The sequence below is a fragment of the Heptranchias perlo genome, unplaced genomic scaffold (assembly GCF_035084215.1).
Source record: "Heptranchias perlo isolate sHepPer1 unplaced genomic scaffold, sHepPer1.hap1 HAP1_SCAFFOLD_53, whole genome shotgun sequence".
Lineage (NCBI taxonomy): Eukaryota > Metazoa > Chordata > Chondrichthyes > Hexanchiformes > Hexanchidae > Heptranchias > Heptranchias perlo.
Genome location: NW_027139548.1, coordinates 4,389,174 through 4,461,262, shown reverse-complemented (window position 1 = coordinate 4,461,262; position 72,089 = coordinate 4,389,174). Strand labels below are relative to the sequence as shown.

General features: G+C 44.3%; 1 protein-coding gene across 1 annotated transcript; it reads right to left on the bottom strand.

Moving 5' to 3' along the window:
- Positions 1-12,627: 12,627 nt before the first annotated feature.
- On the bottom strand, positions 12,628-35,065 carry LOC137315033 (beta-1,3-galactosyl-O-glycosyl-glycoprotein beta-1,6-N-acetylglucosaminyltransferase 3-like). The gene is made up of 4 exons (XM_067979988.1): positions 34,969-35,065; positions 15,388-15,523; positions 13,958-14,702; positions 12,628-13,155 (listed from the first exon to the last, which is right to left on the bottom strand). The coding sequence occupies exons 1-4, from the start codon at positions 35,063-35,065 to the stop codon at positions 12,628-12,630; spliced, it is 1,506 nt and encodes a 501-aa protein (XP_067836089.1).
- Between the last annotated feature and the right edge of the window lie 37,024 nt (positions 35,066-72,089).

Below are 72,089 nucleotides of genomic sequence, written 5' to 3'. Positions count from 1 at the left end.
TGCAGGGCAAGAACTGGAATTGAAAGATTAAATGAAACGATGAGTTTGCAGGACAACAACTCGAATTGAAAAAGGCAAATGAAGCAGAAATGTCACGTGTTTGCCACAAACATTTTTTGTTTCATTTCGAGGAAGTGAAACCTGGAGCCAGATACTCATGGATGTGAACATTAAACAAACGGTCAAAACTGTGACTCATTAACTGGAGACTGCGTGACGGGGATCATATGCATTGCTCTGTTGCAATTGAATGAATTCAGGGCAATGAGGAATAGATTGGTATCACAAAAGGCCTGATACTAAGGTGAATAGAGCCGGGATCAGAATGCAGTTAATTTCTAAGGGGTTAGAATCGGGACAAACAAACAGTCAATGTTCGAATGGGATGATAAATCAGAACATTGAAATTTTCAAATCAGTGAGTTCACTGTGTCCTTCCTTCTGCAGTTTGATCCCAATAAACTCACATCAATCTATGTGAGTTCAATGAGTCCTTCCCTCTGCTGTTTAATCCAAATGATCTCACAGCAATCGATGAGAGTTAATTGTGTCTTACACTCTGCTGTTTGAATCAAATAAACTAACATCAATCTATGAAAGTTCACTGTGTCCTTCCCTCTACTGTTTTATCCAAATAAACTCACATCAATTAATGAGAGTTCACTGTGACCTTCCCTCTGCTGAACAAATGAATTTACAGGGCAAGAACTAGAATTGAAAGATTAAATGAAAAGATGAGTTTACAGGAAAACATCAGTGAGTTCACTGTGTCCTTCCTTCTGCAGTTTGATCCCAATAAAGTCACAGCAATCTATGAGAGTTCACTGTGTCCTTCCCTCTGCTGTTTGATCCCAATAAACTCAGACCAACTATGAGATCTCACTCTATCCTTCCCTCTGGGTTTAGATCAAAATAAACTCACACAAAACTATGAGAGTTCAGAGTGAACTTCCCTCTGCTGTTTGATCCCAATCAACTGACAGCAGTCTAAGAGAATGCACTGTGTCCTTCCCCTTGCTGTTTGATCCAAATTATCTCACAGAAATATGTGAGATTCACTGTGTCTTCCCTCTGCTGTTTGATCCAGATAAACTCACATCAATATATGAGAGTTCAGTGTGTCCTTCGATCGATTGTTTCATCCTAACAAACTGGCAGCAATCTATGAGAATTCACTGTGCCCTTCCCTCGGCTGTTTGATCCCAATGAACTCACATCAATCTATGGGAGTTTACTGTAACCTTCTCTCTGCTGTTTGAACCAAATACACTCACATCAATCTATGAGTGTTTACTGTGTCCTTCCCTCTGCTGTTTGATCCCAATGAGCTCACAGCAATCTATGAGAGTTCACTGTGTCCTACCCTCTGTTGTTTGATCCCAATAAACTGACTTCAATCGGTGAGAGGGCACTGTGTCCTTCCCTCTGCTGTTTGATCCAATTAAATTCAAATCAATCTATGAGAGCTCACTGCCTCCTTTCCTCTGGTTTTTGATCAAAAAAACCTCACACCAGACTATGAGAGTTCACTGTGACCTTCCCTCTGCTGTTTCATGCCAATGAACTCACATCAGTCAAAGAGACTTTACTGTTTCATTCCATTTGCTGTTTTATCCTAAAAAAACTCACATCAATCTATCAGAGTCCATTGTGACCTTCCCTCTGCTGAACAAATTAATTTGCAGGGCAAGAACTGGAATTGAAAGATTAAATGAAACGATGAGTTTGCAGGACAACAACTCGAATTGAAAAAGGCAAATGAAGCAGAAATGTCACGTGTTTGCCACAAACATTTTTTGTTTCATTTCGAGGAAGTGAAACCTGGAGCCAGATACTCATGGATGTGAACATTAAACAAACGGTCAAAACTGTGACTCATTAACTGGAGACTGCGTGACGGGGATCATATGCATTGCTCTGTTGCAATTGAATGAATTCAGGGCAATGAGGAATAGATTGGTATCACAAAAGGCCTGATACTAAGGTGAATAGAGCCGGGATCAGAATGCAGTTAATTTCTAAGGGGTTAGAATCGGGACAAACAAACAGTCAATGTTCGAATGGGATGATAAATCAGAACATTGAAATTTTCAAATCAGTGAGTTCACTGTGTCCTTCCTTCTGCAGTTTGATCCCAATAAACTCACATCAATCTATGTGAGTTCAATGAGTCCTTCCCTCTGCTGTTTAATCCAAATGATCTCACAGCAATCGATGAGAGTTAATTGTGTCTTACACTCTGCTGTTTGAATCAAATAAACTAACATCAATCTATGAAAGTTCACTGTGTCCTTCCCTCTACTGTTTTATCCAAATAAACTCACATCAATTAATGAGAGTTCACTGTGACCTTCCCTCTGCTGAACAAATGAATTTACAGGGCAAGAACTAGAATTGAAAGATTAAATGAAAAGATGAGTTTACAGGAAAACATCAGTGAGTTCACTGTGTCCTTCCTTCTGCAGTTTGATCCCAATAAAGTCACAGCAATCTATGAGAGTTCACTGTGTCCTTCCCTCTGCTGTTTGATCCCAATAAACTCAGACCAACTATGAGATCTCACTCTATCCTTCCCTCTGGGTTTAGATCAAAATAAACTCACACAAAACTATGAGAGTTCAGAGTGAACTTCCCTCTGCTGTTTGATCCCAATCAACTGACAGCAGTCTAAGAGAATGCACTGTGTCCTTCCCCTTGCTGTTTGATCCAAATTATCTCACAGAAATATGTGAGATTCACTGTGTCTTCCCTCTGCTGTTTGATCCAGATAAACTCACATCAATATATGAGAGTTCAGTGTGTCCTTCGATCGATTGTTTCATCCTAACAAACTGGCAGCAATCTATGAGAATTCACTGTGCCCTTCCCTCGGCTGTTTGATCCCAATGAACTCACATCAATCTATGGGAGTTTACTGTAACCTTCTCTCTGCTGTTTGAACCAAATACACTCACATCAATCTATGAGTGTTTACTGTGTCCTTCCCTCTGCTGTTTGATCCCAATGAGCTCACAGCAATCTATGAGAGTTCACTGTGTCCTACCCTCTGTTGTTTGATCCCAATAAACTGACTTCAATCGGTGAGAGGGCACTGTGTCCTTCCCTCTGCTGTTTGATCCAATTAAATTCAAATCAATCTATGAGAGCTCACTGCCTCCTTTCCTCTGGTTTTTGATCAAAAAAACCTCACACCAGACTATGAGAGTTCACTGTGACCTTCCCTCTGCTGTTTCATGCCAATGAACTCACATCAGTCAAAGAGACTTTACTGTTTCATTCCATTTGCTGTTTTATCCTAAAAAAACTCACATCAATCTATCAGAGTCCATTGTGACCTTACCTCTGCTGAACAAATTAATTTACAGGGCAAGAACTAGAATTGAAAGATTAAATGAAAAGATGAGTTTGCAGGACAACAACTAGAATTTAAAAGGCAAATGAAGCTGAAATGTCACGTGTTTGCCACAAACATTTGTTGTTTCATTTCGAGGAAGTGAAACCTGGAGCTAGATACTCATGGATGTGAACATTAAACAAACGGTCAAAACTGTGACTCATTAACTGGAGACTGCGTGACGGGGATTACAATCATTGCTCTGTTGCAATTGAATAAATTCAGGGCAATAAGGAATAGATTGGCATCATAAAATACCTGATACGAAGGTTAATAGAGCCGGGATCAGAATGCAGTTAATTTCTAAGGAGTTGGAATCGGGACAAACAAACAGTCAATGTTCGAATGGGATGATAATTCCAAACATTGAAATTTTCAAATCTGTGAGTTCACTGTGTCCTTCCTTCTGCTGTTTGATCCCAATAAACTCAGACCAACTATGAGATCTCACTCTATCCTTCCCTCTGGCTTTTGATCAAAATAAACTCACACCAAACTATCAGAGTTCAGAGTTCAGCAATCTATGTGACCTTCCCTCTGCTGTTTGATCCAAATAAACTCATCAATCAATGAGAGTTCACTGCAGCATTCCCTCTGCCGTTTGATCCCAAAAACTCACATCAATCTATGCGAGTTTACTGTCTCCTTCTCTCTGCTGTTTGAACCAAATAAACTCGCATCAATCTATGAGAGTTTATTCCATCATTTTCTGTTGTGAGATCCAAATAAACTCACAGCAATCTACGAGAGTTTACTGTGTCCTTCAATCTGCTGTTTGATCCCAATGAGCTCACAGCAATCTATGAGAGTTCACTGTGTCCTTCCCTCTGCTGTTTGATCCAAATAAACTCACATCAATCTATGAGAGTTCACTGTGTCCTTCCCTCTGCTGTTTGATCCCAATAAGCTCACATCAATCTATGAGAGTTCACTGTGTCCTTCCCTCTGCTGTTTGATCCAAAATAAACTCACATCAATCTATGAGAGTTCACTGTAGCATTCCCTCTGCCGTTTGATCCCAAAAACTCACATCAATCTATGTGAGTTTACTGTGTCCTTCTCTCTGCTGTTTGAACCAAATAAACTCGCATCAATCTATGAGAGTTTATTCCATCATTTTCTGTTGTGAAATCCAAATAAACTCACAGCAATCTACGAGAGTTTACTGTGTCCTTCAATCTGCTGTTTGATCTCAATGAGCTCACAGCAATCTATGAGAGTTCATTGTGTCCTTCCCTCTGCTGTTTGATCCCAATAAACTCACATCAATCTATGAGAGTTCACTGTGTCCTTCCCTCTGCTGTTTGAACCAAATACACTCACATCAATCTATGAGTGTTTACTGTGTCCTTCCCTCTGCTGTTTGATCCCAATGAGCTCACAGCAATCTATGAGAGTTCACTGTGTCCTACCCTCTGTTGTTTTTTCCCAATAAACTGACTTCAATCGGTGAGAGGGCACTGTGTCCTTCCGTCTGCTGTTTGATCCAAATAAATTCAAATCAATCTATGAGAGCTCACTGCCTCCTTTCCTCTGGTTTTTGATCAAAAAATCCTCACACCAAACTATGAGAGTTCACTGTGACCTTCCCTCTGCTGTTTCATGCCAATGAACTCACATCAATCTGTGAGAGTTTGCTGTTTCATTCCATTTGCTGTTTTATCCTAAAAAAACTCACATGAATCTATCAGAGTCCATTGTGACCTTCCCTCTGCTGAACAAATTAATTTGCAGGGCATGAACTGGAATTGAAAGATTAAATGAAACGATGAGTTTGCAGGACAACAACTCGAATTGAAAAAGGCAAATGAAGCAGAAATGTCACGTGTTTGCCACAAACATTTGTTGTTTCATTTCGAGGAAGTGAAACCTGGAGCCAGATACTCATGGATGTGAACATTAAACAAACGGTCAAAACTGTGACTCATTAACTGGAGACTGCGTGACGGGGATCATAATCATTGCTCTGTTGCAATTGAATAAATTCAGGGCAATAAGGAATAGATTGGTATCACAAAAGGCCTGATACTAAGGTTAATAGAGCCGGGATCAGAATGCAGTTAATTTCTAAGGGGTTAGAATCGGGACAAATAAACAGTCAATGTTCGAAAGGGATAACAATTCAAAACATTGAAATTTTCAAATCAGTGACTTCACTGTGTCCTTCCTTCTGCAGTTTGATCCCAATAAACTCACAGCAATCTATGAGAGTTCACTGAGTCCTTCCCTCTGCTGTTTGATCCCAATGAACTCACATCAATCGATGAGAGTTCATTGTGTCCTACCCTCTGCTGTTTGAATCAAATAAACTAACATCAATCTATGAACGTTCACTGTGTCCTTCCCTCTACTGTTTTATCCAAATTAAACTCACATCAGTTAATGAGAGTTCACTGTGACCTTCCCTCTGCTGAACAAATAAATTTACAGGGCAAGAACTAGAATTGAAAGATTAAATGAAAAGTTGAGTTTACAGGAAAACATCAGTGAGTTCACTGTGTCCTTCCTTCTGCTGTTTGATCCCAATAATGTCACAGCAATCTATGAGAGTTCACTGTGTCCTTCCCTCTGCTGTTTGATCCCAATAAACTCAGACCAACTATGAGATCTCACTCTATCCTTCCCTCTGGGTTTAGATCAAAATAAACTCACACCAAACTATGAAAGTTCAGAGTGAGCTTCCCTCTGCTGTTTGATCCCAATGAACTCACATCAATCTATGAGAGTTCACTGAGTCCTTCCCTCTGCTGTTTGATCCCAATCAACTGACAGCAGTCTAAGAGAATTCACTGTGTCCTTCCCCTTGCTGTTTGATCCAAATTATCTCACAGAAATATGTGAGATTTACTGTGTCTTCCCTCTGCTGTTTGATCCAGATAAACTCACATCAATCTATGAGAGTTCAGTGTGTCCTTCGATCGATTGTTTCATCCTAACAAACTGGCAGCAATCTATGGGAGCTTACTGTGCCCTTCCCTCGGCTGTTTGATCCCAATGAACTCACATCAATCTATGGGAGTTTACTGTAACCTTCTCTCTGCTGTTTGATCCCAATGAGCTCACAGCAATCTATGAGAGTTCACTGTGTCCTACCCTCTGTTGTTTTATCCCAATAAACTGACTTCAATTGGTGAGAGAGCACTGTGTCCTTCCCTCTGCTGTTTGATCCAAATAAATTCAAATCAATCTATGAGAGCTCACTGCCTCCTTTCCTCTGGTTTTTGATCAAAAAAACCTCACACCAGACTATGAGAGTTCACTGTGACCTTCCCTCTGCTGTTTCATGCTAATGAACTCACATCAGTCTATGAGACTTTATTGTTTCATTCCATTTGCTGTTTTATCCTAAAAAAACTCACATCAATCTATCAGAGTCCATTGTGACCTTACCTCTGCTGAACAAATTAATTTACAGGGCAAGAACTAGAATTGAAAGATTAAATGAAAAGATGAGTTTGCAGGACAACAACTAGAATTTAAAAGGCAAATGAAGCTGAAATGTCACGTGTTTGCCACAAACATTTGTTGTTTCATTTCGAGGAAGTGAAACCTGGAGCCAGATACTCATGGATGTGAACATGAAACAAACGGCCGAAACTGTGACTCATTAACTGGAGACTGCGTGAATGGGATTACAATCATTGCTCTGTTGCAATTGAATAAATTCAGGGCAATAAGGAATAGATTGGCATCATAAAATACCTGATACGAAGGTTAATAGAGCCGGGATCAGAATGCAGTTAATTTCTAAGGAGTTGGAATCGGGACAAACAAACAGTCAATGTTCGAATGGGATGATAATTCCAAACATTGAAATTTTCAAATCTGTGAGTTCACTGTGTCCTACCTTCTGCTGTTTGATCCCAATAAACTCAGACCAACTATGAGATCTCACTCTATCCTTCCCTCTGGCTTTTGATCAAAATAAACTCACATCAAACTATGAGAGTTCAGAGTTCAGAGTTCAGCAATCTATGTGACCTTCCCTCTGCTGTTTGATCCAAATAAACTCTTCAATCAATGAGAGTTCACTGCAGCATTCCCTCTGCCGTTTGATCCCAAAAACTCAGATCAATCTATGCGAGTTTACTGTCTCCTTCTCTCTGCTGTTTGAACCAAATAAACTCGCATCAATCTATGAGAGTTTATTCCATCATTTTCTGTTGTGAGATCCAAATAAACTCACAGCAATCTACGAGAGTTTACTGTGTCCTTCAATCTGCTGTTTGATCCCAATGAGCTCACAGCAATCTATGAGAGTTCACTGTGTCCTTCCCTCTGCTGTTTGATCCAAATAAACTCACATCAATCTATGAGAGTTCACTGTGTCCTTCCCTCTGCTGTTTGATCCCAATAAGCTCACATCAATCTATGAGAGTTCACTGTGTCCTTCCCTCTGCTGTTTGATCCAAAATAAACTCACATCAATCTATGAGAGTTCACTGTAGCATTCCCTCTGCCGTTTGATCCCAAAAACTCACATCAATCTATGTGAGTTTACTGTGTCCTTCTCTCTGCTGTTTGAACCAAATGAACTCGCATCAATCTATGAGAGTTTATACCATCATTTTCTGTTGTGAAATCCAAATAAACTCACAGCAATCTACGAGAGTTTACTGTGTCCTTCAATCTGCTGTTTGATCTCAATGAGCTCACAGCAATCTATGAGAGTTAATTGTGTCCTTCCCTCTGCTGTTTGATCCAAATAAACTCACATCAATCTATGAGAGTTCACTGTGTCCTTCCCTCTGCTGTTTGATCCAAATAAACACACATCAATTTGTGAGAGTTCACTGTGTCTTTGCCTCTGCTGTTTGGTCCAAATCAACTCACAGCAATCTGTGAGAGTTCACTGTGTCCTCCCTCTGCTGTTTGATCCAAATAAACTTGCATCAATCTATGATTGATCACTGCGTCCTTCCCTCTGCTTTTTAATTCTATTGAACTCACATCAATCTATGAGAGTTTATTGCTTTGTTCCATTTGCCGTTTGATCACAATAAACTCAGAGCAAACTATGAGAGTTCACTGTATCCTTCCCTGTACTGTTTGATCCATATAAACTTTCATCAATCTATGAGAGTTCACTGTGCCCTTCCTTCTGCTGATTGATCCAAATAAATTCACATCAATCTGTGAGAGTTCACTGTGCCCTTCCCTCTGTTGTTTGATCCCAATCAACTCACATCAATCCAGGAGAGTTCACTGCGCCCTTCCCTCTGTTTTTTGCTCTCAATCAACTCACAGAAATCTATGAGAGTTCACTGTGTCCTTCCCTCTGCTGTTTGATCCAGGAAAACTCACATCAATCTATGACAGTTCACTGTGTCCTTCGATCTACTGTTTGATCCAAATAAACTGACAGCAATCGATGTGAGTTCACTGTGACATCCCCTCTGATGTTTGATTCCAATGAACTCACGTCAATCAATGAGAGTTTACTATTTCGTTCCATTTGCTGTTTGATCCCAATAAACTCAGAGCAATCTATGAGAGTTTATTGTATCCTTCTCTCTGCTGTTTGCTCCCAATAAACTTACAGCAATCTATGAGAGTTCACTGTGACCTACCGTCTGCCGTTGATCCAATAAACTCACAACAATCTTTGAGAGTTCACTATGTCGTTCCCTCTGCTTTTTGATCCAAATAAAATCACATCAATCTATGAGAGTTCATTGAGTCCTTCGCTCTGCAGTTTGATCCAAATAAAATCACATCAATCTATGAGAGTTCACTGTGTCCTTCCACCTGATATTTGATCCAGATGAACTCACATCAATCGATGAGAGTTCACTGTGTCCTTCGATCTACTGTTTCATCCAAATAAACTGACAGCAATGTATGAGAATTTACTGTGTCTTCGCTCGGCTGTTTGATCCAAATAAACTCACAGCAATCTATGAGAGTTCACTGAGTCCTTCCCGCTGCTGTTTGATCCAAATGAACTCACTTCAATCTGTGAGCGTTCGCTGTGACCTTCCCTCTGCCGTTTGAACCCAATAAACTCGCATCAATCTATGAGAGATCATTGAGTCCTCACCTCTGCTGTTTGATTCTATTGAACTCACATCAATCTATGAGAGTTTATTGCTTCGTTCCATTTGCTGTTTGATCCCAATAAACTCAGAGCAAACTATGCGAGTACACTATATCCTTCCCTGTGCTGTTTGATCCATATAAACTCACATCAATCTATGACAGTTAACTGCGTCCTTCGATCTACTGTTTGATCCACATAAACTCATATCAATCTATAAGAGTTCAGTGTGTCCTCCCCTAATCTGTTAGATCCATAAAAGCTCACATCAATCTGTGAGAGATCACTGTGTCCTTCCCTCTGCAGTTTGATCCAAATAAACTCAGAGCAAACTATGAGACTTCATTCTGTCCTCCCCTCTGCTGTTTTGATACATATAAACTCACAGCAATCTATGAGAGTTCACTGTGTACTTCTGTCTGGTGTTTGATCCCAAAAAACTCACAGCAATCCATGAGAGTTCGTTGTGTCGTTCCCTCTGGTGTGTGAACACAATAAACTCACAGCAATCTGTGCGAGATCAATCTGTCCTTCCCTCTGTTGTTTGATCCAAATAAGCTCACATCAATCTACGAGGGTTCACTGCGTCCTTCCCGATGCTGTTTGATCCAAATATACTCACATCAATCGATGAGAGTTCACTGTCGCCTTCCATCTGCTTTTTCATCCCAATAAACTCGCAGCTATCTATGCCTCTTGCCAACTTTTATACTCCGATAATGAAGATACTTTATGGTGATCAATAAAATCAAAACGAAGACACGGAACTGATATCGGCAATAGAAAGCAGGTTCTCTCCGCTTGTGATGAGGAAATGATATTTACCCAAGGTGTGTTCATTGATGTGCAGAACTCACAACACTAACTTACCCTGGAACTAGAACTAGAATTAAGATCCACAGCACAAGGTAAGGACCTGGAATATAGTAAGCTCTATTATTGTCTTTTAATTTACCGGAATGGACGCATCGCCGTTTATTTGTGCAGTAATTCGATGCTACTCAAAGGCTAAAATTCTACTGTTGTACATCGTATTCAAATGTAATTCTTGTTTGTGACACGGTTATGATCAAAAAGTTAGAGGTCGAGATTTTTCAACAAAATACAGAATCCGTCATCATCACCGAAATCCAATGTTTCCAGCTCCGGGAGGTTCACGCTTTGACCCGCAGTGACCTCAGGTTGCGAGGGCTCCTTGGTGCCAAACCGAGGCAAATGCCTCCGTGTTGCCAAGAGGAGTTTCCGCTATCACTTTGGCATTGAACTCTTGTATTTGTGCAAAGTCGGACGAGGATTGAAACACCACCCGAACTGAGTGTGGGTGAGGAGGTTATTGCTGAGTGAATGTTGCTTGATGGCGCTATTGATGAGTCCATCCATCACTTTGCTAATCATTGTGAGGTGGCTGGTGGGGAGGTAATTTGTTGGATTCAGTCTGTCCATAATTTTGTGGCTAGGACATAGCTGATCATAAAAAAAACATATCTCTAAAGAGCAAAAATTCCACTTGTACTGTCAAACAACCATAGTCAACACGTGAGGTAAGACTCAATGTAACGCTGAAGGAAGTGACTCACACAAATGCCAAAAACAACGGTAATTCAGGGCACTGGGAAAAAATAGAAAACAACCAAGGGGCACAAAGAAAATATTAAGAGCCGCAGAAAGGGAATACAAAACAAAACATGCAAGTAATCTAACGGCTAGTAGTAAAAATATAATAGGAGCAAGAAAGGAGCTGAAAAAGAGGTGGGTCCATTAAAGGCAGACACACGTGATTCGGTAAAAGCTTACAAGGTAATGGCGGATTTATTCAACAAACACATTGCATAAATTTGCGCAGTAGAGAAAGAGGACAAAATACCAGTGATATGAGGGAAACTAAAAATAAATCAAAGGGAGTAAACTACTTTATTCATAATAATAAATGGAGAAAATGATGGGACTCAGGATAGATAAATCTCCAGAAGCTGATAGTTTCCACCAAGGGGATTTAGAAGAAGTCGGGGTGGGAATTGTAGCTGCGTTAGTTGTAATCTTTCAAAGCTCTCTTCATTTGGGAATTGTGCCAACAGACGGGAAAATTAAGATGGGTGAGATAGTGAAACCAGGTAATTACATGCCTGTCAGTTTAACATCGGTTGAGGGGGAGTTAATAGAATCGGTCATTAAGGATAGAGTGAGAGAGCATTTGAGCAAATATGAACTGAACAGAGAGAACCAGCATGGCTTTTTTAAAGGTAACACAGGTCTGACTGATCTGATTGAATTGTTTGAGGAGCTCACTTATCAAGTAGACAAAAGGGTATCTATGGAATTTATCGATGTGGAGTTCCAGAAATCATTTGATAAGGTTCCTCACAAAAATAATTGGCAACAATTAGAGCGCATGGAATTGGAGGCAGCCTTTGCACTTGGGTTAGAAATTGTTAGGGAGGTAGGTTTCATAATTTGTCTTGTATTTCCTTGATTATGGAAGATTGAGGGGAGAGGTGTTCAAAAGGTTAAAGGGGGTGGGTAGGGTGGGGAGAGTGAAATTATTTCCTTGAACGGGCAAATATCCTTCAAAGGAACGATGGGCCGAATGTCTTCCTTCTGGGCAGTAAAATCTGTGACTTTTCAATTCATTAATCTGCAGACTGCAGACTTTCACTGTAACACGTGATTCACCTCCACAGCTGCTTCAATCCACAACAACTCTGCCTGATCCTCATTTGCACACAGGCAAAGCACATCCACGCAGCCCCACATTACAGTCCTATTCATGGCAATGTTCCAGTTTGAACGATTGATGCAGTCACTATTGTTGTTCTATTGGTTGCAATGTTCCAGTTTGAACGATTGTTGCAGCCACGATTACAGTCCCATTTGTTAAAATGTTTCAATTTGAGCGATTGATGCAACCACGATTACAAACACATTGTTTGCAATGTTCCAGTTTGAACGATTGATGCAACCACTATTACAGTCCTATTAGTTGCTATGCTCTCGTTGGAATTAATTATGCATCCGCTGTCATGGTCATATTGATTACAATGATCCACTTTGAGCTAACGATAGATCCCCTGTTATTTATTTTTGTTTAGGTGTAACAGATCCCCCAATATTATTCAGCACATTGCTTCATCAGAAATACTTATCGATTCGCAGTTACAGCCCCGCCTTCTGCCTGGGGCCTATATCTCCCCATTCACTGTTAACTTCCTGTTCCGTGAATCGCTCTATGTCGGACATAGTCCTCCATACATTGCACAGCTGTGTTGTCCACTTCAGGGTCAAACTTGTTGGCGAACAAGGGTTTCTGTTGGAAGATCCAGTGCAGATCTGCAGAAGCATAAACACAGACTTGATGGCGGTACCTTCCTGTACAAGGCGGATATAAGGCACCTTTCTCAACATCACCAGCCTCAAAAGACCACTTCACTGCTCGAGTAAGGATTGGTGGGTCACCCCGACGGTGCCTGGGAGTGTCTGGAATGGAGCCTGGTACCTCGGGCATTCTCTGCAGGGTCGCCCAGATGTGTTCATCGGGGCTGTAGGTGTCCTCCGACCACTTGAAAAACGCCTGGATTTCCGAGTTCACAAATAAATTACTCACAAATTCTCTGGTGACCATAATGTATGCGGCCCCCACAAACATGGGGCTGTTTATGGGAGGGGGGCTCTTCTCTCGATCTGTTAAGACCACAGTTCCACGGATATCATAATGAAACTTCCATCGTCTCTGAAAGTCAAGAAAAGAGCAATCATTTCTCATTTTCCAACGTCATCCTATTTTTTTTTCTACCGCAACACAAGTAACAGCAGTATCGATTAATAATAAATTTAGACTTTAGCTAATGTTTTTTTTGCTTGTATACATTTTGCCTATAAAATTCTGATACATAGAGCAGCTCAAAAGAGGAAACCACGAAAAAACGATAAGGTGGAGGCTCGCTGCACAGCGACTAATGGCCCATTGAAGGGAAATGATACGGGAGATGTCAGCAGATCAGGCCAGATTGGTCACCCACAAGTATGGAATTTAGACACGTGAAATAAAATAAGCCAATCAACAATCGCATTTGAAAAAAAAGTGTGTCAAGGCTTTGAAAACAATGTATTTAACAGCAAATGATCATCTGCCAGTTCCCTGGGAAGAAGGCTAAATATGGTAAATAGGAAGTTATCCTTCTATTATTCTACATGTTCCTATGTCGCTATGTTCCTATGAAGTTATCCTTCTATTCTCGTGCCCAAACCGAGTGATTTCAAACATACGATGTGGGGCATGAGGCCGCCGAACTCGAGATTCAATTCAACGCTTGACAATCCAATCCAGTGAAGCGGGAGATGTGAGACCACCGGCAGGGGGTAATGTCACATCCCTTGTGCTTCAGGTGAGGTGTGGTATCACTGCAATTTGATAATGAGCAAGTTCCAATCATCCACTCCTTCAAATATCCATTCAGTTACTTTTGGTTACATATAACCGCTTCCACTGCCCCCCTTTGGCGACTGGGCAGACATGAAGCTGGCGCATTTACCTGTTTATATCCCGGTGGAGGGTCCGACTCTATCACATTTGAGCCGTTCATGGCCATGAGACTGTTGATCATCTCTCGGTTGGTTTTCGTTGGAAAGTCTTGTCCACACACATTGATGAGATATCTCCACGGGACTGAGCTCCTCAGCAGCTCTTCCATGCAATTCAGATCAGCCTGAACCCTGGACCATGAGGCGTACGTCACCGTCTCTAATTTACTGACAACGAAGACATTACTGAAACAAGAGACGATGGCCTGGACGGCCGAGTGAAACTGTTTTGGAGACTTCCTGTCCACGTGGACGCAGTATACATTCTGAGGAGCGTAAATGCTTCTTAGGAGCCTCTCAAACATCTCGATCTTATCATAGATCACCATAGAATAGGCCAGAGGGAAATCGCGTTCCTCGGTGCTTAAGGAGAAAGTGTTGTATTTGCGGTTTTTAACAAAAGAATCGCAGTCTCGGGTCATTGTTAAGTAATCGATTTCAGTGAAGGCTTTGTGTTTGTTTGCGATTGTAATCGAATTGATAAGAGCTTTTTCAACGGATTCCGGGTCACCGCTAATTATCTTCCAGCAACTCGAGTTCATTTCTGACAGATCGAGAGATGCATTTCGCTCATCATAACCTGGTTTTAGTTTAACTGGTTTCCAATAGTTTACCAACAGATTTCCTCTCCGGGAAAAATATCCACCAAGAAAAGTCACAGCGAGTCCGCACAGGGTTGACATCAGTACCGCCCGCCTGTAAGAACACCATGCCAATATCATCATTGCCCTTTCACGAGTATTTAAAATGTAAATCTGTGATCCGATTTCCAGATATATTTCTTATGCAAATATAAACTTTGAGGAATTGTGCTCTTGACAAGGAGGCACTTTGTTCCAGGAATTTGGATAAATTTGGCACCGAATTTTCAGGCACCAATGAATTCAAATCGGATGCTCGGGGATGACAACAGCAATTGTGGCTTCATTGGGTTTCAGCTGTCAGCTCTGTGAGACAGGTCGCACCTGCTCCTGGTGTCTTGTCCCCTCTTCCAGTGTGCCTTTGTGATCGGTCAGACCTTGCACCTTCCCTCACTCTCTCAATCAGTCACTCGCTCACTCTCTCCGCTCTTTGCGCTTTGGTGGCACTTAGCCTCTCAATTTCTTGTCGCAGAGATTCAATCTTCGCTTCACAAACGTCCCTTTAATAGGTTTCTCCCTCGTGTAACCGCTATCAGTTAGTACACATTTTCCACATTCTCTATTGCCTTTTTCGTAACTTCGGCTTTTCCGTAAACTTTTACTGAAAGAAGGGAGAAGGCTCGGGCGGGTCTCATGAAAGATTCAAGACCATAAACGAAAAGGACGAGGAAAGCGATAACAGAGTCCAGAACAAGAGAAAAAAAAAGAAAGACTAACATTCATACAGCGCCTTTCATAACCTCAGGATGTCCCAAGAGGCTTTCCGGCCAATGACGTATTTTGACGTGTCGTCACAGTTGTCATGTTGTGAACGCTGCAGTTGCTTTTGTGTACAGCAAGATCCCACTAACACCAATGTGATGATGACCGGATAACCTGTTTCAGTGATGTTAATTGAGGCACAAATATTGGCTGGTGCATCGGGGCAGTGGAATAACAAACTTCGACCTGAGAGGGAAGACTCTCATTTGAAAAACGGCATCACGCATCGGACAGCGCTCCCTCAGTACTGCCCCTCCGACAGTGCAGGGCGACATCAGTTGCCTACGGAGTTACAAGGACACGGTTCCAATCCCTGTCTTCCTGAACTGCAAATTCTAAAGTCGGGAGGAGGCGTCACTGGACCAGAACAGGGTAAATCCACAAGCTCCGTGTTCCTGCTTTCTGTCCCACAGCCGCTCTGAAAATGTGTCCGTGGGGAGACTGGTGGGGACCAGGAGTGGGTTTTATCCTCGAAATGTCCGGTGTAAAATGGACTCCCCCCTGAGAACGCACTCACAGAATAGTCGCATCCCCGGCGCTGGAGAACACATCAGACCGCGGGAAATAGGCTTTAGAGTGAATGGAGAACGGGAGGAATGAAAGAATAAAACACGGAACTGAAGCTTAGAAAATACATCAACCTTTTCTCGATCCGGCAATGATTGTCAGTTTCTTTATTACCCTGTGGATTTTGCAGGTTATTTCATTTTATTTCCTTATAGCCAGTCAGGCACAATTTTCTTGTTTATTTTGGCAAGTCCCAAGGTTGGAATTTGACCTGAGCCTTGTTTTATGAGATTCAGAGCTCCCTCTCTGTGTGAAAGCAGCTGCCGCACCTCAGGATGGATTTCAACTGAAACATTCCTCAGTTGTTTCAGGACAGGGAGCGGCCTCCCTGACGAAATCACATCGAACCGATTTGATAATTCGCTGCTGCTTCGACTGTGAACAAAGTTTATTCTCAATTTTAATTTCTCTCTTCTTGTTCCAGGGAAGTTCAGTAAAACAGGCACATGGTTGGAAAGAAATTGTTACATTTCTGTCTGGGACATTGTTCACTAAAAGTCCAAGCGATTTCCTGATGTTTGCACTTTCAACACAGGGCACAAGAGCCGGTGTCTTGTCAGTGAGCTGAGCTGTTTCTGTCGGTGAGGACATTCACCATTTAACCGGTGAATTAAACTATCCCTGAGCATCAATCGCCTCAGCCACTGGGGGAAAGATCACTGACATTCCATAGTTACATTTATCATTGTAAATCTGCATTAGATACACCCGTCACATTGTTAAATACAGAAAAGATCATTCCTGTTCTATAGTCGGTATAAAGATTGGATTTTCCTCTTTTTCAGCTTGGTTATCAGACAGGAATCAAAATCCCCTCCACAGGATGGAAGTGCCCGAAAAGAGACAATGTTTGAGGACAGATTGTGGTGGTAATTCCGAGGGATGTATTGCGATATTTCATTTCACTCTCTCATTTCTGCTCTGTTTTTTGACTCGGATTAAGGACTTACTCGGGCCGGAGACAGAGGTTCAAGCGTCGGCCCCAAACTTGCCCAATATTTGTCTTCGATTGAACTCTCCCGCCGCAGACCTTCTCTTTCCTGCTCTAACACTCCCGTGACAGACACATGGACAGGACTAGGCCATTCAGCCCCTCGAGCCCACTCCGCCATTTGATAAGATCATGGCTGTTCCCTGATGTCACTCCATATCCCTGCCTTTGGCCCATATCCCTTTATACCTTTGGTTGCCAAAAAGCTATCTATCTCAGATTTAGAATTAGTAATTGAGCTAGTATCAATTGCGGTTTGCGGAAGAGAGTTCCAAACTTCAACCACCTTTTGTGTGTCGAAGTGTTTTCCAATCTCACTCCTGAAAGGTCTGACTCTAATTTTTAGACTGCGCCCCACAGAATCCCCAACCAGCAGAAATAGTTTCTCACTATCCAGCCGATCTGTTCCCCTCAATATCTTATAAACTTCGATCCGATCATCCCTTAACCTTCCAAACTCTCGATAAAACAACTCCAATTTGTGTAATCTCTCCTCGTAACTTAACCCTTGAAGTCCGGGTATCATTCTTGTAAACCTGCACAACACTCCCTCCAAGGCCAATATGTCCTTCCGAAGGTGCGGTGCCCAGAACTGCTCACAGTACTCCAGATGCGGTTTAAGCAGGGTTTTGTATAGCTGCAGCATAACTTCTGCCCCCTTGTACGACAGTCATAGAGTCATAGAGTCATAGAGTTATACAGCACGGATAGAGGCCCTTCGGCCCATCATGTCCGCGCCGGCCATCAAGCCCTGTCTAATCTAATCCCATATTCCAGCATTTGGTCCGTAGCCTTGTATGCTATGGCATTTCAAGTGCTCATCCAAATGCTTCTTGAATGTTATGAGGGTTCCTGCCTCCACAACCCTTTCAGGCAGTGAGTACCAGACTCCAACCACCCTCTGGGTGAAAAAGTTCTTTCTCAAATCCCCTCCAAACCTCCGGCCTTTTACCTTGAATCTATGTCCCCTTGTTATAGAACCCACAACGAAGGGAAAAAGCTCCTTAGTATCCATCCTATCTGTGCCCCTCATAATTTTGTACAACTCAATCATGTCCCCCCTCAGCCTCCTCTGCTCCAAGGAAAACAAACCCAATCTTCCCAATTTCTCTTCATAGCTGAAGCGCTCCAGCCCTGGTAACATCCTGGTGAATCTCCTCTGCACCCTCTCCAAAGCGATCACATCCTTCCTGTAGTGTGGCGACCAGAACTGCACACAGTACTCCAGCTATGGCCTAACCAGTGTTTTATACAGCTCCATCATAACCTCCTTGCTCTTATATTCTATGCCTCGGCTAATAAAGGCAAGTATCCCATATGCCTTCTTTACCACCTTATCTACCTGTTCCGCCGCCTTCAGGGATCTGTGAACTTGCACACCAAGATCCCTCTGACCCTCTGTCTTGCCTAGGGTCCTCTAGATATAAAGGTCAGCATTCCATTAGCCTTATTAACTATTTTCTGCACATGTTCATGACAATCAATGATCGATGTACCTGAACCCCTAAATCCCTTTGAACATCCACTGTTTTTAACTTTTTGCCATTTAGAAAGTACCCTGTTCTTCTCTTTCCTGCTTGAACTCTCCCGCCACAAACCTTCTCTTCCCGACCAAAACTCTCGCGCCACAGACCTTCTCCTTCTTCCTTGTTTCCATCCATCGATGATTTCAGCTGAGAGTTTTCTATTCAACCCAACAAGCCGATCGCCGATCGCCGATCGCGGACCCCCGAACCCAATGACCCCCCCGCCTGCAACGATCGCGGACCCCCGACCCCAATCGCGGACCCCGACACTGATTCACGATTACGCCACCGCCCCCCCACCAACGATCCGGGACATCCGCGATGTCCCCGATCCCTACCGCCCCTCCCGCCGATCTGACGCCAGATCCCTCCCCCCATTTCTGACGACCCCCGTACCAACCTATGCCCTGGACCAACCTATGCCCCGTGCCAATCTATTTCCCGTGCCAACCCATGCCAACCGATGCCCCGTGCCAATACATGCCAAATTATGTCACCGTGCTCCCCACGCCCCCCATCCATACAAACTAAGACTTATCTGAAGAATTATCTGAACACGTGCTCAATAGCAAAATGCTGTGGATGTTGGTAATCTGAAATAAAACGAGAAAATGCTGGAGAAGCTCAGCAAGTCAGGCAGCCTCTGTGGTTAACGTTTCATGTCGAAGACCTTTCGTCAGAACTGGAAGATGTGAAAAGATTTAAAGATTTTCAGCAAGTCCAGAGCCAGGGAATGGTTGGGGAGGAGAGTAAAGAACAAAACGGAAGGTCTGTGGCAGGAGAGTTCACTTCAAAATAAATATTGGGGGATAAGAACATGAGAACATAAGAAATAAGAGCAGGAGTAGGCCAATCGGCCCCTCGAGCCTGCTCCGCCATTCAATAAGATCATGGCTAAAATGATCCTAACCTCAAATCTAAATTCATGTCCAATTTCCTGCCCGCTCCCCGTAACCCCTAATTCCCTTTACTTCTAGGAAACAGTCCTTTTCTGTTTTAAATTTATTTAATGATGTAGCTTCCACAGACCTGCTACCCTCTGAGTGAAGAAGTTTCTCCTCATCTCAGTTTTGAAAGAGCAGCCCCTTATTCTAAGATTATGCACCCTCGTTCTAGTTTCACCCATCCTTGGGAACATCCTTACCGCATCCACCCGATCAAGCCCCTTCACAATCTTATATGTTTCAATAAGATCGCCTCTCATTCTTCTGAACTCCAATGAGTAGAGTCCCAATCTACTCAACCTCTCCTCAGATATCCACCCCTTCATCCCCGGGATTAACCGAGTGAACCTTCTTGGGTCCGCCGCATGAGGATCTGTCTCCGGCCCGAGTAAATCCATAATCCTGGTCAAAAAACAAAGGGGAAATGATAGAGAGAAAATAAATATCCCTCTGAATCTCCTATAACGAGGGTCAAATCAGATATCGCTCTGAATCTCACAACAAGGATCAGATCAAATATCGCTCTGAATCTCACATCGAGGGTCAGATCAAATATCGCTCTGAATATCACAACAAGGGTCAGATCAAATATCGCTCTGAATCTCACAACAAGGATCAGATCAAATATCGCTCTGAATCTCACAACAAGGTTCAGATCAAATATCGCTCTGAATCTCACAACAAGGGTCAGATCAAATATCGCTCTGAATCTCACAACAGGGATCAGATCAAATATCGCTCTGAATCTCACAACAAGGGTCAGATCAAATATCGCTCTGAATATCACAAGGGTCAGATCAAATTTCGCTCTGAATCTCACAACAAGGGTCAGATCAAATTCCTAATTTGTGACTTGCCAAATTGTAAAAAAGGAACGTTTATCTAATCGGTTGTGATGAAATAACAAGGATATAACCTTCAAAATCTACACGGAAATAAAGAGGCAGAAAATCATTGCGGGGTTAAGGTAAGTTCGTGTGGATTCTCAGCTTCAGTTCCGTGTTTTATTCTTTCATTCCTCCCGTTCACCTTTCTCTCTGAAGCCTATTTCCCGCGGTCTGATGTGTTCTCCAGAGCCGGGGATGCGACTATTCTGTGAATGTGCGATCTCAGGGGGAGTCCACTTTACACCGGACATTTCAGGGCTAAACCCACTCCTGGTCCCCACCAGTCTCCACACGGACACATTTTAAGAGAGGCTGTGGGACAGAAAGCAGGAACACGGACTTTGGGGATTTTCCCCATCCTGCCCCAGTTGCGACTCCTTCCTACTTTAGAAATTGCAGTTCAGAAAGACAGGGATTGGAACCTGTCCTTGTAACTTCTTGCGGATTTTTACAGTAACACTCAATCAACTTTTTTGTGCCCAGAGTTTTTTTTATTGAACTAATCAAAGGCGGGACCAGCAGTTCACACTGAACACGTAGCTCAGCTTAGTAAAGGGTTAATACATTCGCACTGGTGGATCATCGTTCTCTGCCGAGCACCTGGACAATCAGCCTCTGGTTACATGAGGCCGGACCAAACGCGATCCAGTCACAGGATCGGAGAAAGATCCGACAAAAATGTTTACCCCGATTTATTAAAATAATTAATTGCTGATTTACACCACGATGTCAGTTTCGGTCAGTTGGAAAAGGACGTGAATTCGTTGGGAGAATCGAGCGGGAGCTTCTGTTTTTGGTGAAATAAGTTCATGTCAATGAGGCGTTTTTCTATCAAACTCACTCAACTAATAAAACAAAGAGAGGTTGTTGCCTTTAGAGATACATTGACCTCAGAAATGTGTCAGTTGCAAACCGACCACCGGATAGAAGCGATCTCCTTCACAGATAAAAGGATCCTGGTCACTGGTCTTATGGAATTAACTATTTAAATTTCTAACAGGTAGAAGGGCCCATCATTAATCTTTACATAAAAAAGTAATTCTTAAAATAGCAAAATGTAGGAGGGCCAATCACTAATCTTTATATAAAAAGTAATTCTTAAATTAGCAAAAGGTAGAAGGGCCCATCACTGATCTTTATATAAAACGTAACCTCTCAAATAACCAACAGGTCGGAGGGTCCATTACTAGGTTTTACATAAAATGTAACTACTCGAATTATAAATTGGTGGGAGGCTTCATCATTAATCTGGATATATAAATTATCTATTCAAATTACAAACAGGTGGGAGAGTCCATCACTAATATTTATATAAAATTAAGCATTCGAGTTACCTACGGTTAGGAGGGCCCATCACTAATATTTATACAAAATGTTCGAATTACTTGCATGTAGGAGGGTCCATCACTAATCTTTAGCCAGATTTCAAGTGTTTGAATGAATTACAGGTAAGAAGGTCCATCACTATTTTTTATATCAACAGTAACTATTTCAATTACTTACAGGTATGAGGGCCCATCACTAATCATTATATGCAAAGTAAGGGTTTGAATTAACTATAGGCAGGAGGGCCCATCACTCATCTTTATGGAAAAAAATATCTACTCCGATGAGAAAAATGGGATGAAGGGAAAACATTCATGAAATAAAAAGTATCTACTCAAATTACTAACAGGTAGGAGGGCCCATCACTAAACTTTTTATGAAAAGTATCTATTCGAATAACCAACAGGGAGGAGGGTCCATCACGAATCTATATATAAGAAACAGCTCAAAATATCAAGTTAGGATTGCACATCTCTGATCCATACATAAACAGTAACTGCTTAAATTATAAACAGGTACGAGGGTCCATTGCTGAGCGTTATATAAAAAGTAACAACTCGAAATATAAACTGGTAGGCGGGTCCATCACTAATCTTTATCTAAAAAGTAACTACTCGAATTACCAACAGGAAGTAGGGCCCATCACGAATCGTTATTTTAAAAAAAACAACTCGAATTTTAATCTCGTAGGAGGGACATCACAAATCGTTATACAAAAACTAACAACTCGAATTATAGGAACATAGGAACAGGAGTCGGCCATTCAGCTCCTGGAGCCGCTCCGCCATTTGATAAGATCATGGCTGATCTGTGATCTAACTCCTTATACCTGCCTTTGGCCCATGTTCCTTAATGACTTTGTTTGGCAAAAAGCTATCTATCAGATTTAAAATGAGCAATTGAGCGAGCATCAATTTTTCGACAGTGCCCCCAGTCCGATAACCCACAAACAGCGGAAATAGTTTCTATCTATCCACCCTATCTGTTCGACTTAACATCTTACAAACGTCGATCAGATCACCACTTAACCTTCTAAATTCTAAAGAATACAACCCCAATTTGAATAATCTCTCCTCGTAACTTAACCCATAAAGAACAGGTTTCATTCTAGTAAACCTACGCTGCACTCGTTCCGAAGGAACGGTGCCCAGAAATGCTCACAGTCCTCCAGGTGCGGTCTATCAAGGGATTTGTCTGGCTGCAGCATAATTTCTGCCCCCTTGTACTCTAGTCCTCTGGATATAAAGACCAGCATTCCATTAGCCTTATTAATTATTTTCTGCACCTGTTAATGCACTTCAATGATCGATGTACATGAACCCCTACGTCCCTTTGGACTTCCACTGTTTTTAACTTTTTACCATTTACAAAGTACCCTGATCTATATTTTATGGTCCAAAGTGGATGACCTCACATGTGTGCACATTGAATTCCATTTGCCACAGTTTTGCCCATTCACCTAATCTATCAATATCCCTTTGTAATTTTATGTTTTCATCTACACTGCTTACAATACCACCAATCTTTGTGTCATCCGCAAACTTAGTTATGAGACTTTCTATGCCTTCATCTAAGTCGTTAATAAATATTTTGAATAATTGAGGCCCCGTGACAGAACCCTGCCGGACACCACTTGTCACATCATGCCAATTTGATCACCTACCTATTATCCCCACTCTATGTCGCTTTTCGCTCAGCCAACTTCCGAACCAAGTCCGTGCTATTCCCTCGATTCCATCGGCTTCGATCTTAGCTAACAGTCTCTTTTTTGAGACTTTCTCAAATGCCTTCTGGGAGTCCATATAAATAACATCCATTGACATTCCCTTGTCCGCCACATTAGTCACCTCTTCAGAAAATTCAATCAGATTTGTCAGGCACGACCTGGCTTTCTCGGATTAACTGAAAATTATCGAGGTGTTCAGCCACCCTATCCTTAATTATAGACACCAGCATTTTCCCCACAACAGATGTTAGGCTCACTGACCTACTATTCACTGAATTCCCTCTCTCTACTTTCTTAAAAAGCGGAGTGACATGTGCAATTTTCCAATCCAGAGGGACGGTTCCTAAATCTAGATAACTTTAAAGGATTATAGTTAGGGCATCTGCAATGTACTCACCTACTTCCTTTAAAAACCTGGGATGAAAAACATCTGGTCCTGGGGATTTGTTACTGTTCAGTGCTATTATTTTCTTCATTAATATTGTTTTACTCATGTTAATTTTATTGAGTTCCTTTCCCCGATTCAATATTATTTTTTTGGGATTTCCGGTCTGCTATCCTCTTTTTCTACTGTAAATACTGACGCAAAGTAATTATTTAACATGTCCGCCATTTCACCATTTCAGTTCGTAAGGGGCCAACACTGCTCCTGACCACCCTCTTTTTCTAATATAACGATAAAAGTTCTTCGGATTGGTTTTGATATCACTTGCAAGTTTCTTTTCATCGTCTCTTTTTGCAGTTCCTACTATCTGTTTTGTGACCCTTTGTTAATCGTTGCATCTTGCTCATTCTCCAGGATTTGCGCCATTGTTGGCCTTTTTGTATGCCCTTTCTTTATGAATTATACTGTCCCTTACCTCCTTAGTTGTCCATGGCTGTTTTTTTTGACAAATCGCGTTCTTGCCCCTCAGGGGTATAAACCGGTTCTGTATCTCGTTAAATATTTCCTTAAACATTCCCCAATGATCATCAGTCGTTTTACCCATTAACAGGTTTGCCCAGTTTACTGTGGACAGTCTCTGTCTCATCCCATTGAAGTCGGCCTTACCCAAGTCTAGGGTCTTAGAAGCTGATTCACTTTTTTTCCTTTCAAACACTGCCTTGAACTCGATCATGTTATGATCGCTATTGGATTGATGTTCACGCACAGTTAAGCCGTTGACGAAATCTGGTTCATAAATCATTACTAAATGTAGTATGGCTTGCCCCCTTGTTGCCTCCAGGACAAGCTGCTGTCGAAAACTATCCCGGACACACTCAAGAAATTCACTACCTTTCTGACAGTTGCTAGTCTGCTTTTCCCAATCGATGTGAAGGTTAAAGTCCCCCATTAACACCACTATGCCTTTGTTGCACGCTTGCCTAATCTCTGCATTTATACAATCTAGCACTTCAGAGCTACTGCCAGAGGTTCAATGCACCACACGCACTGAAGTCTTAGATCCTTTCCTATTTCTCAATTTAATCAATAATGTCTCTGTTGGCTGCTTACCTCTCGGTATAACCTCCTTTATCACTAAGGCTACTCCTCCCCCTCTTCCATTTTCCCTATCTCTCCCGTTGACCATTTCACCCGGTATATTTAGTTCTCAATCCGGACCAGCCTGCAGCCATGTCTCTTTAATAGCTTTCATGGCATACCCTCCAATTTGAATTTGTGCCTGTACTTCATTTAATTTATTCCTTATTCTCCGTGCATTTGCATATAGAACTCTTAGTTCAACAACTGTTTCTACAATTTGCATTGTAAATTTCCCCTGGGTCTTCCCCTCCCTTGCTGCTCCCAACTTTACTCCCCTTCTGATTCACCGCTCAGGTGCCCAACCCCCTGCCACTCTGGTTTAAGCTTTCCCAACAACACGAGCAAATACCCCCGCGAGGACATTGGTCCCGGTCCTGCTCGGGTGTAACCCGTCACGCTTGTACAGGTCCCACCTTCCCCAGAACCGGTCCCAATTTCGAAGGAATCTAAATCATTCCCTCCTACACCATCCCTGCAGCCACGCATTCATCCGATCTATTCTCCTGTTCCGATGTTCACTGGCACGTGTCACTGGTAGTAATTCTGAGATCACTACCTTTGAGGTCCTGCTGTTTAATTTATCTCTTAACTTCTTAAATTCACCTTGCAGCAGCTTATCCCTGAGGCACAAGGCAGAATGGTCAAAAAAGTACAAACCCACGGTATCCAAGGAAAGTGACTAGTTGGATCCAAAATTGGTTCAGTGGCAGGAAGCAAAAGCGAATGGTCGACAGGTGTTATTGTGAGCGGAAGGCTGTTTCCAGTGGGGTTCCACGGGACTCAGTACCAGGACCCTTGCTTTTTGTGTTACAATTAAAAATTTAGACTTAAATGTAAGGGGCATGATTAAGAAGTTTGCAGATGATACAAAAAATGCCCATGTGATTGATAGTGCCAGACTCTCAGTAAAGGAAGATAGAGTTGAGATACAGGATGGCTGAAAATGATAAAGAAGTGGTACTTAAAAGGCTGATTGTACTTAAAGTGGATAATTCACCCAGTCCGGATGGGATGCATCCTCGGTTGCTGAGGGAAGTAAGGGTGGAAATTGCAGAGCTGCTGGCCATAATCTTCCAAACATCTATCGATACGGGGGTGGTGTCAGAGGATCGGAGAATTGCAAATGCTACGCCCTTCTTCAAAAATGTGTGTCAGGATGAACCCAGCAAATGTTGGGCAATCGGTTTAACCTCAGTGGCGGGGAAACTTTTAGAAACGATTATCCGGGACAGAATTAACAGTCACTTGGACCAGGGTGGATTGATTAGGGAAAGCCAGCACGGATTTGGTGAAGACAAATCGTGTTTAACTAACCTGACAGAGATTTTTGATGAGTTACAAGAGGGTGCAGATGACGGCAATGCAGTTAATGTGGTGAATATGGACTTTTAAAAGGCGTTCGATAAAGTGTCGCATGGTAGGCATATTAACAAGATTGCGGCCCATGGAATAAAGGGGGCAATAGCAACATGGATACAGTATTGGCTAAGTGACAGGAAACAGAGAGTAGTGGTGAACGGTTGTTTTTCAGACTGGATGGAAGTGCACAGTGGGGTTCACCAGGGGTCTGTGCTGGAACCACTGATCTCCTTGATATATATTAATGACTTGGACTTGGGTGTACAGGGCACAATTTCAAAATTTACAGATGAAACAAAACTTGGAAGTGCAGTAAACAATGAGGAGGATAGTGATCGACTTCAAGAACATATAGACAGGCTGGTGGCGTGGGCCGAAACGTGGCAGATGAAATTTTACGCAGAAAAATGCAAATTGATACATTTCGGTAAGAAGAACGAGGAGAGGCAATATAAACTAGAGGGCACAATTCTAAAAGGGTATAAGAACAGAAAGATCTGGGCGTATATGTACACAAATCGTTGAATGTGGCAGGGCAGGTTGAGCAAGCGATTTAAAATCATATGGGATCCTGGGCTTTATAAATGGAGGCATCGAGTACAAAAGTATAGAAGTCATGATAGAAACATAGAAACATAGAAAATAGGAAGACGAGTAGGCCATTCGGCCCTTCGGGCCTGCCCCGCCATTCAAAATAATCATGGCTGATCCTGTAACTCAGTACCCCGTTCCCGCTTTTCCCCCTATCCCTTGATCCCTTTAGCATTACGAAATATATCTGTCTCCTTCTTGAATACATCGAATGACTTGGCCTCCACTGACTTCTGCGGTAGAGAATTCCACAGGTTCACCACCCTCGGAGTGAAGAAAGGTTTCCTCATCTTGGTTCTAAATGGCATGTCCCATATCTTGAGACTGTGACCCCTGGTTCTGGACTCCACAGCCATCGGGAACACCCTCTCTGCATCTAGTCTGTCTAGCCCTGTTAGAATTTAAATGTTTCGATGAGATCACCTCTAATTCTTGTAAACTCTATTGAATATAGACCTAGTTGACCCAATCTCTCCTCATATGTCAGTCCTGCCATCCCAGGAATCAGTCTAGCAAACCTTCGTTGCACTCCCTCCATGACAAGGACATCCTTGCTCAGATAAGTTGATTAACCTTTATAAATCACTGGTTCAGCCATTGGAATATTGTGTATCGTTCTGTGCACCGCAATTTAGGAAAGAGGTGAAGGCCTTAGAGAGGGTGCAGAATAGATTTATTAGAATGATTCCAGGGAAGAGGGACATTAGTTATGTGGATAGACTGGAGAAGCTGGTGTTGTTCTCCTTGGAACAGAGACGGTTGCGACAAGGTTTGATCGAAGTATTCAAAATCCTGAAGGGTGCAGACAGAGTAGATAAAGATAAACGGTTCCATATGGCGGAAGGGTCATGGACCAGAGGGCATAGATTTAAGCTGATTGGCAAAAGAACCAAAAGTGACATGAGGAGAAACTTTTTAACAGTGAGTGAGGGGGTGGTGGAGGCAGGTTCAATCATGGCCTTCAAAAGGGAACTGGATATTTACTTCAAAGGCAACAAATGCAGGTCTACGGGGATAGAGCGGTTGAGTGGGACCAGCTGGATTGTAATGCATCGAGCCGGCGTGGAGTCCATGGGCCGAATGGCCTCCCTCCGTGCTGTAACCTTTCTTTGATTCCATGCTTCTCGTGAGGAGTAAAGCTGTAGGCTGCAGGAAGATATGAATGGACTGGTCAGGTGGGCAGAAAAGGGGCAAATGGAGTTCAATCCGGAGAAGTGTGAGGTAATGCATTTGGGGAGGGCAAACAAGGCAAGGGAGTATACAATAACTTGGAGAACACTGAGAGATGTAGAGGAACATACGTGCCCTACAGATCCCTGAAGGTATCAGGACAGGTAGATAAAGTGATTAAGAAAGTAGACTGGATACGTTCCTTTATGAGCCGAGGCATAGAATATAATAGCAGGTAGGTTGTGATAGAACTGTACAAACAATTGTTTTTTTTTTATTCGTTCATGGGATGTGGGCGTCTCTGGCGTGGCAGGCATTTATTGCCCATCCCTATTTGCCCTTGAGAAGGTGGTGGTGAGCCACCATCTAAAAACACTGCAGTCGGTGTGGTGAAGGTTCTCCCACAGTGCTATTAGGAAGGGAGTTCCAGGATTTTGACACAGCGACATGAAGGAACGGCGATATATTTCCAAGTCGGGATGCTGTGTGACTTGGAAGGGAACGTGCAGGTGGTGTTGTTCCCGGGTGCCTGCTGCTCTTGTCCTTCTCGGTGGTGGAAGTCGCGGGTTTGGGAGGTGCTGTCGAAGAAGCCTTGGCGAGTTGCTGCAGTGCATCCTGTGGATGGTACACACTGCAGCACTGCAGCTACAGTGCGCCGGTGGTGAAGGGAGTGAATGTTTAGGGTGGTGGATGGGGTGCCAATCAAGCGGGCTGCTTTGTCCTGGATGGTGTCAAGCTTCTTGAGTGTTGCTGGAGCTGCACTCATCCAGGCAAGTGGAGAGTATTCCATCACACTCCTGACTTGTGCCTTGTAGAAGGTGGAAAGGCTTTGGGGAGTCAGGTGGTGAGTCACTCGCCACAGAATACCCAGCCTCTGACCTGCTCTTGTCGTCACAGTATTTATATGGCTGGTCCAGTTAAGTTTCTGGCCAATTGTGACCCCCAGGATGTTGATGGTGGGGGATTCGGCGATGGTAATGCCGTTGAATGTCAACGGGAGGTGGTTCGATTCTCTCTTGTTGGAGATGGTCATTGCCTGGCACTTGTCTGGCGCGAATATTACTTGCCACTTATCTGCTCAAGCCTTGATGTTGTCCAGGTCTTGCTGCATGCGGGCTCGGACTACTTCATTATTTGAGGGGTTGCGAATGGAACTGAACACTGTGCAATCGTCAGCGAACATCCCCATTTCTGACCTTATGATGAAAGGAAGGTCATTGATGAAACAGCTGAAAATGGTTGGGCGTAGTTCACTGCCCTGAGGAACTCCTGCAGCAATGCCCTGGGGCTGAGATGATTGGCCTCCAACAACCACCAGCACCTTCCTTTGTGCTCGGTATGACTCCAGCCCCTGGAGAGTTTTCCCCCTGATTCCCATTGACTTCAATTTTACTTGGGCTCCTTGGTGCCATACTCAGTCAAATACTGCCTTAATATCAAGGGCAGTCACTCTCACACAGCTTCAGTTCTGGTCACCACATTAGCGGAAAGATGTGATTTCACTCGAGAGGGGACACGGGCGATTACCAGGACGTTGCCAGGTCTGAAGAATTTTAGCTATGAGGAAAGATTGGTTCGGCTGTGGTTGTTCACTTTGGAACAGTGGAGATTTAATTGAGGTGTGCAAAATAATGAGGTGCCGAGATACAGTGGAGATTAAGGAAATATTTCCCTTAGCAGGGTTCTCAGCGACGAGAGGGCACTGATTCACCGTAATTGTTAGAAGGATTGGAGTGGAGCTGAGGATATTTTTTTTTCACCCAGAGGGAGTGGGGTCTGGAACTCTCTGCCTAAAAGGGTGGTAGAGGCAGAAACCTTTCAATCATTTTAAAAGTGCTTGGATATGAACTTGAAGTGCCATAACCCACAGGGCTATGGACCAAGTGCTGGAAAGTGGGATTCGGCTGGATAGATCTTTCTCGGCCGGCACAGACAAGAGGCAGGACAAATGCCAATCCAGCCAATTACCGCCCCATCAGTCTACTCTCAATCATCAGCAAAGTGATGGAATGTGTCGAGGACAGTGCTATCAAACGGCAGTTACTCACCAATAAACTGCTCTCCGATGCTCAGTTTGGGTTCCGCCAGGGCCACTCGGCTCCAGGCCTCATTCCAGCCTTGGTACAAACGTGGACAAAGGAGCTGAGGTGAGACTGTCTGCCCTTGACATCAAAGCAACATTTGACCGATTGTGGCTCCAGGGGGCACTGGAAAAATTGAAGTCAATGGGAATCAAGGGGAAAACTCTCAAGTGGCTGGAGTCATACCTAGCACAAAGGAAGGTGATAGTTTTTGTTGGAGGTTAATCATCTCAGCCCCAGGACATTGCTGAATGAGTTCCTCAGGGCAGTGTCCTGGGCCCAACCATCTTCAGCTGCTTCATCAATGAACTTCCCTCCAATATAAGGTCGGAAATGGGGATGTTCGCTGATGATTGCACAGTGTTCAGTTCCATTCGCAACCCTTCAGATAATGAAGCAGTCCGTGCCCGCATGCAGCAAGACCTGGACAAGATGCAGGCTTGGACCGATAAGTGGCAAGTAACAATCGCGCCAGATATGTGCCAGGCAATGACCATCTCCAACAAGAGAATGTCTAATCACCTCCTCTTAATATTAAACGGCATTACCATCCCCGAATCGCCCACCATTTACAACTTGGCGGTCACCATTGACCAGAAACTTGACTGGACCAGCCATATCAATACTGTTGCTGCAAGAGCAGGTCAGAGGCTGGGTATTCTGCGGCAAGTTACTGACCTCCTGACTAGCAAAAGCCTTTCCACCATCTCCAAAGCACAAGTCAGGAGTGTGATGGAATACTCTTCACTTGCCTGGATGAGTGCAACACCAACGACACTCAGGAAGCTCGACACCATCCAGGAAAAGCAGCCCGCTTGATTGGCACCCCATCCACCACCCTAAACATTCACTCCCTTCACCACCGGCGCACTGTTGCTGCAGTGTGTACCATCCACTGCAGCAAATCGCCAAGTCTTTTTCGACAGCACTTCCCAAATCCCTGATCTTCAGCACCAAGAAGGACGAGGGCATCAGGCGCACTATCCTGACATGGAAATATATCGCCGTTCCTTCATCGTCGCTGGGTAAAAGTCCTGGAACTCCCTTCCTAACAGCAATGTGGGAGAACCTTCACCACACGGACAGCAGCGGTTCAAGAAGGCGGCTCACCACCACCTTCTCAAGGGCAATGAGGGATGGGCAATAAATGCTGGCTTTGCCAGCGACGCCCACATCCCATGAATGAACTTTAAAAAAGCACCACGGGAGACCTCACGGTGTTGGATATGGAGTAAAATACACTGAAGTGTTTCTAAACACAAGGGTACAGTAGCATAGTGGTTATGTTACTGGGCTAGTAATCCAGAGGCCTGGACTAAAATCCAGAGTCATGAGTTCAAATCCCGCCACGGCAGCTGGCGAATTTAAATTCAATTAATTAAATGAAAATCTGGAATTAAAATACTAGTATCAGTAATGATGGCTATGAAACTACCGGATTGTAGTAAAAACCCATCTGGTTCACTAATGTCCTTTAGATAAGGAAGCCTGCCGCCCTTACCCGGTCTGGCCGAGATGTGACTCCAGACCCACAGCAATGTGGTTGATTCTTAATTGCCCTCTGAAATGGCCTAGCAAGCCACTCAGTTGTAAAATCTCGCTACGAAAAGTCACAATAAGAATAAAACCGGACGGACCACCCGACATTGGACCACGAGGCACCGGACACGACAACGGCAAAACACCAAGCCCAGTCGACCCTGCAAGGTCCTCCTTACTAACATCTGGGGACTTGTGCCAAAATTGGGAGAGCTGGCCCACAGACGAGTCAAGCAACAGCCTGACATAGCCATACTCACAGAATCATATCTTTCAGCCAAAGTCCCAGACTCTTCCATCACCATCCCTGGGTATGTCCTGTCCCACCGGCAGGACAGACCCACCAGTAGGTGGCTTTACAGTGATATACAGTCAGGAGGGAGTGGCCCTGGGAGTCCTCAACATTGACTCTGGACCCCATGAAATCTCATGGCATCAGGTCAAACATGGGCAAGGAAACCTCCTGCAGATTACCACTGACCGTCCTCCCTCAGCTGATGAATCAGTCCTCCTCCATGTTGAACACCACTTGGAGGAAGCACTGAGGGTAGCAAGGGCACATAATGTACTCTGGGTGGGGGACTTCAATGTCCATCACCAAGAGTTGCTCGGTAGCACCACGACTGACCGAGCTGGCCGAGTCCTGAAGGACACAGCTGCTGGACTGGGCCTGCGGCAAGGTGGTGAGCGAACCAACACGAGGGAAAAACTTACTTGACCTCGTCCTCACCAATCTACCTGTCGCAAATGCATCTGTCCATGACAGTATTGGTCGGAGTGACCACCGCACAGTCCTCGTGGAGATGAAATCCCGTCTTCGCACTGAAGACACCATCCAACGTGTTGTGTGGCACGACCACCGTGCTAAATGGGATAGATTCAGAACAGATCTCGCAGCTCAAAACTGGGCATCCATGAGGCGCTGTGGGCCATCAGCAGCAGCAGAATTGTTTTCCAGCACAATCTGCAACCTCATGGCCCGGCATATTCCTCACTCTACCATTACCAACAAGCCAGGGGATCCACCCTGGTTCAATGAGGAGTGTAGAAGAGCATGCCAGGAGCAGCACCAGGCGTACCTAAAAATGAGGTGCCAACCTGGTGAAGCTACAACTCAGGACTACATGCATGCTAAACAGCGGAAGCAACATGCTAGAGACAGAGCGAAGCGATTCCACAACCAACGGATCAGAACAAAGCTCTGCAGTCCTGCTACATCCAGTCGTGAATGGTGGTGGACAATTAAACAACTAGGAGGAGGAGGAGGCTCTGCAAACATCCCCATCCTCAATGATGGCGGAGTCCAGCACGTGAGTGCAAAAGACAAGGCTGAAGCATTTGCAACCATCTTCAGCCAGAAGTGCGGAGTGGATGATCCATCTCGGCCTCCTCCCGATATCCCCACCATCACGGAAGCCAGTCTTCGGCCAATTCAATTCACTCCACGTGATATCAAGAAACGGCTGAGTGCACGGATACAGCAAAGGCTATGGGCCCCGACAACATCCCAGCTGTAGTGCTGAAGACTTGTGCTCCAGAACTAGCTGCGCCTCTAGCCAAGCTGTTCCAGTACAGCTACAACACTGACATCTACCCGACATTGTGGAAAATTGCCCAGGTATGTCCTGTCCACAAAAAGCAGGACAAATCCAATCCGGCCAATTACCGCCCCATCAGTCTACTCTCAATCATCAGCAAAGTGATGGAAGGTTTCGTTGACAGTGCTATCAAGTGGCACTTACTCACCAATAACCTGCTCACCGATGCTCAGTTTGGGTTCCGCCAGGACCACTCTGCTCCAGACCTCATTACAATCTTGGTCCAAACATGGACAAAAGAGCTGTATTCCAGAAGTGAGGTGAGAGTGACTGCCCTTGACATCAAGGCAGCATTTCACCGATTCTGGCACCAAGGAACCCGAGTAAAACTGAAGTCAATGGGAATCAGGGGGAAAACTCTCCTGTGGCTGGAGTCATACCGAGCACAAAGGAAGATGGTAGTGGTTGTTGGAGGCCAATCATCTCAGCCACAGGACATTGCTGCAGGAGTTCCTCAGGGCAGTGTCCTAGGCCCAACCATCTTCAGCTGCTTCATCAATGACCTTCCCTCCATCATAAGGTCAGAAATGGGGATGTTCGCTGATGACTGCACAGTGTTCAGTTCCATTCGCAACCACTCAAATAATGAAGCAGTCCGAGCCCGCATGCAGCAAGACCTGGACAACATCCAGGCTTGGGCTCATAAGTGGCAAGTAACATTCGCGCCAGACAAGTGCCAGGCAATGACCATCTCCAACAAGAGAGAGTCTAACCACCTCCCGTTGACATTCAACGGCATTACCATCGCCGAATCCCCCACCATCAACATCCTGGGTGTCACCATTGACCAGAAACTTAACTGGACCAGCCATATAAATACTGTGGCTACGAGAGCAGGTCAGAGGCTGGGTATTCTGCGGCGAGTGACTCACCTCCTGACTCCCCATAGCCTTTCCACCATCTACAAGGCACAAGTCAGGAGTGTGATGGAATACTCTCCACTTGCCTGGATGAGTGCAGCTCCAACAACACTCAAGAAACTCGACACCATCCAAGATAAAGCAGCCCGCTTGATTGGCACCCCATCCACCACCCTAAACATTCACTCCCTTCACCACCGGCGCACTGTGGTTGCAGTGTGCACCATCCACAGAATGCACTGCAGCAACTCGCCAAGGCTTCTTCGACAGCACCTCCCAAACCCGCGACCTCTACCACCTAGAAGGACAAGAGCAGCAGGTACATGGGATCAACACCAACTGCACGTTCCCCTCCAAGTCACACACCATCCCGACTTGTAAATATATCGCCGTTCCTTCATTGTCGCTGGGTCAAAATCCTGGAACTCCCTTCCTAACAGCACTGTGGGAGAACCGTCACCACACGGACTGCAGCGGTTCAAGAAGGCGGCTCACCACCACCTTCTCAAGGGCAAATAGGGATGGGCAATAAATGCTGGCCTCGCCAGCGACGCCCACATCCCGAGAACGAATTTTAAAAAAAACATGCAGTATAAGGTCACACAGCTGAGAATTGATAACCATAGCAACAAGAACGATTCCAGGAGGGCTGGAGGTCGTTTGAAAACCTGCCGACTGATCTTGTTCACGTTGTGGACACTGAGAAAGAACAAGTGAAGTGTCAATCAATCGTGGGTTGCATTTGTTGGAATCTATTGTTCACAAGCCGCCGCCCCAATGGTGTGATTCTGTGTTAAAAAGGTCTTTAAAAGCTGGGCAGAAGTTGATTGGGGAGAGACACAAATCCACCAGGACTGCTGCAACCTTACCTTTCGCTTCCTGGCAGTAGCACCTCACCTGGAATCTTCCTGACTTCTCGTTACTTCCCAGCTTAATGCCGCGATTCAGGTTTACAGATAGAGTCATCGAAAGTTACGGTGCAGAAGGAGGCCATTTGGCCCATCGTGTCCGTGCCGACCGAAAAGGAACTATCCGGCTTAACTCCGCTTTCCAGCAATTGGTCCGTAGCTCTGTCGGTAACGGCACTTCAAGAGCACATCCAAAGAACTTTTTAAATGAGTTTAGGGTTTCTGCCTCTACCACACTTTCAGGCAGTGAGTTCCAGACCTCCACCACTCTCTGGGTGAAATAAATTCTTCTCAGCTCCCGTCGAATCATTCTACGTATTACTTTTAATCTCTGCCCCCTCGTCACTGACCACACTGCTAAGTGAAATAGGTGCTCCCGATACACTCTACCTAGTCCCGTTCATAATTTTTGAAACCTCAATTAAATCACCCCTAGGCCTCCTTTGTTCCAAAGAAAATAACCCCAGCCTATCCAATCTATTTCCATAGCTTAAATTCTGCAGCCGTGGCAACATCGTCATAAATTTTCTCTGTACTCTCTCCAGTGCATTCACATCTTTCCTATAATGTGGTGACCAGAACTGCTCGCAGTACTCAAGCTGTGGCTTACACAATGTTTTATAAAGTTCTACCATAACCTCACTGCTCTTATATTCTATGCCTCGGCCAGTAAAGGAAAGTATCCCATATGCCTTTTTAGCCACCTTATCTACCTGCCCTGCTGTCTTCAGGAACCTGTTGACGTGCACTCCAAGGTCCCTTTGTTCTCCTACACATCTCAGTATCCTCACCTTTATTGTGCACTCCCTTGCCATTTTTGCCCTCCCCAAATGCATTAACTCACACTTCTCCGGATTGAATTCCATTTGCCACTTTTCAGTCCACCTGACCAATCCGTTGCTATCTCCCTGCAGTCTGCAGCTTTCCTCCTCACTATCAAACAGACGACACATTTTTGTATCATCTGCAAACTTCAAGCCCCCCACATTCAAGTCCAAACCGTTAATGTAGAGCACAAGAAAAAAGGGACATAGTACTCAGCCTTGCGGGACCCCGCTGGAAACGTCTGTGAATGATTGCTGGCGATGTCTAGAGGGGAACTTTGCGTCCAACACTTGCTGTACCTGCCTTGGGAGTGCTTGACGGGACAGTATAGATTATGCTTTACTCAGTATCTAACACAAGCTTTACCTGTCCCTGGGAGTGTTCGAATGCAGAGTGAGCATTACACTGTGTTTAACCCTTGCTGTACCAAACTTTGGAGTGTTTGGTTGGACAGTGCAGGGGGAGCTTTACTCTGTATCTAACTATCACCGTACCTCTGCTTGCTAAGTTTGACGGGACAGTGTAGCGGGAGCGTTACTCTATATCTAACCCCATGCTGTACCTGTTCTGGGAGTCTTTGTTGGCACAGTCTGGAGGGAGCTTTACTCTGCATCTAACCCCTGCTGTACCTGCCCTGTGAGTGTTTGATGGGACAATGTAGAGTGAGATTCACTCTCCATCTAACCCCCGCTGGGAGTAGTTTTTAATACCTCTATCAGTGGATACAGTGAGGGACAGAGTATTAATCCGGAAATCGGAGGAACAGGTAACAAGTGTAATGTAATGACTGTAGGGAGACATTAAGCTTCGAAGAGACTGGGAACGCCAAATTGGCAAAAGTGGTTTGGAGGACTTCTTCATGGAATGCATTGAAGACATTTTGTGGAACTCCCACAAGGGGGAAAGGCAGGGCCAGTAAAGCCAAAGTTCCATGGATGACAAAAGAGATGGAGAGTGAGATGAAGCAGAAACAGGGGCGTATGACAAATGTTAGGTTGGTAACATGTGAGAACAAGGCTGAACATAGAATATTCAGAGGGGAAGTGAAAAAGGAAATAATGGGGCAAAGAAAGAGTATTGGAATACATTGGTGGCAAACATAACAGGGAATCCAAAAGACTTCACTCGGCATGTAAACAGACAATGGGTAGTAAGAGTTGGGATGGGGCCGATGAGGGACCAAATAGGAGATCTGATCATGGAGGCAGAGGGCACGTGGTAGGTACTAAATAAGTACTTTGCATCTGTCTTTACCAAGGAAGAAGATACTGCCAGAGTCTCAGAAAAGGAAGATGCAGTTGAGATACTGGATGAGCTAAAAACTGATAAAGAATAGGTGCTAGAAAGGCTGGCAGAACGTAAAGTAGATAAGGTCACCCGGTCTGGATGGGATGCATCCTAGGTTGCTGAGGGAAGTAAGGGTGGAAATCGCGGTAGTACTGGCCATAATCTTCAAGACATCCTTAGATACGGGGGTGGTGCCAGAGGACTGCAGAATCGCAAGTGTGACGCACTTGTTTAAAGAAGGATGTAAGGATAAATCCAGCAATTACAGGCCAGTCAGTTTCACCTCAGTGCTGGGGAAACTTTTAGAAATGTTAATCCGGGACAGAATTAATAGTCACTTGGAAGATTGTGGATTCAATGGGGAAAGCCAGCACCAATTTTTTAAAGGCAAATCGTGTCCAACTAACTTGACGAGGTAACAGAGAGGATATATGACGGCAATGCAGTTGATGTGGTGCATATTGACTTTCAGAAGACGTTTGATAAAGTGCCGCATAAGGCTTGTCATCAAGATTAAAGCCCATGGAATAAAGGGGGACGTAGCAGCATGAATACAGAATTGGCGAAGTAACAGGAAACAGAGAGGAGTGGTGAACGGTTGTTTTTCGGACTGGAGGGAGGTGTGCAGTGGTGTTCCCCAGGGGTCGGTACTCGGACCACTGCTTTCCTTGAGCTTTCTGAATGACTTGGACTTGGGTGTACAGGGCAAAATTTCAAAATCTGCAGATGTCACCAAACTTGGAAGGGGAGTGAACAGTGAGGAGGACAGTAATTGACTTCAAAAGGATTTTGACAGGCTGGTGGCACGGGCAGACACGTGGCACATGAAATTTAACGCGGAGAAGTGTGAAGTGATATATTTTGGTAGGATGAACGAAGAGAGGAAAAATAAACAATATGGTACAATTCTCAAGGGGATGCAGGAATAGAGAGACCGGGGGACATATGTGCAAAAATCATTGAAGACAGCAGGTCAGTTTGAGATAGTGGTTAAAAAAGCAGACTGTATCCTGGGCTTTATAAATAGAGGCGTTGAGTACAAAAGCAAAGAAGTTATGATGAAACTGTATAAACACTGATTTGGCCACAACTGGATTATTGTGTAAGGTTCTGGGCAGCACACTTCAGGAAAGATGTGAAGGGCTTTCAGAGAGTGCAGAAATTATTAATTAAATGGCTCCACGGATGGGGGACTTCAGTTATATCGATAGATTGGAGAAGCTGGGATTGTTCTCCATTGAACAGAGAAGGTTGCGAGGAGATTCGAGAGAGGCGTTCAAAATCATGAGGGGTCTGGACATAGTATACAGAGAGAAACTGTTCCCATTGGCAGAAGATTCAAGAACCAGAGGACACAGCGTTGAAGTGAATGGCAAAATAACCAATGGTGACATGAGAGAAAACTTTTTTGCACAGCGAGTGGTTAGGATCTGGAATGCGCTGCCCAAGGCGATGGTGGAGGCAGATTCAATCATGGTCTTCAAAAGGGAATTGGTTAACACTTAAGGGAAAACATTTGCAGAGCTATGGGATTAGGGCAGGGGAGTTGGAGGAGCTCGATTACTCTTGCAGAGAGCCGGCACAGGTTCGACGGTCCAGATGGCCTCCTTCTGTGCTGTAACCATTCTATGAGTCTATGTAACTCAATATGGTACTTATAATGTCGTAAAAAGTCCACCGTTTCTTAACTGGAGCAAATTCAGACAAAAATTGACGCCGAGTCAAAGAACGAGACATTCGGAAAAGTGACCAAAAACTTGGCCAAAGAGATAAGCTTTAAGAAACATCTTAAAGGAGGAGAAAGAGGTCGAGAAGCGGAGAGGTTTAAGAATGGTATTCGAGAGCTTAGGGCCTAGAGGTCTGAAGACATGGTCGACAATAGTGAGACATATGGAGTGGGCGATGCAGAAGAGGCCACAGTTGGAGGAATGCAGACTTCTTGGAGGTTTGTAGGATTGAAGGATGTTACAGAGATACAGGCAATGCCATGGGTGGATTTGGAAAAGGGGCAGAAAACACTGGTGGGAGCGGTTTATAGTCTCCCTAACAGTAGCTATACCATTGGATAGAGCATTAATCAAGAAATAATCGGAGCTTGCAACAAAGCTAATGCAATAATCGTGCAGGAATTTAATCTCCCTATAGACTGGGCAAATGAAATTGGCAAAGGCAGTCGGGAGGGCGCGTTCATGGAAGGCAATAGAGACAGTTTCCTAGAACAATATGTTGTGGAACCAATCATGGAACTCGGCTATTTTAGATCTTGTATTGTGTAATGAGACAGGGTTAATTAGTAATCCCATAATAAAGGATCCTCTGGGCAAGAGTGATCATAATATGATAGAATTTCACATTGAGTTTGAGAGTGACATACTTAAATCCGAACCAAGAGTCTCAAACTTAAATATAGCCAATCACATAGGTATGTGGGGCAAGTTGGCTCAGGTCGATTGGGAAATTAAATTAAAAGGTATGATGGTAGATAAGCAATAGCAGACAGTTGAAGAAATAGTTCAGAATTCTCAACCAATGTACCATCCACTGAGAACTCCACGGGAAAAGCGATCCATCTGTGGCGAACTAAAGAAGTTAAGGATAATATTAGATTAAAAAAGAAGCTGTTCGTGTTGCGAAGGATAGAAGTGAGCCCGAGGATTGGGAGAGTTTGAGAAACCTGCAAAGGGTGACCAAAGATTGATGGAAACTTAACTGGACCAGCCACATAAATACTTTTGCTGGAAAAGCAAGGCAGAGGCCAGGTATTCTGTGGCGAGTGACTCACCTCCTGACTCCCCAAAGCCTTTCCACCATCAAGGCACACGTCAAGAGTATGACGGAATACTGTCCAGTTGCCTGAATGATTGCAGCTCCAACAACACTCAAGAAGCTCGACACTATCCAGGACAAAGTAGCCCGCTTGATTGGCACCCCATCCACCACCCTAAAAAATCACTCATTTCACCACTGGCACAACTTGGCTGCAGTGTGTACAATCCACAGGATGCACTGCAGCAACTCGCCAAGGCCTCTTCGACAGCACCTCACAAATCCGCGACCTCTACCACCGAGAGGGACAAGGTCAGGAGGCACATGGGAACAACACCACCTGCACGTTCCCCTCCAAGTCACACACCATCATGACTTGGAAATATATCGCCGTTCCTTCATCGTCACTCGGTTAAAAGCCTGGAACTCTCTACCGAACAGCGGTGCGGGAGAACCTTCACCGCACAGACTGCAGCAGTTCAAGAAGGAGGCTAACAGCCACCTTCTCAAGGGGAATCAGAGATGGGCAATAAATGCTGGCCCTGCCAGTGACGCCCACACCCAATGAACGAATAAAAAAATCCCATTAATTATGTTAACACCTCTGTTGTGTGGTAGCTTATCAAACCCATTTTCAGTGTCCAGATACACAACATCAACCACACTACCCTTATCAACCCTCTCTGCCGCTTCATCAAAGAACTCAATCAAGTGAGTCAAACACGAGTTTCCTTTCACAAACGCATGCTGACTTTCATTTATTAGCCCATACTTTTCCAAGTAACAAATTATTTTGTCACACATTATTGCTTGTAAAATTTATCCACCACCGACGTTAAGCTAACTGGACTGTAATTGCCTGCTTTAACCCCCGCCCTTTTCTTTAATAGTGATATAACGTTTGCAATGCTCCAGTCCTCCAGCACCATCCACGTTTCTAAGTAGGTTTGGAAGATTGTAGCCAGAGCGTCCCATCTGGACCGGCTGAGCTTTCTCCTTTGGGTGCTGCCAATCTTTTCAGTATCCCATCGTTGTCTATTGTGTATCCTATTCAATATCAGTACTTCCTCCACCTTTATTTCAACAATGGCAGCATCCTCTAGTGAAGACGGGTGCAAAGTATTCATTTAGTGCCTCAGCCGTGCCCTCTGCCTCCACAAGAAGATCTCTTCTATCCCCCTAATTGGTCCCATTCTTCCTTTGATTGCTCATTTAATATTTGTATGTTTATAAAAGACTTTTGTGTTGCTCTGCATGTTAGCCACTAATTTATTCTCATACTCTCTCTTTGCCCCTCCTGTTTCCTTTTCTTTACATCTCCTCTGTACTTTCTGTATTCAGCCTGGCTCTCTAGTTATTGACTAATCATAGCAATCAATCTCTATCAATTAGTCTAAGTCAGACCCAGACATGAGGCGAGGAAAACCCCAGTGTTGGAGAGCTTTGGGGACCAGAGGTCCAAATCCATCCTTTTCCTCCCGAGCACTTACCACATGTCAAGCCTTAAATTACTCACACACCATATCCCAAAATGTTATTTTCTGAAAGAAATGCACCTATTTTTCATTGAAATGAATCAATACAAATTGCTTCCACAGTATCCCGAGTGAGCTTGTTCCATAGATTTATCACTCACTCTGGTTCTTTTGCCAATTACCATTAATCTAGGTCCTCTGGTTACCGACCTTTTCTGCCACTGGAAGGAGCTTCTCCTTATTTACTCCATTAAAACCCTTCATGATTTTGAACACCTCTGTTAAATCTCCCGTTAACCTTCTCTACTCTGGCGAGAACAGCCCCAGCTTCTCTATTCTCTCCAAGTAACTGAAGTCCCTCACTCCTGGTACCATTCTGATGAATCTCCTCTGCACCCTTTCTAAGGCCTTCACAGCCTTCCTAAAATGCAGTGCCCAGAATTGGACACAATACTCCAGCTAAGGCCGAACCAAGGCTTTTTTTCAAAGATTTGACATAACTTCCTTGCTTATGCGAAGTTTTGCCGAGCTGCCCTCATATCCTAATTCGAACACCTCGATGTGAAGTTCTCTGGAGGTTGTTCCGATTGTCCACCATAAAAGTTTATGCCATTTCTCCACCAGGAATTCCACGGATCTTCTGCCGAAGTTGCAGCAGGATATTGGTCCTGTTATGTCCCTGAGGTCTTCCCTTTGTGACCTGTTCTGTGACAGAGGTCCTGACTCTAATGGAGTGGATCGGTCCAGGACGAGTGATAAGCAGAGCCCTCCCTGTCCACTTATTGGCCATAAAATACCTTTAAACTTAGACTTCGAGAGTGAGCTAAAAACCCAAATTGTCGCCGGTTACCTTATTGGAACAAGGAGTCTTCATAATTGTGACGTGGTGTAAATGATATCCTGTGATTTCGAGGGAAACTCAATCACAAACTACATCCAAACCAGGCGGTATTAACTGGTGGAAAATATTAAAGGCCAAGAACAGCACCAGACACCAAGAAGAGTTAAAATCGGATAAGCCTCCCCTTTAAGTAGACTTGCAAATTCACGCCAGGCAGAGGCTGGAGGAGTGACCGGTGTGACGACGTGTCCTTTTTGCAACCTGGAGTGAAATTGACGCCTGTTGGTTCGCAATTCGCAGAAGCTGAGAACTGTAAAGGTTAATTTAACTTTGGGCGATAGGGTAAAATGGGCGCAATCGATTTGGCTGTCCATTATACGCCTCATCTGATAGCCGATATCGCCCATTTATTATCGTCCTGTTACAATTACTGGACGATTAAAGGAGAATAGCGCAGAAGATTAGAGGGACGGTAAAAAACTGGGTTAAAAAATGGTTCGAAAGGAAAAAATAGAACACAACAGGAAAGGGCAATTTTTCAAACTGGCTGGAAGCAGGTCGTGGTGTTTGACGTAAGTTGATTTTAGGACCATTTCTGTTCACTGTGCGGATCAATGATTTGGAATTAGACTTAGAGGTAGTGGTATCGAAATTTGGAGATGATACCAAAATAGGCGGTACCGGTTATTCCTTAGAAGCCCAAAGGAAACTGCAAAGGGATGTTGATAAGATGGGAGAATGGGCTCAAAAGAGGCAGATGGAAATTAATGTCAGTAAGTGCGAGGTGATGCTCTTTGTTGTATTGAAAATTGCATGAAGATGGAAGAACATTAGTGTCGTGATAATAAGGGACTTCAATTATCCTAATATAGGCTGGGAAAATAACAGATTAAAGAACAAAGGGAGGGTGGATTCCTGAAATGTGTACAAGAGAACTTTGTGATCAATATGTTTCCAGCCCAACGAGGGACGAAGCAGTGCTGGACATAGGTCTCGGGAATTTAGTGGTGCAAGTAGAGCATGTTTCAGTGGGAGAGCATGTGGGGAACAGTGGTCACAATATCATTAGGTTTAGAATAGTTATGGAAAAGGACAGAGTAGAAATCAAATGTGAAAATATTCATCTGGAGGAGGGCTAATTTCAGTGAGTTGAAAAGGGATCTGGCCCAGGTGGATTGGAATCAAAGATTGGCAAGAAAAACAATAAAAGAGCAATGGGAGACCTTCAAGTGGAGATAGCTCGAGCAAAGATAAGACACATTCCCATGAGACGGAATGGAAAGGCATCCAAAGCTGGAGCTCCCTGGACGATTGAAGTTATTCAGGTTAAAATGAAACAGAGAAAGGAGGCTTATGATAAATGCTGGGTTCGTAATTCAGTAGAGAACTAAGCTGAATACAAAAAGTCCTGGAGAGAACTGAAAAAGGGAAATAAGAGGGGCAAAAAGGAGAATTAGAATAGACATTTTAGGGTAATTTTATATCGGCTAATATAAATGGAGCCCAAAAGTCTTTTATAAACATGTAAATAATAAAAGGATAGTCAAAGGAAGGAGGGGGGCGATTATGGACCAACAAAATCGATCTTCCTTTGAAGGCAGGGGCAGAATAGTCTGAAAGACTAAATCAATACTTCGCATCTGCCTTCACTGAAGTCGAGGGTGGTCTTTCCTCATCTCGCAATTCATCTGCTCCAAAAGTGATCTCCTTAATCACCTTGGCAGTAACAGGGATCCTATCCTGAAGTTGAAGTTTTTTTACAAAGTTCAGGTGGAGTAGCGATAGTTTTAACTTGACTCTGATCCCTGTTTTCCTTGACATGTCACTGTGATTGCTAATGTTGAGGCCGAGGGCGTCAAATGCATGGGCTCAAAATTCAAATGTTCCATAGTTTTCACTTTTAAGTCGACGTTTGAAAAATGCAGGCATCCTGTTCAACGCTACCCACTCGAGTATTCCTTGGCCTCGATATATAATTATTATCAGAAAACATCGAGCGGCATTGATTAGATTCACACCCCTATGAGTTTGAACAATGGTGGATGATAACTCCCCCTTCTCCCATTCAGTCGTCAGATATTAATGAGTCAACGCCGTCTCGAGTTGACTGAACTTTAGCAACCAGGTCCAAAATGTCCTGCTAAGAACAATCGGGGCATAATTACACAATGGAAATAATCCATCAAAGTACAGAAATAGGTTATGTTTTCCACATTACTTTTCTAAAGCACAAGAGCAGAATAACGAGCTGAGATTTCCTTTAGCGTCACATGTTAGCAACATTGTACACCCGGGAGGATATTTTCGTCTGATTGCTATGTCTAATAAAATCATGAAACTGTGCTTTCAAAACATTTTTATTGTTTTTGCCAGAATTAGTGAATTTCGACATTCCTCATGCCGTGTTTACATAGGTACATCGAAGCATAGGACTATGGGGGCCATTCAACCCTTCGGGCCTGATCATTCAATCAGATCACGGGGGATCTGCATGTTTTCTATGTTCATAAACATTTACACTTACAACGTTCTTAATTCAGAACGACCAGTGAAAATCCCTCCCGTCCATTATATTCTAAAGCCAAATTGTGACTAGAGAATCATGGTTATGGATACCGAACAATATTTATATTACTCAAGATGCAATGTAACAACAATTAAAGAACAACATTCACCTAAGGTTGCAAGTTATTCTCTGGTTGTGGTGAAGGAAAATTACCTGGTGTAATTTTATAAAGAAGGATTGAGAGGCATTTGCTACCCCAGTAGTTAATCAGCATTCGTGGTGTGTGTGTGTGTGTGTGTGTGTGACTGCCTGTGAGTGTGTTGTGTGTGTGTGTATGTGTGCCGGTGTGTGTGCCAGTGCCTGAGGGTTTGTGCGTGTGTTTGTACCTGTGTGTGTGTCTGCCTGAGTGCTTGTGTGTGCGTGTGTTTGTACCTGCGTGTTTGTGTGCCTGAGTGTGTGTGTGTATTTGTGTGTCTCTCTGTGGTCTGTGTGTGTGTGTTTGTGAAATATATCAAGCAGTTTCGTATTCCGAACGAAATAAATATCCCGCTTATTACTACGATGTATGAAAATTGACTTTATTACGTGACTGTATGTATTGGATATTTTACTGGACTAGCTATTCTGAGGCCGAGACTGATAACCCATTAGCTCAAATCCCACCATGGCAGTTCGAGAATTTGAATTCAGTTTCACAAATACTGGAAATAAAATTCTGGTATCAGTAAAAGTGATCGTGAAGCGGTCGGATAGTTGTAAATGCCCTAATAGTTAAAAAAATGTAGGTCAGGGGAGGAAACTTGCCGTCCTTACCCCGTCTGTCCCTATATGAGACACCAGGCCCACACCAATGTGGTCCGCTATGAAGCGCTCTCTCAAGTGGCCCGAGCAAGCATCTCAGTTGCATCAAAACCGCTTCCAACACCAGCAGCTTCTCAGAACAACCAGGGAATGGAGAATAAATGCCGGCCTTGCCAGCGATGCCCACACCACCAGAATGAATAACAATAAAAGTTGCTGAAGAAGACTCTGCCTATAATTGAAGTGGGTTCAGCAAGCCAATCAGCCATCAGGGCAACAAGAGATGTACAATAATTGCCGGTCTTGCCAGCGACATCCATATGCCAAGAATGAATAAAAAATACATACTTGAAGGGTTGAGCGTCAATAGGTTTTTTCACAAACTTCGGAAGGAACATAGGAACAGGATTAGGCCATTCAGCCCATCGAGCCTGTTCAGACACATGCTGTTTTAACTTTTATTTTACAATTTCACCTGGTTTTCCACTTAACAAAGTAAAGCGGAATTGGTCACGTCGCAGTTTGCTTTCTGAAAAAGCTGCTTTGTTTGTTAAGATCATGTTCAGCAGTTTTTGGAGACAGGCGGGAAGTTTGCACTCGGGAAAAATACCAGCTGGGAACCTGCTCACCCGATAGTGTAAAACGGGCGAAGTCGAATTGACCGCCTATTCTCGGCCCAGTCAGATATTCCCTTCCAATTGGAAACCGTAATCGGTTATGGTGTAAAATAAGCGACTGATTCTATCTCGCCCGTTTAAACCCATCACCCAAAAGTTAAAAGAACCCACAGCTGGACTTGCTTTGAGTAGCTCAACGTTTTGTTACAGTAGTGGGACGATTCAACTTTGATCGCCATTCACACGCCCCATTTTCTATTCCGAGTGCGATTAGCGTCGATTGAAGTCAATGGAATTTAAAATTGGGTGAGGATTATAAAAGGACGGCTGATCTATAACCCTCACGTTTTGCGACCCGACAGAGTTGATTTTAACCCCCTCCCCCAACATCCCCGCTCCCCCCCCCCCCGACTATCTGTGCACCTTGGATTTGCTCCGATTGTTACATTGACTGGTTGAGCGTGGAGCTCAGCACCAACATGGGCGGTCTGTCCCACTACTCTCTGGACTTTCACAGAGTCCGTTGACTGTAATCGCCCATCAGATGAACAGCAAACTGTGCAATAGCCACAGTCCGCTGGTCAAACTCTCCCCAACGCGCACCCGCCCCCGCCCCCGGCCCCACCACCCACCATGCGCCGCTCCTGATAGCAAATTGAAATGTTGATAATCTGGTCTGCACCCGAAATATTAACATGACTTTCCCAATATTACCTTGCCGGCCTCCCACCTTGCACCTTCTGTAAATTTCAGCTCATTCAAAAAGCTGCTCCCAGTATTCTAACTCGCACCAAGTCCCGTTCACCGACCGCCCCGCTGTGTTCGCTGACCCACATTGGCTCCGATTCCGCGGCGCCTCGATTTTAAAATTCTCATCCTTGTTTTCAAATCCCTCCATGGCGCTCGCCCCCTCCCTATCTCTGTCACCTCCTCCAGCCCGACAACCCACTGAGATCACTGCGTTCCTCCCATTCTGGCCTCCTTTGCATCCTCTGATTTTCACCTCTGTCTCGGTCCTGAAGTCTGGAATTCCCTTCCAAACTCACTCTGCCCCGTTAAGACGCTTCTCAAAATGTACCTCTTTGACCAAGCTTTTTGACACGTGTCCTAATATCTCCTTATGTGGCTCAGTGTTCAATTTTGTCTGATGTACGCTCCTGTGAAGCGCCTTGGGATGTTTTGCTACGTTAAAGGCGTTATATAAATTCAAGTTGTTGTAGCTGTGGTCTCCGTGGATAGTGCCTGACCTGTTGAATTTTTGTAGCATTTACTGGTTTTGGTTTCCAGCTACTGCAATTGGGTTTTTTTCTGTGCCTTATTTTGTTCCTGTTGCAACTCTCAACTTTGCAATTTTTCAAAACCCGTTAGAGATAAAAAGTCAATAATCCAAAAATGTATTTATTTATTTTTCTGCAAAGCAGACAATGCACACAATCTTTGGAACCGTGATCTATTGGTTTATTATCATTAATCATGTTGGATTTCAAAGCGTAAAATTGATTATACAAGTAAAAGCAAATAGTTTGTTTGCAATACCGATCGATCCATAAATCAGCCTTTTAAAATCCGAGAAACGCCCTATCCAGGCAGGGAATGTGCCAATTTGGTAGCAACGATGCACTTGCTAAACGTAGGAACGAGGAACAAGATGAGGCCATTCAGCCGCTCGCGTTTGTTCCGCCAGTCAATGAGATCATGGCTGATCTGTGCCTCAAATCCATCAAATAAAACAGTTTTTCAAATAAAACAGTTGGACTATAAACTGGTGTTGTAAGATTCCTGACATTTTTCAACCCCAGTCCATCACCGGCATCTCCACATCAACTCCATCCACCAGCCTTGGCTCCATATCCCTTAATACACTGAGCTAGCAAAAAATCTATCAATCTCAGATTTCAAATTATAAATTGAGCTCGCATCTCATGCTTTTTGCGGGAGTGAGTTCCACATTTCTGCAATCTTTTGTTTGAAGTGCAAATGTCTAACTTCTCTCATGAATGGCCTGGCTCTGATTTTAGGGCTATGTCCACTTGTAGAAGGGAACGATGTTCGAATACTTGGGACACTGATTCACCTGCAATATTCATTGGCATCACTGGCGCCATTGTTTGATGTCAAGAGTGGGGCTCATTTTATCTTCCGTCGATTGTGTTAAATAGTCGATATCGAATTGGCCATTCTTTATACAACTGGACCAAGTTTCCTTTCCATTGAAGTCAATGGAGGAATGATTGGACAGGGCGAATAATGATCGGACATATCGATATCGATTTTCCACAATCGTCAAAAGTAAAAGTTATCCACAGTGAGTGCATTGATATCTTTCAACTTCTGAAGGACATGAAACGGGCAGCAGCTGGAAATGTGCAAAAATCTGGCGAGGTGAATAATGGGATAAAGGTATGGTGATATTATTAAGGGATAAAGGCATGGTGTTAAAATTTAGGAGCATGAAATTATGTTGATACAATTGAAGGGGATAAAGGTATGTTGAAATAATTGAGGTGGATAATGGTATTGTGTTATAATTGAGGGGGATAAAGGGATGGTGATATAATAGAGGAGGAGAAAGGAAGGTGATATAATTGAGGGGGATAAAGGGATGGTGATAAAATTGAGGAGGGTGAAGATATGGTGATATAATTGAGGAGGATAAAGGGATGGTGATACAATTGGGGATGATATGGTATGGTTATTTAATTGAGGAGGATAAGGGTGTGGTGATATAATTGAGGAGGATAAAGATGTGGTTTTGTAACTTAGGGTGATAAAGGTCTGGTTATATAATTGAGGAGGATAAAAGTACGGTGATATAATGGAGGAGGATAAAGTTATTGCTCACATACGAGAAAATATTTGCCTTTTTTTACAAATGATGATGGAAGTGAAAATCCTGGAGTTCAGTCGGATGATATGGAGCATTTATTTAAGAGATCTGTGGAAAATTAATTAATTTTTGTACAACTGAAGGTGAGCAGATAGCACATTTATGGATGGTTTAAGTCTGAGCTGAGCAGGGATGATAAGATATATTCGTAATATGGGAGAATTGGACAGGCACAGCCCCCTCGAGCTGTTCCACCATTCAATCAGATCATGGTCGATCTGTACCTCAACTCCGTTTACCCGCCTATGTTCCACATCCCTTCATAACCTTGCTCAACAAAAATCTATCAATGTCACTTTAAAAAGTTTGGATTGACCCCCAATCTCAACAGCTTCAAGGACGACCAATCCACAAGGCCTGTTAAAGGCCCGGGCGATGAGTGAAAAATCTATCCCGATGTTTCCACATTTATAGATTTCTCAAGTGCTTTTGTGCTGACTGTTAATGATGCGGCGGATGAAGGCTATTTCTGCCAAGATGTTAATCCTGGTCTCAGCACCGACCAGAGGATTGGACGTCCAGAACAGAGCCCGCCTGATTTAACTTTCAATTTGAATTATGGGGACAATAAAACGGGTGAGTTCTGGAACAGGTGCACAATCCGTCTCGGCCAATTATCTTCCCTACCCCAGATTCAAGCGATTTTAGCACCCAGACAGTCAAACAAAACAACATTTACATCGATTAAACCGTGTGGAAAGGACGGAAGGAATTCAAACTTTTTTCGATAATGTAAAACTGATGATGTCAGATCGGCCGCTCGTTGTACACCTCTCCTAATTTTCATTTCCATTGTTATCAACAGCGGGCTGTTGTTGAGCAGTTGCCCGATGTGATTCCGCCCACTTGGCACGAAGGATCCACCTTTACATATGGTTCAATTCTGACCAGGGAAATGGATTCATATTTATCGATGTTTGGCTATTGTCTTTTACTGACCAGGGAGGATATATCAAGATTTAAAATGGTATAGGAGCTTTTATACTGACAGGGGATGGTTAATGAACATTTATAGATAGTCAAGGGGCTATTGTGCTGACCAGAGAAAATGCATCCGATTGAGTCGATGGTGAGGGTGTTGTTGTTCTCATCCAGGAAGATGAATCCACATTTACAGTTAGTGACGGTGATATTATACTGACCAGAGAAGATGTCGCAAAGTTAGTGGATGGTGAAGATGCTGCTGTTCTCATCAGGGAAGGTGAATCAACAATTACAAATAGTGTAGGTGCTATTGAAGCGATGAGAGAAGGTTTATCATTGTTAGTATATGATGAAAATTATACTGTACTGGCCTGAGATGGTGTAGTTTGATTAGCAGATGATGATGGTACTTTATGAACCTGGGAAGGTGTCGTCTGATTCATAGATGACGACGGTACTGTATTGATCTGGGAAGGTGCAACCTGATTAATAGATGACGATGGTACTGTATTGACCTCGGATGGTTTGGTCTGATGTATAGATGATGATGATGATCCCGAATTGACCTCGGATGGTGTAGCCTGATTTACAGACGATGAGGGTACTGTATTGACCTGGGATGGTTTTGTCTGATTTAAAGATGATGATGTTATTGTATTGACTCGGGATTGTGTAACCTGGTTTATAGATGATGATCGGCCTGTATTGACCTGAGATGGTGTAGTCTGATTTATAGACGATGATGGTACTGTATTGACCTGGGATGGTTTTGTCTGATTTAAAGATGATGATGTTATTGTATTGACTAGCGATTGTGTAATCTGGTTTATAGATGATGATGGGACTGTATTGACCTGAGATGGTGCAGTCTGATTTAGAGGCGATGATGGTACTGTACTGACCTGGGATGATTTGATCTGATTTACAGTTGATGATGGTACTCTATTGACCTGGGATGTTTTGGTCTGATTTGGAGACGATGATGGTGCTGTATTGACGTGGGATGATTTGACCTGATTTATAGTTGATGATGGTACTTTATTGATCTGGGATGTTTTGGTCTGATTTATAGATGATGAAGGTATGATCAGTAAGTTCGCTGATGATACAAAGATTGGTAGGGTGGTAAATAGCGAGGAGGATAGCCTCAGTCTGCAGGACGATATAGATGGGTTGGTCAGATGGGCGGAACAGTGGCAAATGGAATTTAACCCGGAAAAGTGCGAGGTGATGCACTTTGGAGGGACTAACAAGGCAAGGGAATACACAATGAATGGGAGGACCCTAGGCAAGACAGAGGGTCAGAGGGATCTTGGTGTGCAAGTTCACAGATCCCTGAAGGCGGCGGAACAGGTAGATAAGGTGGTAAAGAAGGCATATGGGATACTTGCCTTTATTAGCCGAGGCATAGAATATAAGAGCAAGGAGGTTATGATGGAGCTGTATAAAACACTGGTTAGGCCACAGCTGGAGTACTGTGTGCAGTTCTGGTCGCCACACTACAGGAAGGATGTGATCGCTTTGGAGAGGGTGCAGAGGAGATTCACCAGGATGTTACCAGGGCTGGAGCGCTTCAGCTATGAAGAGAGACTGGGAAGATTGGGTTTGTTTTCCTTGGAGCAGAGGAGGCTGAGGGGGGACATGATTGAGGTGTACAAAATTATGAGGGGCACAGATAGGATGGATACTAAGGAGCTTTTTCCCTTCGTTGAGGGTTCTATAACAAGGGGACATAGATTCAAGGTAAAAGGCGGGAGGTTTAGAGGGGATTTGAGAAATAACTTTTTCACCCAGAGGGTGGTTGGAGTCTGGAACTCACTGTCTGAAAGGGTTGTGGAGGCAGGAACCCTCACAACATTCAAGAAGCATTTGGATGAGCACTTGAAATGCCATAGCATACAAGGCTACGGACCAAATGCTGGAATATGGGATTAGAGTAGACAGGGCTGATGGCCGGCGCGGACACGATGGGCCGAAGGGCCTCTATCCGTGCTGTATAACTCTATGACTCTATGACTCTATGACTGTATTAACCAGGGTTGGTCTTGCCTGATTTAAAGATGATTTTTTCACTGTATTGACCTGGGATTGTGTAGCCCGGTTTATAGATGATGTCGGTGCTGTATTGACCTGGGAAGGTGTGGTTTGATTTATAGTCGATGATGTTACTATATTGATCTGTAATGGTTCAGTCTGATTTAGAGATGATGAAGTTACCGTATTGACTTGGGATGATGTGGCCTGATTTATTGCTGATGATGGTACCGTATGGACTTTTAAGGTTTTGAACTGATTTATTGATGGTGATGGGACTGTTTTGCCCTTGGATGGTGTAGTCTGATTTATTGATGATGATGGTGCTATATAGATCTTGGAAGATTTGGCCTGATTTACAGATGATGATGTGACTGTATTGTCCTCGGAGGATGTAGCCTGATTTATAGATGTTGGAAATGCTGCAGTAATGTACTTTGGTGATATATACTCCACAGAAGGTAATGGCAATGCTGAATGTAAAGACTGAAGAAGCACTGGTCTCACCGTGACGGCCGATGATGGTTGCAAGCTTTTACTCGCCAGAAAGGGAGAAAGCAGAATATTGGGTTCAGTCGTCGATGGGGCCTTCACCCTGTTGGAAGATGGAGGCACAGTCCCACTGGACAAAATAGGAACAGTCGCATTGCTCAAAACGGGCAAAGTCGCAATGGTCACAATGGGCACAGTCTCACTGGTCACAATGGGCACAGTCGTATTGGTCAAAATGGACACAGTCGCATTGGTCAAAATGGGCACAGTCGTACTGGTCACAACGGGCAAAGTCGCTCTGGTCACAATGGGCACAGTCTCACTGGTCACAATGGGCAAAGTCTCACTGGTCAGAATGGGCACTGTCTCACTGGTCACAATGGGCACCGTCGCATTGGTCACAATGGGCACAGTCGCACTGGTCACAATGGGCAGAGTCTCACTGGTCACAATGGGCACAGTCCCATTGGTCAAAATTGGCACAGTCGTACTGGTCACAACGGGCAAAGCCGCTCTGGTCACAATGGGCACAGTCGCACTGGTCACAATGGGCACAGTCGCATTGGTCAAAATGGGCACAGCCGCACTGGTCACAATGGGCACAGTCGCATTGGTCACAATGGGCACAGACGCACTGGCCACAACGGGCACAGTCGCACTGCTCACAATGGGCACAGTTGCACTGGTTACAACAGGCACAGGCGCATTGTTCCCAATGGAGAATGTCGCACTATTCACAATGGGCACAGTCGCATTGGTCACAACGGGCAGAGTCGCACCAGTCACAGCGGGCAATGTTGCACTAGTCACAACGGGCAGAGTCGCACTGGTCACAACGGGCACAGTCGCACTGGTCACAATGGGCAAGTCGCACTGGCCACCACGGGCACAGTCACACTGGTCACAGCGGGTGCAGTCGTTCTGTTCACAATGGGCACAGTCACACTGGTAAAAACGTGCACAGTCGCATTGATCACAACGGGTACCACCTTACTTGTCACAATGGGCACAGTCGCACTGGTCACAATGGGCAGAGTCGTAGTTGTCACAACGGGCACAGCAGTACTGGACAGAACGGGCACAGATGCACTGGTCACAATGGACACAGTCGCATTGGTCACAATGGGCAGAATCACATTGGTTACAACGGGCACATTCGCTCTGGTCACAATAGGCACAGTCGCATTGGTCACAATGGGCACAGTCGCACTGGTAAAAACGGGCACAGTCGCACTGGTGACGAAGGGCACAGTCGCACTGGTCACAACGGGCACAGTCGCACTGGTAAAAACGGGCACAGTCGCACTGGTGACGAAGGGCACAGTCGCACTGGTCACAACGGGCACAGTCGCACTGGTCACGAAGGGCACAGTCGCACTGGTCACAACGGGCACAGTTGCACTGGTCACAACGGGCACAGTCGCAGTGGTCACAATGGGCACAGTCGCACTGGTCACAATAGGCACAGTGGTACTTGTAACCAAGGAAGTCACTAACGATGCTGTTGATGTTGGAGACTGGGCTGTTGAATTAAGGGCTAGACGTGCTGTACCGAGTGATGAAGTGGTTTGCATTGACACAGGGTGAGTGGGCAATAAAGCCGCAGTTGGTCTCCTCGTGGCCGTGGCTGTACTTTTGGTGCGTTGACTCACAATCCTGGTATTGGCAGAAAGCGGAGATTGAGATTCGCTGAGCGCCGGGAGCCCTTTGACCGTGGATGGTGCCCCAGTCAGAGTTGACACTGTGCAAAGTTGGAGACACAATGTAAAGAGATTATTGGAGTCAACGGGGTGTCAAATTGGACATGGGCGGGGGATTCAAAACAGGCAGCTTCACATTATCCACCCGTTGTCCAACACACCTGATATTCACTTCTATTGAAGTCAATACAGGGCGTTTAATTATCGCCTGTTTTGTGCCACCGCCAATTTCATCTTCCAACTTCTGTAGCTGAGCTCGAAATCAGCACTTGTAAAATGTGCAGTTCCGGTGCAAACAAACTCTGAATTAAAGTTAGTTTGTCCATGGTCAGATTTGAAGCTCCCTGTAGATATCCACAGTGGGAAACCGCTTGCTGGGTGCCAGATCTCACAGACGGATCAGGGCTTTGGAGAATTGCGCCCGAAAAACTCTTCGAATGTGGAGGATTCAGGAATGCCAGGACGTGAATGGGGAGAATGCCCGCTTCAGTTGTCTTGACAAATACCCCCGAGAACACATCGGGAAACTGGCCAGTGATTAAAACTTAGATTTTAAAATTATGAGGGTAGAACTTAATCTTTACCGCTGGATGTTCACAATCCTCTCGGCGGGGGATGGTGGTCGACATTTAACTGCTCTCTGAAGTGGGCGAGCAAACCACAGTTCGGGGCAACAAGGTTTGATCCTATCTGTGATTCCAGTCCGACACCAATGTGGTTGACTCTTAACTGCTCTCTGAACTGGGCTCGGAATTCATTTAGTAACACCAACGGTTCAAGAAGTCCCAACACCAACTTCTGAACGGCATCTCGCGGACGGACAATAAATGCCGTCCTTGCGAACGATGCCCATATCTTGAGAATGTATTTTAAGAAAGGGAATATCTGGCGGGTTCTGTAAGGGTCCTTCCACCCGCCCAGCTCAACTTTCTTCCACCCAGGTTTAACACAGCGGGCGACAAGAAAGAAAATCCAACTCTTTGCTGGTATTTTGGAGTCCAAAAAGCTAATGAGAAGGATCAGAAGGTTAACGTCCACTTCGGACTTCCTGATTTTCCTCGCATTAATTTCATTCTACTCTCTGGAACAATTGGCTCTTTATTGTTCAGTTTCCTAACCCTATGGGCGTAGACTTCAGCCTCTCTTTTCTGGTGGGAGCACATAAAGGTGAGAAAAAAAGGTAATTACTTGCATTTATTAGCGCATTTCATGACCTCAGGCGACCCAAATTGCTTTACAACTGATGAAGCACTTTTGAACTGTAGTCACTGTTGTAATGTAAGAAACACGGCAGCCACTTTGAGCACAGGCAGATCCCACAAAATGGCATTGTGATAATGACCAGATAATCTGTTTTCGTGATGTTGCATGAGGGATAATTATTGGCCAGGAGGCCCGGGAGAACTCCCCTGCCCTTTTCCGAAATAATGCAATGGGATCGTTTCCGTCCACCTGAGAAGGCAGACAGGGCCTCGGTTTAACATCTCATCCAAAAGATGGCACCTCCAACAGTGCCGCACTGGGAGGGTCGGCCGAGATTTTTTGCTCAACTCTCCGGAGTCGGTCTATGAACCTGCGCCTGTTGACTCAGGGGCAAGAATGCAACCCACTGAACGACGCTGACACCTCCAATATTTACAAAAGGAAATTCTGGAGGTGAGGATACAATGCTGGGAGCGGAATCTGTCAGGTTTCAAAGGAGATTCTGGAGATCAGGATTGCATGCTGCGAGCGAAATCTGTCAGGTTTCAAAGAAGATTCTGGAGATAAGGATTGCATGCTGCGAGAGGAATCTGTCAGGTTTCAAAGAAGATTCTGGAGATAAGGATTGAATGCTGGGAGCGGAACCTGCCAGGTTTCAAAGAAGATTCTGGAGGTGAGGATTGCATGCTGGGAGCGGAATCTGTCAGGTTTTGAAGGAGATTCTGGAGGTGAGGATTGAATGCTGGGAGCGGAATCTGTCAGGTTTCAAAGGAGATTCTGGAGGTGAGGATTGAATGCTGGGAGCGGAATCTGCCAGGTTTTAAAGGAGATTCTGGTGGTGAGGATTGCATGCTGGGAGCGGAATCTGACAGGTTTTGAAGGAGATTCTGGAGGTGAGGGTTGCATGCTGGGAGCGAAATCTGACAGGTTTTCCTCACATTTTTTTTTCAATGGCGGGTTGTGTTAAGGCCGCGTAATCGTCCCGCCTAATTTTCCCCCATAAACCCCGCCCAGGCAATGCTTAAAGATGCAGCGGTGGGTGAAATTAGACATGTTCGGGAACACAAAAGGGATTCGCTTTTGCCGACCGTTATACAACAATCCCGATACCGCTCGTTTTGCATCCCCGCCAATGTCCAATTTCATCATCCATATTGACTCCGTTCTGTTTCTGTGCTCTTACCTTCGTAAGCAGGACAGGCTATCTTGTTCACGTCCAGGAAACTCTTTCCTCCCAGGGCTATCGCCACCTGTGAGATCGTTGCAAGGTCCTTAATGCTTCCCTCAGAAATTTCATGCATCATTTTCAGCGCCGATTTGGTGCAATTATAGACACGTGATGTGTACACGTTGATTTGTTCGGCCAGGGCCTGTGGTTTAAAGCGGGGAACAGTAAATTTAACATTCCTGCAAAAAAATATTCAGAAATAATTTAATCTGAGCACCTATCAACTCTTTCTGAAAGCACTGTAGCATAAAGTGGAAATCAATGGAATTAAAAATGGTGGAGAGACGGAAAACGGCCTTCAGATTCGCTATCACCCGTTTTATATTATCGCACAAAGTCAAGATCAATTCCTAGGTGCGTTCTGACTGGGGTACAGTTTAAATTAGATTACTGTGTGGTGAGACCATACTTTGAGTAATGTGTACAGTTCTGGTCTGGTGACACCACACTTGGAGTACTGTGTACAGTTCTGGTCCGTTTACACCACACTTGGAGTAATGTGTACAGTTCTGGTCTGGTGAGACAACACTTGGAGTACTGAGTACAGTTCTGGTAACCGTTTACACCACACTTGGAGTACTGTGTACAGTTCTGGTCCGGTTTCACCACACTTGGAGTATTGTGTACAGTTCTGGTCTGGTGAGACCACACTTGGAGTACTGTGTACAGTTCGGGTCTGGTGAGACAACTGTTGGATTATTGGGCACAGTTCTAGTTTCCATATTAAAAAAGGATATCGAGACACTGGAGAAGGTGCAAAGAAAGATTTACAAGGAAAAGATTGAACAGGCTGGGGCTCTTTTGTCCAGAACAGAAAAGACTGAGAGATGACCTGACAGAGGTCTTTAAAATTATGAAGGGTTGCGATAGGCTCCACATAGAAAATAAATTTCGACTTGTAGGGGAATCCTAAAGTACGGGTCATAAACATAAGATAGTTAACAATAAATCCAGTAAGGAATTCAGGAGATATGTCTTTGCCAAAAGAGTCGTTAGAATGTGGAAAACGGTAACACAAGAAGCAGTTGAGGCGTCTAGAATAGTTGCATTTAAGGGCAAGCTAGATATATTCATTAAGGAGAAAGGAGTAGAAAGATATGTTGATAGGGTTAGATGAAGTAGGATGGGAGGAGGCTCGAGTGGAGCATAAAGACCGGCATAGACCAGTTGGGTCGATTGGCCTGTTTCTGTGGTGTAAATTCCATTTAATTCCATGCGAAGATTGACCTCCTGGAATTTGAAGTCAACTAGTTTCCCCACATAACCTGGCATCATGTTACTATTGCTTCCTTCCACTTCATAGTGTTTAACTTGATTGGCATTAAGTCGATTATCATTCTTTTCATTTTTACGTTAGGTAATGGTGTAAAATATGTGATATCGAATAAACCGTCCATTGCACATGGCGCCCAATTTTCAAATTCCATCACATCAGTGGTATGGAGGAGTCTCCGATTCATCCAATACACTGCACTTTCCATTTGTTAACACCGAACGTCAGTTGATCACATTAAGCTTCCATACACCGATATCACAGTATCATTTCTAAACTCTAATTGTTGTAGGTTTATGACTCAATGTGGTGTGACAAGGCAGTTACTAACGTATGGTCCTCATTTCCCATTAAACTGATAGTCCATTTGCCTATTTCACATCATCTTACCTGCATGGCCAGCCCTGTACTACTCAGGCTCCCAATGGTCCCGTCCTCTCTCACTTCACTGAGGATCCGCCTCGTCATCCACATTAAGGCCCTCGCAATGTCAAGCCGAGATCTACCTCTTGGTTGTTGCGAGTGTAGCAAACATGTGAGACTAAGTGTAGCGGTGGCCATCGTATCTACAACACAGGAAACATGTCCGATCCTTTCGTGGAATACATTACAGTTAATTGGCAACTGATAATCCACTCAGAGCTGCAAATCACGCAGTAGCTGTAGCATTTGAAAAAGATATAAATCGGTGAAAGGATAATTTTAAAGGTTTCCAGGAAGAGAGTGATCTGGGGGTTCACATGCACCAATCTTTGAAGAGTGCAGGACAAGTTGAGGAGGCTGTGAAAATGACAGATGGGATAGTTGGTTTTATAACTAGAGGCATAGGGTACAAAAACAAAGACGTTATAAATTTATAAATCACTGATTAAGCCCCAGCTGGAGTATTGTGTCCAATGCTGGGCACCACTCTTGAGGAAGGGTGCCAAAGCCTTGGGGAGGACGCAAAGGAGATTTACTAGAATCGGACCAGAAATGAGGGACTTCAGTTATGTGGAGAGACTGGAGAAGCTGGGGTTGATCTCCTTAGAGCAGAGATGGATAAGGGGAGATTTAATAGTGGTCTTCAAAATAATGAAAGTCTTTGATACAGTAGTTCGGGAGAAATGGTTTCCACTGGCAGGAGGTTCGGTAACGAGAGGGTCCGATTTAGGATAATTGGCAAATTATCCAGGTGGGAAATTAGGAGATTTTTTTTAAATATGCAGCGCATTGTGATGATCTGGAACGGACTGCCTGAAATGATAGTGGAAGCAGATTCAACAGTAACTTTCAAAAGGGAATTGGCTATATACTTGAAAAGCAAAAGAAATACAGGTCTGTGGGGAAGAAGAGGGGGCATTGGGACGAATTGGACAGCTCTTTCAAAGAGGCGGCACAGGCACGACGGGCGAAACGGCCGCTTTCTGTGCTTTAACATTCGATCATATTCGAAGCCCCCGAGGCACGAGCGACCCAAGGACCCAATAGCTGAAGGGACGCTTCCCAAATTCCCGCTTATTTTAACCAGTGTCCAGTGTCCAATGGAGTTTCTCCCCACCGCAAGTTTCCCAATCCCTGACAAGCAGCGGCCTTGTCATGACTATAGAACTGTGCAGGCTTCAGATGGGAATGGGACTGGGGTTAGGGGACAAGACTGAGGTGGTGAAGTGCTATTTCTATACAACATGTATGGGGTCAAAATGGACATGAGCTGGGAGGCAAAAATCAGGTGGAATCGCAATGGTCGCCCGTTATATCAGGTGTGTCGTATAAAGGTCGCAAAATGCGAGTCCGCCTGTCCCATCTGCAATTTCACCCTCGCACTCTTTATCCGACCATGACCTTTGAACTCAGCACTCTATTTCTACAACCAAAAATACCATCAAATGGATATTTTTCGAACAATAAAATGAAATGTGGAATCTGCACATACATACCTACAGTTAATTCTTTCCCATGTTGTGAGATCTTCCTGAGATGAACCAGGGCGAAATTATGAATGATAAAGCGATGGACAAGTCGCTCCTCCTGACACAGAGCCAGGATTGCCAGACTGGCTTCAGTAAAGGTCTTTAGAGAATATCCAGCGCTTTCTGAAAAATACGGTGATAGTCTCCAGTGTTAGATTTGCGCTCTACTTCTGGCATACAGGAACTACAGCTGTCAGAAACCCTCAGTAGTTCGTTCCAGATCTCCTTAAACGTAATGGTGGTGTTCTCTGTGTGTCAGAGGTCAGGTCAAGTAATTAAATGAATTATAGATTTACACTTACAGCACCGAATCAGGCCTTTCGGCCCAACAGGCCTGTGTCGGCGTTTATGCTCCACACGAGCCTGCTCCCACTCATTTCATCTCATTCAATCAGCTTACCCTTCCATTCATTTCTCCCTCATGTGTGAATTGAGGTTCCCTTTAAATGCATCTATGCTTTTCGCCTCAACTACCCCTTGTGGTAGCAAGTTCCACGTTCTTACCACTCTCTGGGTAAAGAAATTTCTCCTGTATTCCAAACTTATTTATCAGTGAGCACCTTTATTTGTGGCCTCCTAGTTTTGGACTAAACCACGAGTGGAAACATCTTCTGTACGTTTTTTTTTCTTCGTTCATGGGATGTGGGCGTCGCTGGTAATGCCGGCACTTATTGCCCATCCATAATTGCCGATCCTATCGAACGCTTTCATCATTTTAAAAAAACTATATTCGTTCATCTATCAGCCTCCCCTTTTCCAGAGAAAGGAGCCTCAGCCTGTTGCGCCTTTCGTGATAAGTATAATAGATAAGAATAGAACGGTAAGTAATTGAGTTTGACTTCACCGGCGAAGTCTTGAATAACTGGCTTCGTAAACAGGGGGACACAGTTCAAATTCGCTTCAGGCCTGGTGGGTCCTTTGAAAAGCATTGGATAAATATCTGGTTGCGAATGGGTTTTGGAGGAATTGGGAATGGGGAGTCACTGAGATAGGAATTTTATTGGAGTTCACGGGGACAGGTCAAACTGAATTGCGGGAAAGTAGGTTATGGGAATTGTAGGTTATGGAGATATAACCAGACTGAGATGGTAATAGGATTAGAAATTGTGGGGATTATTACAGACTGAGGTGAGAATGGGGCTGGAGGTTATAGGGGGAGGTACAGTTTGAGATAAGAATGGATTGGATATCATGGAGATACGTACAGACAGAAATGGGATTGGAGATAATGGGAATGGTACATGCTGAGGAGGAAATTGGAGTGGATGTTTTAGGAATATGTTCAGACTGACATGGCAACGGGAATAGAGATTATGGAGTCAGAAGCACATCCAAAACCCTTCTGCCCTTATCCTAAATCACACCAAATCCCGTTCAACCATCACCCCCTGTGCTCGCTGACCTACATTGGCTCCCGGTGTGCGAACACCTCGATTTTAAATTTCTCATCCTTCATTTTAAAATCCCTTCATGCCTCGCCCCTCTCTATCCCAGTAAATTCCTCCAGCCTTACAACCCTCCGAGATCCCTGTGCTCCTCCAAATCTTACCTCTTGCGCATCCACGATTTTAATCGCTCCAACCTTAGCGTCCATGCCTTCAACTACCTAAGCTTCAAGCTCTGGAATTCCTTCCCTAAACCACTCCACCTCTGTAGCTCTCTCTCCTCCTATAAGATGCTCCTTAAATTCAACACCTTTGACAAGATCTCACATATCCTAATATCAATTTATGAGGCTCGGTATCAAATTTTGTTTGGAAATCTCTCATGTGAAGCACCTTGGGACGTGGTACCATGTTAAACGCGCGATATAAATGTAAATTGTTGTTATGAGGACAGATACAGACAGAGATGTCAGTGTGATTGGAGGTTATGGCGACAGGTGTAGACAGGGGTGTGAGTGTGATTGGAGGATATGAGGATGGATACAAACAGAGAGTGAGGGTCATTGGTGGTTATGAGGACAGGCACAAACAGAGATGTGAGGTTGTTTGGAGGTTATGAGGATGGATACAAACAGAGATGTGAGTGTGATTGGAGGTTATGAGTGCAGGTACAGACAGAGGTGTGTGTGTGTTTTCAGGATATGAGGACAGGTACAGACAGACATGTGAGTTTGTTTGGAGGTTATTAGGAAAGGTACAGTTAGAGATGAGAGTATTTTTGGAGTTTATGTGGACAGGGACAGAGGTACAGACAGAGATGTGAATGTGTTTGGACGTTATGAGGACAGATGCAAACTGAGATGTGAGTGTGATTGTAGGATTTCCTGGTATCATTGTATCAAGGTATGGTACATCACAGGGGGAGGCCTACCGCCCTATCATTCCTGTACCGACTCTTTGAAAGAGCACGCCAATTATTCCCATTCCTCTCCTCTTTCACCACAGACCTGTCATTTTTTCCCTTCAAGTGTTTATGCAATTCCTTTTAAACTTACTACCGAACCTGCTTCCACCACGCTTTCAGGCTGTGCATTCCAGATTACAAGTTGCTGTGTAAAAAAATGTTTCCTCATGTCGCCTCTGGCTCTTTTGTAGATCACCTTAAATCTGTGTCCTCTGGTTACCGACCCTCCTGCCACTGGAAACAGTTTATCCATATTTACTCCATCAAAACCGTTCATGATTTTGAACACATCCATCAAATCTATCCTTAAACTTCTCTGCTCGAAGGAGAACAACCCCACCAGTCTCTCCGCATAACTAAAGCCCTTCATCCCTGGTACCGTTCTATTAATTATATTCTGCACCCTCTGTAAGGCCTTGACATTCTTTCTGAAGCGTGGTGCCCAGAATTGTGCATCATACTTAAGCCGAGGCTTAACCAGTGTTTTATCAAAGTTTAGCATAACTTCCTTGCTTTTGTACTCTATGCATCTATTAATAAAGCCGAGGATCACATATGCTTTTTCACAGCCTTCTCAACTTCATCCTGCCACCTTCAACGATTTGTTCATATGCATCCCCAGGTCTCTCTGTTCCTGCAGCCTCTTTAAAATTGTACCATCTATTTTATATTGCCTCTCCACATTCTTCCTACCAAAATGTATCACTTCACACGTCTCTGTGTTAAACTCTATCTGTTATATGTCTGCAGATTTCAACAGTTTTTCTGTGTCCTCCTGAAGTATGTTACTATCCTTCACATTGTTGGCTACATTTCCAAGTTTCCTATGATCGGTAAATTTGAAATTATACCCTCTGTACACACGTTCAGCTCATTAAAATATATCAAAAAGAGTAGTGGTCCTAATACTGGCCCATGGGGAACACTACTATATACTTCCCTCCAGTCTGAAAAACAACCGTTCACCACTTCACTCTGCTGTCTGTCCCTTAGCCAATGTTGTATCCACTCTGGCTCTGTCCCTTTAATTCTATGGCCTCACAAGTCTATTTTGTGCTACTTTATCAAATGCATATACACAACATCAACCGCAAAGCCCGTATCAACCCTTTCCTTTACTTCATCAAAGAACTCAATCAGGTTCGTATAACACGATTTTCCTTCAACAAATCCGTGCTGACTTTCATTTATCAGCCCATACTTTTCCAAGTGCATATTTATTTTGTCCCAGATTTAATGTCTCGAAAAGATTCTCCAGCACCGACGTTAGCTTGCCCGCCTTGTAATTGCCGGGTTTACCTCACTGTCCTCTTTTTTGAACAGGGATTTATCATTTGCAATCCTGCAGGCTTCTGGCACCGTCCCCATTTCTAAGGAGGATTGGAAGATTGTGGCCACAGACTCCCCAAATTCAACCTTTACTTCACTCAGTAATCCAGGATGCATCTCCTCTATACCTGGTGACTTTTCTATTTGGAGTACTGCCAATATTAAAAGTACTTCATCGTAATCGCTTTTTATGCGATCCAATATCGCCACTACCTCCTCCTTTACGACTACCATGGCAACATCCTTTTCTCCAGTGAATACCGATGCAAAGTATTCATTTAGTACCTCAGCCATGTCCTCTGCCTCCACAAGAAGATCTTGTTTTGCCAAAATCAATCCCACCCTTCATTGACTGATATTTTACCACTCATATGTTATGGGGACAGATGCAGACTGAGATGTTAGTGTGATTGGAGGCTGAGAGGAAAGGTACAGATTGATGTGAGTCTGATTGGAGGTTAGGAGGACAGTTACTGATTCAGATGTGAGTGTGATTGGAGGTTAAGGAGACAGGTACAGAATGAGATGTGAGTGTGATTGGAGGCTATGAGGACAGGTAGAGACTGAAATGGTGACATGCCGTGTGACATAATTATCTTGCGCTACTGAAGCAGAAGGAGGCCTCGTTAGGTATTAATTAGTTTTTGTCAGGATTGACGTATAGTCTTGTACTACTTGTCAAAGTAAAGAGTCGGTTGAAGGAACCAACGATGGAGTCCCTTGTTGCAGAGGCGAAGGAGGTAGAACAGGATAAATAATTCAGCTGTTGAGAGGGTAGCAGACTCTGAGAGGCTATACTTGTCAGGGATATCTGAACAGGCTGGGGTTCCTTTCTGTCGAAAAGGGAAGGCTGAGGGGTGACCGGATCGTGGTCTTAAACATTATGAAAAGGTTTGATAGGGTCGACATCGGGAAAATGTTTCCATTTGTGGGGGAGGCCAGAACTAGACGGCAGAAGACAGTCACGAATTAATCCATCGGGAACTCAGGAGATACTTCTTTACCTAGAGATTGGTTAAAATGTAGAAGTTACAACCACGTAGAATAGTTGATGCAAATAGCGTCGATGCATTTAAGGGGAATCGAGCTGAGCACATGAGGGAGAAAGGGATAGAAGGATATGCTGATAGAGTTATAGGAAGTAAGGTGACAGGTGGCTCACGGGGAGCACAAACGTCGGCACAGACCAGTTGGGCCGAATGGCCTGTTTCTGTGATGCAGACTCGATTTTACTCAATGTAAAAATGGTGCCTTTGAGGGGAATGCTTCAGAAGGAAAATCAAGGCGAAGGAAGATAAATAGTTTAAAATTGATCGAGAAGTATGTGATGCAATGGGACTTCATTTCAACACAGTGAGGATTCAGGGTTGACGATGATTGCGTGGGGATGTGCAATTGGAGACCGACCGAGAGAGGAAACTTCGGCGGAACACGGTCTATAGTAATAGTAATAAGATAGAGAAAAATAAAGATAACTCCTCATCAACCCAGAAACCTCACGATTGTTCTGGCGAGAGAGGGTGAAGACTAGTAGGGAGAAGGAGAAAACCTTTCTGATGAGAACGTTTGCTTGTCTGCTGTACAGCAGTTTGAGAGAGGTTTTAGAACCGCCCCTCAAATATGGGAGTAGCTTCAAGTCTTGGCCAGAATGATCCCGGGGCACGAAGGACTAAATTATAAGAACAGGTTGCATAGACTGGGCTTGTGTTCCCTCAAGTTTAGAAGATTAGAGTTGATCCAATTGAGGTGTTTAAGATGATTAAATGAGTTGTTAGGATAGATCGAGAGAAACTGTTTCCTCTGATGAGGAGTCCAGAACAAGGGGGCAGAACCTTAAAATTAGGGCTAGGCCGTTCAGGGGTGATGTCAGGAAGCATTTCCTCACACAAAGTGTGGTGGAAATCTGGAACTCTTCTCCCACCCACACACCCCAAAAAAGATGTTGAGGCTGGGGGTCAATTGGAAATTTCAAAACTGTGATTGACAGGTTTTTGTTCAGCAAGTGTATGAAGGGTTACGGAACCACGGTAAGGTAATTTACTGAACTCCAACTTAGGTCGAGCTAAGATACAGATCAGCCCTGATCTAATTGATTGATGCAATAGGTTCGAGGTCTGAATGGACTAATCATATTCCTATGTTCATTCTGATGTTCCTATGACAGACTTGGACTTCATGATGAGTTAACAACTGTTCACAAGGAGGAGAATTTAGCACACATGAGGAAACCAAACTGCTTGGAAGAGCTTCAATTGGATTGCTACATTGTTTTTGCTGAAAGGTGCCTGTCAATCTCTATGCAACTAACATGACTGTAACCCGCACTGTTACCGTTAGAAGATGTTATCTTGGATACTTCATGCAGTTCTCTGTCCAGCCTTTCTCGAAGCATCGCCACCAAATTCACCTCTTTGTTCCCTGCTGATATCTTGTCTGAGTTACGACACGAGGATCTGAAGGCTAAAATGTAGAAAGCCAGCAGGTCGATGGGGAAGTGCTCACCTGCGGCAGAAGAACGAAAGAGTCTTAATTTGTTTTGACTGGTTCCATCACAACCTAACTGCTCAGTGGTTATAAATACAGCCTCTGCACCTCTGAAGGCTTGTTTCGATATTCCGACTTATCTTATCTCTCAGGATCGACTCAAAGTGCTTCGAAGTGCACGAACTTTTTGGAAGTGCATGCGCCCTTGTTATATATCCCAATCGGCATCTATTTTGTGCACAGCAATATCCCACGAACAACAATGAAGTGAATAGTCAGTTAACCAGTTGTTATTCCTCAATCAGCGACACGGTAATATGATTAACTGATAAATTATCTCATTTCTCTTTGTGGTATCTTGTGTGCAATTGGCTGTCGAGTTCGTCAGTATGAAGAATTCAGGTTTCAAAAAAATGAGATGGCAATGAGCAGAACCCAGTGCAGAGTGGGGGATTTAGATTTCAGGTGGAAGAGCAGAGGAAAGTTTGGACACTATGGAATAATTTCCATAATAGCACTTTGAACAAAGGTGGTGCAATTAATGGGAGGCCTGTCCATTCGCCTGAGGACAGAAATCAGCCAGGAGTATCTCTCTCGCTCTCCCTTCATTTGTATGTGTCTGTTTCTGTTTTTCAAACACAAACATACACATACACCAATGCACACACACAAACAGAACCACACACAGTTACACAGAAACACACACACAGACACATACACATACACACGTACGTATACACATGCATAAACAAGCACACATAGACACACACACATTCACACAAAAGCACATGCACATACACATACACACATATAAATACAGATGCATGCACTCCCACAAACCTACAACCTGCACAAAAACACACAGTACCACAAACAGAAATACATACACATGCATATACATACACCCATAGACACACACACACATGTACACATAAACACATGCACACACATAAATATAGGTACACACACCCCCACATCCATACACACACTCACACACACACACACATCCACACACACACACACACATACAACTATAAATGGCACCTTGCTGCGAGTGAATCACAGGGACCTTTATTGAAATGCAGAATATTTGGTTGAGAAATTGCAGACGGTAATTTGACGAATGACACCGGGGAAACAAGGAGTGTTTTATGAGGTGAGAGAGCTTTCAACATTGCTGCTTCCCGAATGGGCGCTACCTGCGGTCATGGAGCTTCAATTTTAACATTCGCCGGTTTGTTTCAAAAGGATGAGGGCCTCCAAGAGGATCATAGGAATTATTTGACGATAAAAGACCAAGGTCCATCTAGTTTTCCTTCTAGCATCCCGGTAGTCGCACAATCCAACGACAATGAAGTTGTTGAATAATCCCAGCAATCAATCTCTATCAATTAGTCTACAACAAACCCAGATATGAGGCGAGGAAAACCTCCAGTCGTGGAGAACTTTGGGAACGATTGGCCCAAAGTCACCTGTTCCTAACAAGCCTGTTACACGTACCGCATGTCATAAGAACATAAGAATATAAGAAATAGGAGCAGGAGTAGGCCATACTGCCCCTCGATCCTGCTCCACCATTCAAACAGATCATGGCTGAACTCCACTTCCCCGCTCGATCCACATGTCCCTTGATTCCCGTAGAGTCCAAAAATCTAGCGATCTCAGCTTTGAATATACTCAACGACTGAGCACCCACAGCCCTCTGGGGATGGAGAATTCCAAAGATTCACAATCCTCTGAGTGAAGAAATTCCGCCTCATCTCAGTCGCAAATGGCCGACCGCGTATCCTGAGACTATGCCCCTAGTTCTAGACTCGCCACCGAGGGGAAACAACCTCTCAGCATCTACCCTGTCAAGCCCTCTCAGAATCTTATATGTTTCAATGAGATCACCTCTCATTCTTCCAAACTCCAGAGAGTATCGGCCCATTCTACTCAATCTCTTCTGATAGGACAACCCTCTCAACACATGAATTATTCTAGTGAACCTTCGTTGCACCGCATCCAAGGCAAGTATATCCTTCATTAGATCAGGAGAACGAAACTGTATGCCATAATCCTGGTGTGGTCTCACTGAAGTCCTGCACAATTGCAGCAAGACTTCCTTACTTTTGTACTCCAGTCCCCTTGCAATAAAGGCCAATAAGCCAATTGCCGTCCTCATTGCTTGCTGTACCTGCATGTTAACTTTCTGTGTTTGTCTCAAATTGCTTATATACTCTATCTCAAAAAATGTTATTTTCTGATGTCAGACAGAGAATTTGATATGAATGGGCTATAAATTGTTTCACTGGCATCACGGGGCCATTCCTCGTTTCCAAGATCCTTCATTACCAATAGTATGGTAACTACTCCTCCTCTCAATAAAAACAAACATTTAAACCGAATATATCCACCTTACCTATTAAATGATTCCTTACCTGCCCCCACCCTTCTGACAGCCGCCTCGCTCAGCCTCCGGAGAATGTCTCCTTCCCTCTGCAGATCATGGTCTCTCCCCAGGCGCAGGGCAATGAATGCCTCCGGGTCTGGGTCCACGGACAGATCACTCAGTTTCCTTTGTATATTCTGGAGAAGTGATTTCTGCTGATCACCGGGAGCTGCTGGAACCCATAACCCAATTATTGATCCACTCTGGAGGAATGAGCATTAAAATAGAAACTAATTTATAAAGAGCTTGTCGAAAATCAGAAGGAATCCGTGGACGGTGCACACAGTACAAAAAAATACAGCAGGAACATTCATTGTAGTAAACAGCGAGGAGGATAATAACAGACTACAGGAGGACATAGACAAACTGGTGAAAAGGGCAGAAACATAACAGATGAAATTTAATGCAGAGAACCAGAGGCGAGATGAGGAGAATTTTTTTTTACGCAGCGAGTTGTTGTGATCTGGAATGCAACTGACTGAAAGGGCGGTGGAAGCAGATTCAATAATAACTTTCAAAAGGGGAATTGAATAAATACTTGCAGGGGACAATATTGCACGGCCATGGGGCAAAGAGCAGGGTTAGTGGGACGAATTCGATAACGCTTCCAAAGAGTCAGCACCTCCACAATGGGCCGAATTGCCTCCGTCTGTGCGGTAATCACTCTGTGATTCTATGAAGAATGAAGCAGCAGGTTTAGATTAAGCAGGAGAAAATGGAAGAACAAATCGCACTTACTGCAGTGTTCGGGTGCTGCCGGGTACGAGACAGTGAAGAGTAGGAGGGAAAGGATCATCGCCGAGGACATTGTTGACCTGGAGCCGCGGGCCCTGTGTCAGACCCTCCTGAGCGGAGGAGGCGAGGGAGACGGAGCAGCGTGGGCTGGACTGGAACTTGTAAACTGAATGGTTCGGATCAGTGGGCAGTTTCACCTTTTAACGTGACAGTCGGAGGCGGGTTTTAAGTGCGATGGAGTGAAGCAGTCTTTGGTGAAACCAGGAAATGTAATTAATTCTCTTTCGTCCAACCAGCAGGTTACACCCCCTCGCTCACTGTCACGGTTTCTCACATAAAGCTGCCGAATATGTAATAAGTTTTATTCTGCGCCCATTTGAGGAACAACAGTGTAGAAAGTGTGTTTAGGATCACTTGGAACAAGAGGAGGCCATTCAGCCCCTCGAGCCTTTTGCAAACGAACAGGAAGAGTCGATTCGACCCCTCGAGCCTGCTCCGTCATTCAATCAGATCATGGTCGATCTGGACCTCACCTCCATTTAATCGCCTTTGCTCCATCTGCCTTGATACCTGGAACCAACAAAAATCTATCAATCTCAGTCTTGAAAGTTCCAATGTACCTCCAGAATCCACAACATTTTGTGGGAGACAATTCCAGATTTCCAGCACCCTTTGTGTGAAAAAGTGCTCCCTGATATCACTCCGAGCTCTAATTCTAAGGTTATTCTCCCCTGTTCTGGACTCCCTCACCAGAGGAAACAGTTTCTCCCTTTCTACCCTTGACCCTCAGATTAAAAGTCGGATGAGACGTTAAACCGCGGCCCCTTCTGCCCTCTCAGGTGGACGTTCCGATCCCACGACCACTGCTTTGATACAGCAGGGCGCCACATCGAATTAGACGGGGTTTGGAAAGGAAAATCGAATGCGGCGTGCCATGGGCGGCTAATTCATTATCACCCGCTGTACATCATCGCCCGAAGTTAAAATTCCTCTTGGATGAGAGTGCTGAACGGGCCTTACGCCTGTTATAGGCCCTCCTTGATATTCTGTTCCATTAAAGCCAATGGTGCTAAATATTGGGTGGGGATTACAAGTGGCGGTCGATATGATACCGCCCGTTTTGCGCTACTGGCGACGGGACATATAAGAGCATAAGAAATACGAGCAGGATTAGGACATACGGCCCCTCGATCGTGCTCCGCCATTCAATCAGATCATGGCTGATCTTCGACCTCAACTCCACTTTCCCGCCCGATCCACATGACCCTTGAGCCCCTTAGAGTCCTAAAATCTATCGACCTCAGCCTTGAATATGCTCCATTGACTCAGCATCCACATCCCTCTGGGGTAGAGAATTCCAAATATTCAAACTCATGGTGTGGAATGAGCAAAGCACTGTACAGTTTCACTCCAGATCTGTATCCTACTATTGCACCGGGCAAATCAAATTTTTTCCTCCCTCTCAGTTTGACTTACACAAGATACTTTTGGACCAGGAAAGCCTTGACTCACTTTGCCTCCTTGTTCTTCATTCCGACTCTGCCTACTCCTAATTATAACATCCAACGGGTTCGTAACGAAGGTTATTGTCCTGACCCCACCCCCCGCCAAACTTCCTGAAATTCCCATTCAATTTGTCAATATCCCCTCTGTGCAAAGAGGCACTTTCTGGGCTTTGTTCTGAACTTTATCGTCAGAAGAAGTCCTCAGTGCTTCTTGATGTCGGTGGAATAATGAGATGTTGAAATGTAACAGGGAGTTAGCCCTGGATTACCCTCGCGGAATATTTCGAGGTTTCACAGCCCACGCTCTGTATTCGACACGTAGTCCCTGCCATATCCTGTTCAAGGAACCAGACACGGATCTTCGTTCGCATATGCCCATTGGGACACTGCAGGCTGCCCACCCAATGCAGGGGAGAGGCGCCTTAACAATGGCTCGACCTCAATCACCATTATCAAATAATTAAAGGTTAACTTCAGAACGTCAACTGGAACTGACCCCTTTCCACTCATTCACGGGATGGAACCGATCCCTCTCCACTGATTGACGGGATGGAATTGATCCCTCTCCAGTGATTCACGGGGATGGAACTGATCCCTCTCCAGTGATTTATGGGGACGGACTGATCCCTCTCCACCGATTGGCGGGATGGAAATGATAGATCTCCGGTGATTCACGGGATGGAAACGATCCCTCTCCAGTGATTTATGGGGACATGTCAACAGAATCTGAGTTAGAAATCAGCAACAATGGAAGCAGGAGAGTCCCACTCAACAACGCCACCGATGAACGAAAGAAAGAAACAAACAGAGACAAGAAGGAAATAAAGGAAAGAAAGGGAGAAAGAACGGCTTAGAATCATGGAATCATGGAATTCTACATCACAGAGGGAAGCCATTCGGCCCATCGCGCCTATGCAGTCTCTTTTTAAGAGATATCTAATTAGTAAGATGCTCTTTTCTCTTCAAGTATTCATCCAATTCACTTTTGAAAGTTATTATTGAATCGGCTCCCACCGCCCTTTGCTGCAGCGCATTCCAGATCAGAACAACTCGAAACGTAGTTTTTTCCCGTCATGTCGACTCTCGTTCTTTGACCAATTACTTGCATTTATATCGCGCCTTTCACCAGCTCAGGACGTCCCAAAGCACTTTACAGCCAATTGCGTAGTTATTGAAGTGTAGTCACTGTTGTAATGTAGGAAACGCCAGAACCAATTTTCGCACAGAAAGATCCCACAAACAACATTGTGCTAAATGACGAGATCATCTGTTTTAGTGATGTTTGTTTCGGGATAAATATTGGCCAAGATAACGGGAGAACTCTTTTGCTCTTCTTCGAAATATTGTCATGGGACTTTTTCTGTCTTCGTGAGAGGGCAGATTAACATCTCGTCCAAAAGACGGCACCTCCGACCATGCAGCACTCACTCCGTAGTGT

Excerpts from the sequence above, each read along its gene's own strand:
- LOC137315033 (XM_067979988.1), bottom strand. The coding sequence starts at position 35,065 with ATGACTCTATCTGTAAACCTGAATCGCGGCATTAAGCTGGGAAGTAAC. Across the intron at positions 15,524-34,968 it reads CTACTGCCAGGAAGCGAAAG|GTTATCCGGTCATCATCACA; the intron begins GTAAGGTTGCAG and ends TCACTGAAACAG. Across the intron at positions 14,703-15,387 it reads GCCTCTTGGGACATCCTGAG|GCGGGCGGTACTGATGTCAA; the intron begins GTTATGAAAGGC and ends GTGTTCTTACAG.